This window comes from Piliocolobus tephrosceles, chromosome 4, assembly GCF_002776525.5.
Source record: "Piliocolobus tephrosceles isolate RC106 chromosome 4, ASM277652v3, whole genome shotgun sequence".
Lineage (NCBI taxonomy): Eukaryota > Metazoa > Chordata > Mammalia > Primates > Cercopithecidae > Piliocolobus > Piliocolobus tephrosceles.
The window spans coordinates 106,375,501-106,447,589 of NC_045437.1; the positions used below are offsets into that span (position 1 = coordinate 106,375,501).

General features: G+C 39.5%; 2 pseudogenes across 1 annotated transcript; one reads left to right on the forward strand and one right to left on the reverse strand.

Moving 5' to 3' along the window:
* Positions 1–13,334: 13,334 nt before the first annotated feature.
* Positions 13,335–14,637, reverse strand: LOC111542678 (annotated as a pseudogene). The gene has a single exon (XR_002731630.3). The product of XR_002731630.3 is annotated as an RNA-binding motif protein, X chromosome-like (transcript).
* Positions 14,638–14,644: 7 nt separating this feature from the next.
* LOC111542714 lies at positions 14,645–34,822 on the forward strand (annotated as a pseudogene).
* The last annotated feature ends 37,267 nt before the right edge of the window (positions 34,823–72,089 follow it).

Genomic DNA, 72,089 nt, shown 5'->3' on the forward strand with positions numbered 1-72,089 from the left:
AAAGTCTTAGAAGTAAAATTGCTAGTTCAGTTCAACTGAAAGCTTTTGATTACCAAATTATCTTCTAGAAATGTTTGTCAAAGTATTGTAGCACCAGCATGTATAAGGCTCCCTGTTTTCCTGAATTGTCACCAAATAGTAGTAAATATTATAATTGTAAGGTAATTTTTGCCAATTTTATTATTTTGATAAATGCATTTCTTTGATTACCAATTATATTGAACAGTTTTTCATCAGTGAATTGCCTCTATCAGAGAAATTGCTTTTATATGGAATACGAATTAAGCAAAAGCCTAAAATTTTAAAGTAGAAATGAAAATAACTTGGTATTCAGTGTTCCAAATCAAGAACTGAAGCAAATTTGAAGTTTTTACTGGGAGTGTAGAGTTATCTTAAATATGTTTGTTTTAAATTTAAGTAAATAGAAAAAATTAAAGCACTCAAGGAAAGATGGATGACTTTTATAGTTAACTTTGAAACAACATCTATAAATGTACTTCGTAGGTTATCCATAAAATAATTAAAATCCAAATGTAATTCCGGACCACCATTCTGTACCACTTCCTATCTAAACATTTATTGAACATAGTTTCAGCGGAGTTCCAAGAGAAAACAGATAGTACATGCAAGTAGCATAATTTCAGGAGGGTGTATTTACAAAGAACTCATTACAAAGAGTGGGTCAGGTAGAAGGAAACTGTAAGGGATAGCATAGGACCCCAGGGCCTGCATGGGCAAGGCTGCCTCCATCTCCAGTCCTGGAAGAAAAGAGTGTTAGTTGTGTTGGAACTAGAACTCCCTGGGAGTCAGTGATGTTGGGTGGAGGGACCCAGCCAGTCTATGATGACTTCATAGGGAAGATGCTAGGGAATAAATTCCCTGACAACAGGGTTCTCCAGAATTTGGTTCCATCTCACTCTCCAACCTCATCTCCTTCTATTCTCTCCTCACATCTTTGTATGCCTCATTCCCTTACTTCAGTCAGATCTTAACCCAAATGTTACCTCCTCAGAGAGGCCTTTCCTGTCATGCACAGGAGTCAGGAGAGACCTGTTCCATCTCCCCCAACTCCCTACTGTGCTTTACTTTGCCTTATAATCCTTCTTGCATGCCTTTGTTGGCTTCTTTCTCTACTGTTGTCTCCATCATCAGAAGGCAAGCTTTATGAGGGTATGGACATTGTCAATGTTATGTGCACCTGTATTTTCAGTGCCTACAACAGCGTCTGGTTCATCACAGGCACTCAATATTTTTCATCTTTGCAAACATGCTTAGTAAACTGCCATGTACCATAGAAACACAAAATATCATTATATTAATAACAATGAGTAAATATACACATTTAAAAAAAGATCCCGTTTTTGCTCATGCTCCTTTATTAGCACAAATAACTCATTTTGTATCTAATTATATTTCCCATAGATTCTCCCTGCAGTATATGTCTCTAACCTGTCCACTTCTCTCCATCTCTACTGACACCATGCAAGACTGAACTACCATCTCCCACCTGGACATCAGAATAGCTTTCTAGCTGGTCTCCCTGCTCTATTCTTCGGTCTTTCAATCTTTCTCCACACAGCAGCCAGAACAGGCTTTTAAAAATCTAGTGTTTCTTTTCTGCTTAAAAAGCTTCAAAGGTTTCCTTTTGCCCTCATGAAAGAATTTAAAATATTTAACCTAACCTAGAAGGATCTGAATAATCTCATTAACTTGCCTCCTCTAATCCCTTTTCTTTCACTTGTAATGCTGTGGTCACTGAGGTTTATTCTGTTTCTTGAACACCCTTGGCCCTTTCCTGCCTCAGCATCAACTCCTGCTGTCTTCAGACCCTGGAACTCTCATTCCCCACACCTTAACCATTTAGCTTCTGCTCATTCTTCACATATCAGCTTAAGACGCCTTCTCCAGGAAGGGCTTTCCTGACTCCTTGGTCTTCATGGGACCTTCTCTCATAAGCTCTTAGAGTACTGTGCAATTTTCCTCCTTAAGACTTTTGTAACTGTAGTTCTATTGTTTGTGTGATAATTTGCTTAAAGTCTGTCTTTATCACTAGATTGTAAGCTCCATGGAGGCGAGGTTATGCCATTTTGTTCCCTTTCTATTTCCAACAGGTAAAATAATGTCTGGCATGTACTGATTAATTGCACATTTCTGTGAATAAGTAATATGGTTAAAGTGTTTAAAATTCTTACCTTTAACATTTCAGTATGTGAAAATGGCATTTAGGACTCAAGCTCTGTAGCAACTGCTTCTATTTCCTAACACAGCATCTCTTATTAATAGAACAAGAATAAACATTTTTGAAGAATTCATGAATGTTCCATAACAGCATCTTTTTTCTTCATGTCTGGTTAGATTCTTGACTTCTCAGGGTGAGGGGAGGGGCACATGGCCCAGATCTCCACACAAAGTGAAAGTTTGCTGGATGATGCAACAATATATTTCTTTATTGCATTCTACTGTCATCCAAGTGTTAAATAGTGGTATCAGACAATTTTCCTAGTTAAAATGGGGTTCTGAACTGTATAGATAGTGAGGAGGAGTCTCAAGTCTGCTGCTAACTCATGCAATGCCATTGGTGGCTCAGAAAAAGGCACCTCTTCCTCAAGAGACTTTACTTCTGTTTGCAAATTATTATAATGTTACTATTGATTTTGTTAGAATTGTGCTGCCAAAATTGTCCTGATAATTCCATAAGTCTATAACATCCACAATGTCCATGGTGTCCCATGAGTGGTGCCATTGTATCTGCCCAAATGTCCACAGTGGTGCACCCTGGGATGTGTACCAGATATAACACCAAAAATGTATCATCCATTATATACTTTGCAGTGGTTTTTCTTCCCCAGTGATACAAAGTACTGTAAATATCAAAAATCTTTCTTTATGCTCAGTGGGATTTTTCTGAAAAAAGACTGTAGCCACATACACAGGACGTAAATATTTGATTTCCCTTTTCTCATTTCTTCTCCTCAAACCCCATCAGTTTTGCTCGATTCCATTTTGTCCATGTCACTCTGACTGATCTCTTACTTCATTTTTATGATAGGCCTTTAAATTCATTCTTTAAGTTCATCCCGGAGGGCATCATTTTTCCTGCCTTGAGGAAACAACAACAAACAACCCAGGTAGTCTCCTGGATAACTTAGAGTAAAATATAATTAAATTTCAAAGTAGTTGTTTTGTTGACATGAATTTTCTCTGTTGCTGTGAACCTTATCCTCTCCTCCAGCATTTCTCAAAGTGGTGTTCTATAGGCTGCTAAGAGTAGTATGGTAGAAAAAGTATTCCGTGTTGTGAAAATTAGGGAACTGCTAGTTCAACACATTTAACAGATTTTGTAAGTTTTTCCTATGACTTGGTTTTCTGGTAATTTTTACCTAGATCTTTACTTACATTATTATGTATTGTGAATTTGGAGTGTTTTTAGTTAACCGTGAGCCCTTTGTAGCACCTGTTAATTTAGTTAACCGTGTAATTTAGTTAACCATGAGCCCTTTGTAGCACCTGTTAACGAAACCCCGAAAAAGCTTCCGGAGAACACCAGTTTGGGAAGTGTTGGTTTACTGATTAGTCCATTTGTGCCTGTCCTCAGGAAGCAGGGTATTAAAGTGGAAAGGTTTTGACTGACAACTAGGAGACCTGGTTTCCAGGCTTTCTTTCTATTACGTAGTACAGTTTGGTAAATTAATCAAATATTTCTATACTTGAAGTGTTTTCTTTGTTTAATGTTTGTTCAGAGTGACTGCTGAATATTCTTATTTTTCTGCGCATTAATTTCCTAGGCTGACCATAACAAAGTAGCCAAAACTAGGTGGCTTAGAACAACATAAATTCCTTTTTCTCACGGTTCTGGGGGCTAAGAGTTGGAAATCAAGGTGAGAGCAGGGCTGCACTCTCCGGCAGCTCTCAGGGAGATACTTTCTTGGCCTCTTCTAGCTTCTGGTTCCCCGGCAATCCTTGACATGCATTGTCTGGTAGTTGCATCACTGCAATCACATGGCCATTTTCTCCCTGTGGGTCTTCACATCATCTTCCTCTGTGCATGTCTGTCTCCGTATCCAAATTTCCCCTTTTGATGAAGACATCGGGCATACCAGATTATAACCCACCCTAATGACCTCATTTTAACTCGATTACCTCTTTAAGACCTGGTTTCCAAATAAGGTCACATTCTGAGGTTCCGGGATTAGGACTTTAGCATATCTTTTTGGGAGGACACAATTCAACTGATAACAAACAGCCATCAACAAAGTTTGCTTTGTCATCTGAGATACATTAGATTTGCAAATCCTGCCCTTTTTTATTAGGAATTGTACTCCCCCAACACTGCTGCCCTGCCGACTCCATTCCCCTTGCTCTAGTCAGCTCTTTTTACTGTCTGCGTTGCCAAACACAATCTACAGTTCCTGTATCAGCAGCAGCATCAGTATCATCTAGAAGCTTGTTAGAAATGAGAATCATAAGCCCAATCTCAGACCTCTGGAATCATTATCTGTATTTTAAAAGATCTCTAAAGGATTCACAGGCACATTTTTTTGTTGCCTTTATTTTTAGTTGATCTGTAATAATTGTACATATTTATGGAATGCAGAGTGATATTTTGAATGTATAATAATCAAATCAGGGGAATAAGTATATTCATCACTTCAAACATTTATCATTTCTTTGTGTGGTGAACATTCAAAACCCTCTCACAGCTTTTTGAAAATATATGGTCAATTATAGTTAACCATATTCACCCTAGAATGCTGCAGAACACCCGAACTGTTTTCTTCTATCTAGCTGTACTTTTGTGTCTGTTAACCAACCTCTTCTAACTGGGGTGAGATTCACATTAAGGTTTAGAAGGAGTGGACTGAAGAATTAGCTCATGCTCAGCCTGTTTCTAAAGGTGAAATAGGAAATTGCCTCTACTCTTAAACTTTATTTGGCCCTAACGATAGAGACCTGTTCTCCAGGTGTTCTCTGGTGTTACCATCCTGGTTTCCTATCATCTGTACACCTGACTTGTTCCGTGTGGCCCCTTGTTTGCATTATCTGCTTTGACTCATCTCTAGGTATCAGCCTCTGTCGTCAGGACTTCCTAAGTCTTTCTACTTTCCTGGCTAGCCACCATCCACTTCCATTCTGCTGCTGCTGCCTGAACCTCCCCCACCCCTACACGCCCCAGCCTCTAGTACCCACAGTTCTATCCTCTACTTCCATGAGCTCAAGCATTGTTTTTAGTCCTACAAGAGTAAGAACATGTGGTATTTATCTTTCTGTGCCTGACTTATTTCAGTTAACATAATGTCCTCCATGCTCATCCATGTTGCCATGAGTAATAGGATTTTAATCTTTTTTTAGGGCCAAATAATATAATATTTCATTGTGTGTATATATACATTTTCTTTATCCATTCTCTGTTGATGGACATTAAGGTTGCTTCCATATCTTAGTTATTGTGAATAGTGCTGCAATAAACACAGAGGTGCAGACATCCCTTTGATAAACCGACTTCCTTTCCTCTGGTTAAATACCCAGTAGTAGAATTCCTGGATCATATGGTAGTTCTAGTTTTAGTTTTTTGAGAAACCTCCACACTGTTTTCCATAATGGTTGTCCTAGTTTACATTCCCACCAGCAGTGTATAGGAGCTCCCTTTTCTCCACATCCTTGCCAGCATTTGTTATTTTTTGTCATTTTGAAAATAGCCATTCTAACTGGGGTGAGATTCACATTAAGGTTTAGGAGTGGAATGAAGAATTAGCTCCCATGAGATCAGCCTGTTTCTAAAGGTGAAACAGGAAATTGCCTCTACTCTTAAACCTTATTTGGCCCTAACGACAGAGACCTGCCCTCCAGGTGTTCTCTGGTGCTACTGTCCTGGTTTCTTGTCATCTGCACCCCTGACTTGTTCCGTGTGGCCCCTTGTTTGCATTATCTGGTTTGACTCATCTCTAGGTATCAGCCTCTGTCATCAGGACTTCCTAAGTCTTTCTCCTTTCCTGGCTAGCCACCTTGCTCTTATATTCTGCTGCTGCTGCCTGAGCTCCAGTATGCTATAAATAAGTGTCACTGTGCGTGGATTACAGGAGTTATAACAACAAAGCAAGTCAAAGACTTATCAAACAGATGTATTACTGTATCCTCAAATGACACCAGAATGTTGGTCTCATTAGTTTCACAATGTGTATGATGTCTCTTTCCCCGTTACTAATATAATCCACGAAGCTAAAACAGAAGCTGCCCACCAGCTGGGAAAGTGTGTGATGTAAAGCAAAATCAAAATATTATGATATTGAAGTTATAATAGTATGTATATAATTATGCTGGCTCTCTTTTGCATTGGATTCTCTCCGAGGTAGAAAATGAAATTGCCTTCTTTTGATAAAAAAAGTAAAACCCCATTTTTATAGGACACCATTTGTAACAGAAATATCAGGAACATGAAAATGAAAGTGACTGGTACAAAGGCAATTAATGAGCATGGAGGACATGTCATTTTTATTCTATTTGTAAATTCTAGTTCTCCAATAAAAGGAAAACAGAAGAACACTATTAAGGCAAATGTTACTTTAAATAAAACGTTGGGATTAATTTCCAATTTCTCTTTTTCATTTAAAATTATTATTTAAATAGTAGATATTTATGCTATACAACATGAAGTTTTGAAATGTGCATACACAGTGGAATAACTAAGTTAGGCTTAACAATGTAAGCATTACCTCACATACTTACCATTTTTTTCTGGTAAGAACATTTAAAATCTACTCTTAGCAATGTTCAAGTATACAATACATCGTTATTAACTGCAGCCAACCTGTTATATAATAGATCCCTTGAACTCATTCCTTCTGTCTAACAGAAATTTTGTATCCTTTGACCAACATTTCCCTGACACTTCAGCTCCACATAAACACCATTCTAATCTCTGCTTTGGTAGGTTCAACTTTTTGACATTCCACATATAAGTGAAATCATGTGATATTTGTCTTTCTCTTTGTGGCTTATTTCACTTAGCATAATGTCCTGCAGGTTCATCCATGTGGCTAATGATAGACTTTCCTTACTTTTAAGGTAGAATAGCAGTTAATTGTGTAACTATATCACATTTTCCTTTTTTAAATTAAAATTTTAAATTGGACATAAAAATTGTACATATTTATGGGGTATAGTACGTAGAGATGTTGCAATATATACAGTGTATAATGATCGATTCAGGGTAATTATCATATCAATAATCTCAAACATCTATCTTTTTTTGTGTTGGGAGCATTAAATATCCTCCTTTTAGCTATTTGAAACTAATATATTATTGTTAGCTACAGTTATCCTACAGTGCTATAGAACACTAGAACTTTTTTTCTTTCTAGCTGTAATTTTGTATCCTTTAAAAGATTCCTCCCTATCCTCCCCTTCTCATTACCCTAGCCTCTAGTATACTCTGTTCTGCTTTTTACTTCCCTGAAATCAACTTTTTTTTTTTTTTTTTTTTTTTAGCTTCCACATATGAATGAGAACATGTGGTGTTTAGCTTTCTGTTCCTGGCTTATCTCACATAACATAATGTCTTGCAATTCCATCCACGTTGTCACAAATGACAGGATTTCATTATTTTTATGGCTGAATAGTACTCCTTTGTGCATATCTATCTAACCATTTAACTATCTATCTATCTACGTATATGTATATGTAACATTTAACTTTCCACACCTTGGCTATTGTAAATAGTGCTACAATAAATACAAGAGTGCAGATGTCTGTTTGATATACTGATTTCCTTTCCCTTGGATAAATGGCTACCAGTGGGATTCCTGGATCATATGGTAGTTCTGTCTGTAGTTTGAGGAACCCCCATGCTGTTCTCCATAGTGGCTGTACTAGCTTCTATTTCCACCAGCAGTGTACAGGCATTCTCCTTCCTCCACATACTTGCCAGCATTTGTTATTTTCTGTCTTTCTGATAGTAGCCATCCTAACTGGGGTGAGATAATACTTCATTGTGATTTTGATTTGTATTTCCCTGACGATTAGTAATACTGAACTTTTTTTTCCCCATATATTTGTTGGCCACTCTGTGTTTTCTTTTGCAAAATGTCTGTTGAGATTATTGGCTCATTTATTATTATTATTATTATACTTCAGGTTTTGTGATACATCTGCAGAATGTGCAGGTTTGTTACACAGGTATACATGTGCCATGGTAGTTTGCTGCACCCATCAACCCATCATCTAGGTTTAAAACCCCACACGCATTAGGTATTTGTCCTAATGCTCTCCCTCTCCTTGCCCCCTACCTCCCAGCAGGCCCCAGTGTGTGATGTTCTCTTCCCTGTGTCCATGTGTTCTCATGGTTCAACTCCCATTTATGAGTGAGAACATGCAGTGTTTGGTTTTCTGTTCTCGTGTTAGTTTGTTGAGAATGATGGTTTCCAGCTTCATCCATGTTCCTGCAAAGGACATGAACTCATCCTTTTTTATGGCTGCATAGTATTCCATGGTGTATATGTGCCACATTTTCTTTATCCAGTCTATCATTGATGAGCATTTGGGTTGGTTCCAAGTCTTTGCTATTGTAAATAGGCTGTAGTTGGCTCATTTTTAAATCAGATTGTTTGTTTCTTTGCTTGTTTCGCTGTTGAGTTGAGGTTTTTATATATTCTGGATATTAATCTCTGTTGGATGAGTAGTTCACAAATATTTTCTCCCATTCTGTAGATTGTGTTTTCACTCTATGATTCTTTCCTTTATTGTGTAAAAGCCTTTCAGTTTCATATAATCCTATTTGTTTATTTGTGCTTATGTTGCCTGTGCTTTTGAGGTCTTATTCATAAAATCTTTTCCCAGACCAATGTCCTGAAACATTTTCAGTATGTTTTATTCCAGTAGTTTTATAGTTTCAGGTCTTACACTTAGGTCTTGGATCCATTTTGAGTTGATTTTTATACAAAGTGAAAGGAGAAAGTCTAGTTTCATTCTTCTACATGTGAATCTCCAGTTTTCCCAGCACCATTTATTGAAGCGACTGTCCTTTTCCCAATGTATGTTCTTGGTGTTTTTGTCAAAAGTCAGTTGGCTGTAGCTACATGAATTAATTGCTCTGTGCTCTATTCTGCTCCATTGGTCTCTGTGTCTGTTTTTATGCTAGCACAATGCTGTTTTAGTTACTGCAGCTTGCAGTATATTTTGAAGTCTGATAGTATGATGCCTGCAGCTTTACTCTTTTTAACTCATGAGTGCTTTGACTATTTGGGGCCATTTGGGGCCTTTTGTGGCTCGATACAAATTTTGGGATTTTAAAAATATTTCTGTGAAAAATGTCATTGGCATTTTGATAGAGATTGCATTGAATCTGTGGATTGTTTTGGGCTGAAATTTCTTTATTCATTCATCTGTTAATGGACACTTTGATTCCATATCTTGGCTATTGTGAATAATGCTGCAATGAACATGGAAGTGCAGATATCTAATGACAAATCACATCACACCCATTAGAATAGCTATCATAAAAAAGACAAAGAATAACAAGTGTCGGCAAGGATGTGGAGAAAAGGGAACACTTGTACACTGTTGGTGGGAATATAAGTCAGTACAGTCATTATGGAGAACGGTACGGAGGGTCCTCAGAAAATTAAAAATAGAACCACTGCATTATCCAGCAATCCCACTGCTTGGTATTTATTCAAAGCAACTTATCTTTTTTACAAGAGAAAATTAATTTGTATCATCTTTACTGCTACTTACTCCATTAAAATAAGGAATTACTACCCTCTTATGAGAAATAGCCATTTTTTTCCATTGTTACTAACAATATGTTTTGTGGAGCTAGAGACTCTTTTTAAATTAGACATATTACCTGTTTTTCTTTTTTTTCTACAAATCCAAATAATGTGTTTCACTTAATGCAAGTTGCCACTATCTATATGCAATTATATGAAATTCTTTAGCTTTATTTTAAAAATCTATACTAGTTATTTTCCACAAGTCCATTTTTTTTTTTTTTTTTAGTGTGAGTAATGTTTTAAATTGAGTTGTTTGCCTGACACTTGATTATCAACAATCCTCATTGATGCGTCCAGTTAGACTGAGATGTTGAAATCCAAATGGGAAACAGTCAGCAACAAGTGCTATCTTGTTAACGTAGCATGTGTCATGCTCTACCATTAAATGTATTTGTGGTTAAGTATCCTAGAAAGAAAACATTTCCTGGTTACCTATTACCAGGAGAGTGCATGCACTGAAAAACACAGGAGGCTGGAAGTAGACTGGCAAAGATTGACTCAGATGAGATAGAATTGGAGGTCAGTGTTTCTTGTTCTGCTACTAAATCACTTAAAGGACTCTAGGCACTTAATTAACCTCTCTGGATATCATTTTCTTTCTATACAGGTAGGCTTCTGCTTATGACAGGAGAGTGGTTGTAATATGAAATATGGAAATGAGCGAAATGGAAACAATTTAAGTAAGAATGCTTTACTATTCATTTACTTAGTTATTAAACAAACAGTTTTGAACACCCATCTATTGCCAAGCAACATCTCTGACTTGAGGAGATAACTCACAGTCTAAGGAATATACCATATACCATATGCTGGCAACTGAGGGCAGTGGGAGGCAGGAGACAGGTCTTTTACCCACAGTAGGAAGGACCAGACTTAATTCTTATTAGCTGGGTGAACCTGGGTATATCATCCACCTTCATTTTTCCATCTGAAAAATTAAGCATTATTCTTATCTGCCAGGGAAAGAGGACTATAAATTTAAAAGCACCGTACAAACATTAGTTATTATCCTTATTAATTTATAAGAACTTAGCAAAAGCATGTTGCTAAACTCTCAACTAAAGGAACAGCTATAATGCTTTAAACTTCTCTTGAATACTTAGAAAAGTTCAGGATAGAAAGTAGAAATTATTGTAAATACATTGTACTAAAATACGTTATGGAAATTCATGACTCTAATTTATTTTCTCAACTGCAACCTAGAACTTACTAAAAATCTAACTAATCACTCATCTCTTAACTACAAAGACCTTTTAGATGAAAGATTCTCCATGACTTCAAAGTAATATTATTGATGAAGTTTCATCATCCACCCTCAATCCACAGACTGGGTGATCAGCCCCTAAATAACATTAGTTGTCTTGGAGAGATGCAATTATTTTGCATGAATATTGCTTAAACAGGAGTCAGCACTGATCTGCTTCTTGTGCAGACAGGGGGAGTTAAATTCCTACAGCCAGAAAAGGCAGTTGCATTCCTTGAAGACCCCTTTAGTAGCTCTCATTGGACCTAGAAGAGTATTCGCAGGATGCAGATATATAAGTAAGGTTGGAAGAAGGAAAGAAGAATCACTGAAGGAGACACTGAAGAGATGTCCCAAGTGACAGAGGCTCTAGGAGATTCCAAACTGCACGTTAGGATTCAACAGTGAGCTTGCACAAGTCTCTCTGCTTGTCAGTTTTTTACACTCTCTGATTGTCAGTTTTCTCATTGGTAATAATGATCTCTGAGGATCATTCAGAGGAGGATGTAAATGAAATGATAGGTAAGCACTGACACAGTGCCTGCCATATAGTAGATGCCCTATGAGCTAGCTATTCATCATCGTCATTGTCATCTAATTCTCCTTTCCTTCCTCTAGAATCAGATGCCCACAAGCAGCCCCGCTTCCCGAAATCTGGGGTTCAGGCTGTGCCTGTAGCTATGGTTTCTTGCTGATGGAACGGTGACTTTTAATTAATGTTCTAAATCTCTCAGAGATAAGCTCTTGTTACTTGTTATCTACGGGGTCTCTCAGGCCCTCTTGGCCTTTTCCCCTGTGATGTAGAACATGTTGCCATTTTTTTCTGTCTCCCATCAATTAAAAAAATAACCAAACTATTATCTTTGTAACATTTATGACCCTGTTTCCTTGGTCATGAGCAAATTATCATGTCTGTTGCATGATTTTAGTGTTATTCCACATTTTCAGTCTTGCCATTCTATAATGGATGGAACTCCTACCTTTTGCAAAACATTGCAACCAGCCTGGATCTTCCCAAATTTTGGGGGAATCATTCTTAAATTGGCCCCTGATTTTTCTTTAGAAACTTTAAAATACAACACAGCACAACTTTTGTTATTTCTTTTAACATTTAGAAAAAAGATGTTTCTTGTAGAAGCTAGCAATTTAGATACATATTTGTATGTTATTTAAGTAGTATTTATGCCATTCTCTTGTATTCTAATAGCTAAGAGGTGATTATGTGTATTACCACTTCTAACGTTCTTATTAATTACAGGAATTATAGAAAATACAGTCTATGTTCACTTCATTTTTGTGTCCCCAGTGCTTAATATAACACCTGGTATAATAAACTAAGCAGTATAATTTTAAATGAATAAATAAAGGATTGTTATGCAGGAAAAAAATGTCAGTACTTATAAGTTTATTTATGGTTAAGAATCTATGGAAAAAACCGAAGCTATATCAAAGAAAAAAAGTAGACAAGAAAGTTAGAGATTAATCTTTACAATGTAATTATGGCTTTAACACCAAAACAGCCAGTGGTCTTATCTAAAAGTGTGAGTACTGTTTTCTACAGATAAGATGCCTGTAATAAACAAGAGTCTTTATTCTGCTGTAGAATTCTGCAGTTCAAATGCTCAGAAAGAAAACCCAGGTACTGTAATTTTCCTTCCAGACTTTTTGCTTTCAGGATATTTAGAGACAATTTTCTCCAAAGAGTAAAATTAAATTATTATTATTATTATTTTTTGGTTTTGGCCAAACTTTTTATTTAGTATTCTGTAGTTGTTTAACACACAAATGGTCTTACTGGGGGAGGGGAAAGGGGAGGTTCTTGCAGATTCCCAAGGAAATGTGAGAAAGGCAAAATGGCCAGCATTATCCATTTGCTTTTTTGGGTTTACTGGGTGAATAGCACTTTCCTTACATAGGCATGTGATTTCAGGTTTTTCATACTGAGAACATCGAGATTTCAGTTGGAAGACACCCTGAAATCTTGTAAGTAGCATACCCCAACCACCCTCTAGTAGCCAGCTTGTTTGTATGGGTAGAATGATTCATCTCTCCATTTTAGATGGCTAGATGTTTTGTGGAAGATCTTAGAATTGCTTGCCTCATTTACTGGGAAAAATCAAGATAGGAAGTGGCCTTTAGGGATACTTTTACTTGGAAAGTTGCAACACTAGTACAAGTCTTAACACATTTAACATTTGCTTGTTGAAAAGCAATGTCATAAAGTCAAATAAAATTAAACATGTTTTACTTTTTGCCTCACAAGAACATAAAAATTATGGAGGGGAACTTAACAGGGAATTTAAAAAATGTAACACAATTTTTCCTTTTAGTAGTCCTTGGGTAGTTATGACAGAATAGTTTCCACTTTTTGTTTCTTTGAACTGGGATTTTGGTCCAAAGTTTTGTTTGTTTCTAGTATCTGCTTCTGCCTCCCCCTCTATCAGATTGGCTTCCTCCACGGCCACCACCTCTTGGTGCTCCGCGGCTTGAACTGCTATAGGAATCACGTGGAGGAGGGTACCCCCTTTCCATAGAAGGGGGAAGCCCTCTTTCTTGCCTGCCAACCCGATCATGACCACTTGAGTAGAGATCACTTCGGCTGCTTGAGTAACTGTCTCGACTTCCACCATATCCGTCTCGTGAGCTGCTGTAATCATCATAGCCACTGCTTCCACCATAAGATGGCGGGGGCCCTCGTGTAGGTGGAGCACTACGTGAGTTACCATAACTCTCATATGAATCTCTGTAGGAACCTCCACTTGGATGATCTGAATAGTCACGATCACGACCATATCCATCTCTATCGCTATAGCCTCTTGATGGATAGTCATCACGTGAACTGGAATGACCATAATCACGGTAAGTATAATCTCGTGGTGGTGGTGCATAATCTCTAGTATCACCAGAACTTGGGTAATCTCTGCTTGAATAGCTGTCTTTAGTAGAATACCCATCATCTCTTGGGGACAAATAAACATCTCTACGAGAGGGCAGTGGCTCCCTTCGAGGTGGATCTCCCTAACTATCTCTTCCACGTGATACAGGAGCTCTCCCTCCCATTCCACTGCTACTGCAAACTGGTCCTGAAGGTGCAGATCTCTTGGGAGGAGGACCCCCACTTCTTGGTGGTGGTCCTCTTTTTACTGGGAGTGGTCCCCTGGAAGAACTCATGTTAAAATTCATGGAATATCCACCGTCATCTATGTGTCCTCCCTGTGAGGGAGGTCCCCTGGTTCCTCCACTTCCTCCTCTTCCACCTCTAAGACCTCTTGGAGGGCCTCTACTTCTTGGAGGTGGAGGTGGTCCACGTCTACCACTTTCAAATGATGGTTTCGTGGCTTGTTCCACTTTGATGGCTTTTCCATCTAATGACTTTCCATTCATGTCTCTGGCTGCATCCTTAGCATCTGCTGGGCTTTCAAAGGTGACAAAAGCAAATCCTCTTGATTTGTTGGTTTCCCGGTCTTTCATCAAGAGCACTTCCACTATTCGTCCATATTTGCCAAATACTGCTTCAAGAGCTTTTTCATTTGTTTCCGTATTAAGCCCACCAATGAAGAGCTTTCCTGGGCGATCTGCTTCAACCATTTTTTTTTTTTTTTTTTTTTTTTGCCGGTGAGTCGGAGGGGTGACAATGGGTTCAAGCTCCAACGAGCTCGCCGACAGGGGCCTCCTAGCAGCTCAGCACCAGTGGTGGCTGCCAGGTCGGAGGACCGAACCGCGAAGCCGCTAGCACTACTGCGCAACCGAGCAAAATTAAATTATATGCAAAGAAGAGTAGAATATTAGACTGTTGAGGAAAGATATTCCATTGAGAAAGCATTTGTCAGGGTCATGGCTATACTTTGAGGGGAAAATTTTAAATTACAGCATACAGGTACCACATACAGATAGCTACCACAAGAATAGTGAGTCACTGAGAAATATGAGCTCAAGTGAGGGAAATTACCACAGTCTTTTACAGAAATAAATTATCACTTACATAACCTTAAAAATTAAGATTAAGGTAATCCAGGACTTACTTACTAGGTTACAAAAGTAAGGATTCTATGATCAAATGCACTTTTTAGTGATGCTATTAGTAGTAATAGCATTAATTACAAAAGATAGAACATAGCACAATGCATATTCAAGATATTATTTTCTCCTGTCATGAAGTAGATAATTATAAGCTAAATCATATTATAGTCAAAATTTTCCAGAGACAAACATAGAAAACTTAAATTCAAGCAACATTAATTCAGAGTTTAATGAATGCAAGACTACTTGTCACCCAAGAGGTTAGTGAAGTAAGAAAAGATGTCTGCAATCCAGCCCATGCATAATGATACTAGCTAACAATTATATTGCACCTACTATGTAATAAAAATGATTAGATCCTCACAACAACTCTCTGCGGTTGTTATTTTTATGTCCATTATTACTTATAAAGTGCTATTATTATGCCCATTTTATAGGTGGGGAAATGGAGGCACAGGATAACTTGCTCAGTGTAACAGTGGTTAATGATGCGATTTGAATCCTGGCAACTTTCACTCAAAACCAGACTCATACTCTACACCATCTTTTTTTTTTTCTTTCTTTCTTTTTTTTTGAGACAGAGTCTTGCTCTGCCACCCAGGCTGGAGTGCAGTGGTGCCATCTCAGCTCACTGCAACCTCTGCCTCCCAGGCTCAAGCGATTCTCATGCCTCAGCCTCCGGAGTAGCTAGGATTACAGGTGTGCCCCACTATGCCCAGCTAATTTCTGTTTTTGTTTTGTTTTGTTTTTGAGACGGAGTTACATTCTTGTTGCCCAGCCTGGAGTGCAATGGCATGATCTCGGCTCACTGCAACCTCTACCTCGCAGGTTCAAGCTATTCTCTTGTCTCAGGAGTAACAGGTTACGGGAGTGCACCACCACGCCGGACTAATTTTGTATTTTTAGTAGAGACGGGGTTTCACCATCTAGGTCAGGCAGGTCTCGAACTCCGGACCTCATGTGATCTGCCTGCCTCAACTTCCCAAAGTGCTGGAATTACAGGCATGAGCCACCACACCCGGCCCACTATCCTATTTTCGAGAAAGTAAAATATCTAAACATTGTGTTAATTCTTAAAAAGATAAGCCATTTAGACTTTGGTGCACAAAATGACGTGTGTTCTATAACTTACTCAGTTCAGCTAACAGCAGTAACTATTCTATTTTAAGCAATTCTACTTCACATTAGTGGGATTCAGTTTTTCAGTTTGTCTGCTGGATTTATCCAGTCATGGGTCATGTCATGGCTATTGCGTGGAGCAGTAATAAATGTTCAGACCACCTGGAAGAACCAGTACACAGGGAGATTTTCAGGTCTTGCCTGAAGGGAGCTTCCCCACCCTTCCTCTGAAGGGAGTTCCCAGAGAGCAGCCAACCTGCTGTGCTTTTTAATTGTGCCAAATCTTCACTGCAATTAGGAAACTGGGTAGTCAGATACAGTGCCTTCGGTTGACTCAATTTCATTTAAACAATTAAAAAATGTAGTATCCAGCACAAAAAGACGTCTAAAGTTAGGAAAATTTCAGTATTACATTTGGTGTCTCAATAATGTCATCAAGGATCTGGGTTTTCCCTTTTAATCCTCTGCCATCCATAGTGAGTTGGCTTTGTCTGGTCACAGGATAGGAGTTACAATCAGATCCAATAATGTACAGAGAAAGAGGAAATCATTTTCTCTAGAAGACCTTTTCTCATATCTTATTGATCAGAACTAGGTAACTCCTAGGCCAACCACTGGCAAGGGGAATGGAGCTGCTATGATTGGATTTGACAGAAGCCCTGTAACTGGGGAATCTCTTTGGTCACCGGGAGGAAGGATACACAGATACCTTACTCTGCTGGCAAGAGAAAGAGAAAAGGATCTTGGATTGGCCACCAACAGCATCTACTGTAGGATAAACTGCTCACTTCAACTGCTTATTTTGACTACCTTCAATAAGATATATTCATAATACTGCCTTTATGTCTAGTTATGAGAAAGGTTCATTGTTGTTTCTTGCATTCAGAGAAATTTTTTGTATGTCTAGCTTTAATTTAACCCTAGGCTCTTTAACTTTACAAGAAAAACATTGTACAAACATGGCACCCAAATAGAGGAAGCAGAGGCATGATGCACCAACTACTACTTTAGTAACTGAAGAGAGAGAGAAGAGCCTGAAGTCATTCAACAGATAGATCAAATAATTTACTAATAGATCATTTGTCTTCCCTTCCAATGTAAGTTGAAATTCTTATTCCAGATAGGGACAAAGAAATGTTGGAGAAAACACAGAGAATTTGAGATTCCTAGAACCTAAATCTTGGCCCAACTACAAGTACCAGAAAATCAAAATTCCAACACCTCGAATGTACAGGAGTTCATCCTTTTCTCCCAGGTAGGTAGGCAAGTATAGAGCTCCACGGCAACATCAATGACTCAGGATCCTTTTATCTTTCTATTACAGCTTCCTTAGCAAGTTGGCTAATTGTTCCATGGTCACAAGATAGCTGCTAAATCTCTAGAAATCATTCCCACGTTCCATTCAGGAAGAAAGTAAAAGGGTGCATTGGCTTTTTCTGTTTCCCTCTTCTCAGAACTATCTCAGCAGACTTTCACTTACATGTTATAGTCCAGAACTGGATGGCATGGCTCCCCACCAAGTGCAAGGGAGATTCAACAGGATTTGGTTTTTCAGCCTCTGTTGGGAGACAGCAAGGAACAGAAGGAGACTGGGTAACACTGTCCACAGTATAACCACTTTGTGTAGTGATAACTCTGGGCAAGTATTTATTACTACTGAGCTAGTTGAAAGTTTCTGGGAAGCAAATCAGTTGCTAAGCACATGCTCTATGAGAACCAGTAATATAAATAAGAAGAAGAAAAAGAAAAAAAAAAGGTTTAAATGTTGGCTTACTTAGAGGAATGCCTAGTTTCTTCTCTATCACTGTGGTAACCACTAGGTTACAACTGTTACCTTTTCTCACAGAAAGACAATTCCAGAACAGACCTCAAATGAAAATGCTACATAAATAATGGATTAATTGGGTACCATTTCTACTCTTCTCATCATGTTTTACAAGCAGTTGAAATAATATGTGCCCTTCCCACTCCCTTTTTAGTATGTGTCAGTAGAATAGAGTGTCAAAAACGACTTACAACGCCTAAAACATTTAGAAATTAAAATAGCATGTGGTGGTGCCATGACCTTTTCAATATGCTAGTTTTTCAATTGTTCAGCCATTCCTCTTGTTCTTTTTCCTGACTGTTCTTTATGAGAGGAAAAGGTAAATTGGCACCTAAAGTATGGAGTACTCAAAGGAACAAAACAGCACATCATTGAAACAATTCAGAGGCAATCCCGCATGGCTTCCAAGTGGCAGGGAAACAAAAGAGGGTAACTTTATTAATTGTGAAAGGCTGGGGGAATGAATTCAGTATCTTGCTTTGCCAATTTTCCTCTAGTGCACACTATAGGTTCCAGGACCTACATACAAACATCAGTTCATGATTAAAATGTGACCTTGCCTGTCCCGATGAATAAAAACTAATAAATTGCCCAATGGTATGCTTATTATGCTTCTCTGAGGGAAGATGGTTGCTTTCATGTCATTATGGTTCCATAATATCTCTTGGAAGGAGGCTTCTGAGGATGCCCAAGCTGCTCCTCTGGGTTTCCCTAACACCCTGCATGGGCTCATCGTGTAGAAATTGCCACATAACATTACAGGTTTCTGTTCATTCATTTCGTCTGCCCAATGGAAATGTGATTTCCTGAAGGGCACCTAGCACATGGCTAAAACACAAAAGGACTTCAATAAACATTTGCTGAATAAATACCACCTGTGCCAAGAAGCAGACCAGCTTCCGCTGCAACTGACAGCCCTTCTCACCTGCTAGTCAGAGATTCTCTGTCTTGGAAGAGACTTTAGGAAACAGCAGATATCTTGGATGTGTGCCCGCCTGCTCTACCACCTTCCAGTCTTATCCTAAAGCTGACTTCAGTACAGCTCTCCACAAACTATGCAAACTTTGGATGACTACCTAAGAACTCCACAAATGCAAGCAGCTTTAAAGCCACTCTGCTACTTTCCTACAATGAAAGAGGAGGCAGGTACCATTCTCAGATAATACTGATGCATTCAGAAACCAAAATAAATCTTAAAAATGTAGTGCTTCACACTTATATTTATACCCTTCTCCCTTCTTGCTTTATTCCCCAGAAGTGAGTAGCTCCTGAGACTGATAGCCAAGAGATGTTCAGGAAGAACCTGTCCCCAAACAGATGTTTGCACATCGAAGGTAAGTAGGTGTCTGAGTAGAGCATGTACTGATATGTGAAATTATATATTTAGCAAAGAGGAAACCCACTACTTTTCTATCTGACTCCATTAAAAAGGAGAATGAGCAAGCCATAACACATGTGACAGTGACTGATAAAGCATACTATATTGGCTGAGTGAGGCCTCTGGAATGGAAGGGTGCATTCCAGATCTGCCACTTTGTAGCTGTGTGATCTTGGTCACTTAACTTCTTTAATCCTGGGTGGCCACATATGTATGAGAATAAAGATAATGACAGGGCCTACATCACATGGGGTTCTTAGGAGAATTAGCTGTAATGTACTGAGCTTGGCTATTGGTGAATTCTCAACAAGTGTTAGCTGTAACTATCAGTTATTATTCTGTGACAATGGCCTGCCATTGCTCTTCCAGGAGACTGGATATTTAGAGTGGAGACAGGGCAAGAGAGAGAGGAGACCTGAACTGCAGACCCGGCTCTATGAAAAAATATTGAAACAGTCTGGACCATTCTTAGGGCCTCAGTTTTCTCATCTAATAAATGAGAGGTTTGGATTAATCATCTCCTACCTGATTGTTCTGGAGACTGACTTATAGTAACCAGTGCAAAACAATCTTACCACTTTGCTGAGTATTTTGTATGAGATTGAATGAAACAAAGATCAGTTTCCTGAAAGTATCCCTTGACAGGTACAGGCCTGAAGCCTGTATTAGATACGTGCTTGCAAAAGAGAAATGTGCATTTGCAGAGCATAGCTACTAGTCCTCCCTGCCGGCCCACAATTGAGCACAAAAGACTCTGAGAGCACACTGTCCTAACTGGCTCCATCTTCTTCACAGCCCTAAGAGCCACCTAATTCCTCCCTGCCTCAAATGCCTATTTTCCTTGGCCACTGCCGAAGGACACTTTTCTGGTCATGCTTCACCTCGCTGACTTTCATCCTAATAACACATCTTCTCCCTGGTCCAGTTTCTCACTTTCCCCCACACCTGTTAAACTCTTTCCTTGAGTCATTTAAACTCCTCTTCCACAGCTCCAAATCATGGCCTTTATCCACTTCTTCAGGCAACAGTCCCTCAATCTTTTCACCTCCACAGAAATTTGACCATCACCTGGTAAGACCACTTGTCCCACAGCCTTTTTGCTTAGAGGCTGCTTTTTCTCTGCCATACCCTGTGAAGCTCAGAATTGAAAGGTAGGGCCTGTAGCCCACTTACTTCTCCTCTCCACTCATCAACTGATGGCATTGGCAACAAGCTCACTGTCTTCCTCTCTACCTTAATTCCTGCCACCATTCAAATGTGCATGTGAGGAATTCAAGTGTGCATGCGTCTGGCCTGCTTAGCACACAGCCTCTCCATTCTATGACCTCTCTTGTTCAAACATCTCTCCAGCTGAGTCACTCCATTCCATTTTCATATCTTATAACTTGTCATGACCAGAAGTTTTGCCAGAATCTCATAACCTTCAAAAATCTCTAATTAATCACCCTGTGATTCAATCATAACTCCTTATTTTAGAAGTTTGACTATTCATTTACTTTATCTACAAATAAGTGTCCACTTTATCAAAATAGCCAGTCCTTTGACCCATCTACTTTCTCTTTGCTCACTGACCTCCTCTTGCTTGACCTCCCTCCTAGTCAAGCTGAAATTTCATGATCTGTAGTTTCAAGTACTGTCTTGTCAAAATCCTAAAATCCTTTTCTTACAATTACCTGACAAAATTCCAGCCCCAGATGAATTCTCTGTCTGCTTTCTGTGCCTACAATTGAGCCACTGAACACAACTGTAGGAAAAGAAATCCCACAACCAGACAAACATATCAGTATAAAGCCATCATTTTTATCAGTCAGGGTAGGCTAGGTTCTGCTGCAGTAACAAGCAACCTAAAACAAGAAGAAGCAAAACAAAACATAAGCGAAATAACAAATCTCCAAATTAAGGGCTTGACATAATACAAATTTCTTTCATATATTGCAGGTCCAGAGTGGGCTGGCCAGGGCTCTTCTCCTCTTAGACATTCAGGGATTCAGGGTGATGGAGGCTCCACCTCAGCTCACTATCCACAGCCCCTGTAACAAGGGGAAAGGTTCTGTTCATCTTTCATTGGCCAAAGAAATTCAGGTAGCCCTACCTGCATTCAAGGGTCTGGAAAAGTAAAACCTTATCATGTATCAGGAAGGAGAAGAACCAAATACTAGTATTTATGAACAGCCAACGACTGCCACAGCCATCGATCTCAACTGCTCCTGGCATTCTTAATAAGTTTCTTCAGTTAGCATTTTCTCCTTCTGTCTCTTTTGCTCTCACTCTTTCTTTGTGGCAACCATTTCAAGCTTTTATTCAGCCTCTGACTCTACCTCTTTGTAGTACTCTCACAGTTGTGTAGATTGGAGACAGACTATATGAGTCCTAGGACAGTGGGTGCAGGAATATATCATCTACAGTTTCCTCACCAGTAACAGAGATAGTAATATCTGCCAAGCTTACTTCAAGGCCAGGGACATGTGAAAATTAACTGAGAACATGCAGGCATACCTCAGAGATATCGCAGGTTCGGTTTTAGGCCTCTACAATGAAATGATATTGCAACCATGGGATTTATGCAGATTTTTTGGTTTCCAAATCCATATAAATGTATGTTTATACTATAACACAGTTTACTAAGTGTGAAGTAGCATTATATCTAAAAAAAACCACACACTTAATTTAAAAAGGTCTTTGCTAAAAAATTCTTTGCTACAAAAGGTCGTTGCTGAAAATTGCTAAAAAATGCTAACAATCATCTGAGCCTTCAGTGAGTTGTAATCTTTTTGCTGGTGAAGGGTCTTGCATCGATGTTGATGGCTGCTGACTAATAAGACAACAATGAGGTCAGCCACATTAATTGACTTTTTTTTTTTTTTTAACAAAGACATCGCTGTAATATGTGATGCTGTTTGATAGCATTTTACTCACAGTGGAACTTCTTTAAAAATTTGTAGCTGTTTGATCTTGGTTACTTAACTTACTCTTCTCAAACCCTTCTGCTACTTTATCAACCAGGTTTATGTACTATTGTAAATACTTTGTTGTCATTTCAACAATTTTCACAGCATTTTCACCAGAAGTAGATTCCATCTCAAGAAATCACTTTCTTTGCTCATCCATAAAAAGCAACTTCTCATCACTCACATTTTATCATGAGATTGCAGCAATTCAGTCAGATCTTTAGGCTCCATTTCTATTTCTCTTGCTATTTCCACCACATCTGTAGTTACTTTTTCCACTGGTCTGGAACTCCTCAAAATCACCCATGAGGGTTGGAATCAACTTCTTCCAAATTCCTTTAATGTTGATATTTTAACCTCCTCTCATGAATCATAAATGTCCTTAATGGTATCTTGAATGGTGAATGTTTTCCAGAAGATTTTTAATTTAATTTGCCCAGATCTATCAGAGGAATCACTTTCTATGGCTTCTATAGCCTTATGAAACGTATTTCTTAAATCACACTTGAAAGTTGAAATTACTCCTTAATCCCACAGGCTGAGGAATGGATATTGTGTTATCAGGCATGAAACCAACATCAGTCTCCTTGTACATCTCTGTCAAAGCCCTTTGGTGAAAAGGTACATTGTCAATGTAGTAATATTTTGAAAGATGTTTTTGTGTGTGTGAGAAGTAAATCTCAACAATGGGCTTAAAATATGGAGTAAACCATGCTGTAAACAGATGTGCTGCCATCCAGGCTTTGTTGCTCCATTTCTAGAGCACAGGCAGAATAGATTTAGCATCATTCTATAGGGCCCTAGGATATTTCGAATGGGAAAGGAGCACTGGCTTTAATGTAAAGTCACCAGCTGCATTATCTATAACAAGAGTCAGTCTGTTCTTTGAAGATTTGAAGCCATGTATTGACATCTCCTCTCTAGCTATGAAAGTCCTAGATGGCAGTTTCTTCCAAAAGGAGCTGTTTCATCCCCAGTGAAAATGTGTTGTTTAGAGTAGCCACCCCTGTCAATGATCTTAGCTAGATCTTCTGGATAACTAGCGCAACTTCTCCATCAGCACTTGCTGCTTTACCTTGCACTTTTACATCATAAAGACAGTTCCTTTCCTTAAACCTCATGAACTAACCTCTGGTAGCTTTAAATTTTTCTTCTACAGCTTTGTTACCTCTCTCATTCTTCACAGATTCGAAGAAAGTTAGGGTTTTGCTCTGGATTAGGCTTTGGCTTAAAGGGATGTTGTATCTGATTTGATCTTCTATCCAGGTCACTCAAACTTTCTCCATATCAGCAATAAGGCTGCTTTGCTTTCTTATCATTTGTGTGTTCACTGGAGTAGCACTTTTCATTTCCTTCAAAAACTTTTTCTTTGCATTCACAAGTTGGCCAGCTGTTTGATGCAAGAAACCTTGCTTTTGGCCTATCTCAGCTTTCAATGTGCCTTCCTCATAAGCTTAATTATTTCTAACTTTGACTTAACATGAGAGAGATGTGCAGTTCTTTCTTTTGAACACTTAGAAGCCATTGTAGGGCTGTTTATTTGCCTCGTTTCAATATCACTGTGTCTCAGGGAATAGGGAGGTCTGAAGAGGAGGACAGAGGTGGGGAAAAGGCTAATTGGTGGAGCAGTCGGAACACACACGACACTTATCCACTAAGTTTGCCATCTTATATGGATGTGGTTCATGGAACCCCAAAACTATTTAAATAGTCACCTCAAAAATCACTGAACACAGATCACCATAACAGATTTAATAATAATGAACAGTCTTGAAATATTGTGAGAATTCTCAAAATGTGACATAGCTACACAGAGCGAGCACATGCTGTTGAAAAAATCATGCTGATTGATGGATTTGCTCAACGTAGCATTGCCACAAACCTTCAATTTGTAAAAAGCTCAGTATCTGCAAAGCACGATGAAGTGAAACACAATAAGACAATTTGTGCCTGCATTTGAAAGTACTTTGAAAACTTAAACACTATATTTTATAATTCTAATTATAAACATATATGAATTATAAATAATTATAGTATTATTTCAGAATATCTACTAAGCACAAAATGCAAAATGGGGCTAACAACGTAATGGCTTAGAATTTAAGCTCCAGGTGGGCTTTTTCTGTCTGTACACTGATATCGTCCCGGTGCCTACCGTGTCCAACACACAGTAGGCATTCAGTAAATATTTATTAAGTGAATTTTTTTTGAGATGAGGTCTGGCTAGTTCACCCAGCCTGGTTTTGAACTCCTGGGCTCAAGTGATCCTCCTACCTCAGCCTCCCTAGTAGCTGGACTACAGGCACACACCTTCATGCCTGGCTAATTATTATTGAATATGTGCCAGTTTATAAGGTGTTTTGACCTAAGTTCATATGCTAAGAACTATTACCTAATTCTGTATCCAGTTGAATATTTTCTTGTATATATGGTATACAATTAGAAATGTGTGTTGGGGAGGGTGAGGGGCTGGTTATCACAAAGAAATAAGATCTAAAGTCCCATAAAATGACATTTTAGAACCAAAGTTTTGCTTACTAAAATTTTCATATTCTATAGGGTCTTAAAATTCATGAGTTTTGTATATGCATAATAAAATATTGTCATTATTATGAATCTAAAATGCATTATAACATATGGCAAAATTTGTAAAAATGCTTTCATTATATATTAGACAAGACAAATACTTAATGCATGGTATAATTTAACAGGAAATATTTGCAATTGCTCTTTTTAAAATAAATTGGGTGCAACTCAATATTGACTCAGCAAATTATCAGTCTTTCTGTAGTTTATTTAAAACAGTTCTTGTTTTCACTTTTAGCCACATTATATAGCAGTAGTGAATATGAATAGATATGCAGCTATTATTTATTTGGTTTCCTTTGCAAGTGCACTACCTGCTAATTTCATTTTTAAAACGTCACTATTTTTGAGTTATTACTCTTTGAAAACATTTATATGTCTGGGCAGTTTTTTCAACTTGAAAAATTCAAAAAGCAAGTCCATTTCTTTAGCCTTTTCTGCAAACCTTTCTTCATATGCTATGGTTCTATTCAGAGTGGACATTTGAAGTTATGTTTAAGGTGACCATCATAAATCAGCAGTCTTCCTGATAAGCTGTATTCAGCAGTAGCAGCCATAGCACTGCTTGGTATTGCAGAAGCAAAGCCTTAAGCCTCACTATGACCTGGGGCAGGAGACACTTGGACAAGACCCGGGGACTTGCTCCTTGAATTTTTCAAATTGAAAAAACTGCCCAGAGTTATAAATGTTTTCAAAGAGTAATAACTAAAAAATAATGACGTTTTAAAAATGAAATTAGCAAGCAGGGTTTATTGTGTCGTCAAGTCCCCCAGAGGTCCAGGGTTCTCACACATTCCCATTCTTGTTCAGAAATCACTGAGATGCTTCATTGTACCTCCTGAGGGCAGCATTTAATATCTCTTTTGACCTATTTCTCCTTATCAAAATCATCCATCTTATGTTCCTTCATCTTAAGCCTTAGGACATATCTTGCTTCTCATCTTATAAGCAAAATCAAATCAAGTTGTTAACAAACAGTTGGTGTGTTTCCCTTCTACAGTGCACAGTGATGTGCTAGGCTCTGGGGCGTATATAAAAGGAGTAAGAAAAAATTCTTTTGTTAAGGATTTCTACCTGTAGAATTAGACAAGACACAATTTTATTCGATTCTTGAAAACTTAACTAGAGGTAACAGACATTTAATGAGAAGGTATCACGTGCCAGTCATTGTCCTGAGCTCTTATACACAAGTGAATAAGAACTATTTCTTGCCCTCAAGGAACTCATGCTACCACAGGCAGAAGCTGCAAATTGTTGCCTGGAGGCCCATTCCTGCCTGTGTATTCCTTTAGTTTCTGACTGGCACACTTCTGTAGCAAATTTGAGGCTAAACTTGAAATTGTACAATTTCACATAAAAATCTGAATTTCCAGTTTCTACAAAACAGCAGCAGCAACAACAACAATAGCAACAACAACAAAAACCCCAGGATCTGGCCCCATTTTTCCACCGTACACTCACTGGGACCTGAGTGCAGCCTCTCCATTTTGACAGGATGAGTTTTTCAGTTTGCCACAGTCGTCACTAGTCCCTCTTTCCCAGCACGGAGGTTGAGTCTTAGTGGCCATTTCTTAACAAGTGTGAAAAAACACTATGGAAATATTTTTGTACCTATGTCTGTATCAAAAGTGGGAAATGAAAGGTCCAAAGGACACCATGTTTTAAGAAATATGGACGACAGCATATTCCCTTTGAGAAGTAAAAACAACCCAATGGATTTAAGGTGCAACTGCCAGGCCTTTGTCACACATTCAAGTAACCTGCCTCACCTCTTCAAGCATTTGAATTTCAGGCCCCTTGTTTAGGGAATATTGGTGTGAAGTGCAAGACAGGGGAAGACACAGAATAAATTATACAGGTATAAGAAAGGGAGAGAGTGATAATTAGTGGCAAATCCAGAAAGGCTTTAATCAGGTGACAGCTTTGCGGGTTGGGTGGCAAAGGTCACTCAGAGAGAAGCACCATCTTGAAACGAATCCTGAAGGTGGGAGAGCATCTAGTGAATAGTAGTGAATAAATGGTAGCCAGAGTGAGGGGCCGTGGAGGGGAATAGCAGTGGGTGGGTGATAGGAAAACACTGGAGTCTTAAGCTCTGATACATAAAATGTAATGTTGTATACGGGCATCAGGGAGACTAATGTAAGAATCTCTTTCTTATCCTTTTGGTGGCTCCTTCTTATAAACATCATGGACCATTCACTATGCTCTTGAGGACTAGCCATGAATAAAGCTGAAATGCTGTACCACTCCATTTTAGGGTAGTGCCAATACACCATGCAGAATTATCTCAAAATCAGATCATCTCAAAATCAGGTCCAAGTTGTTTCTTTCTCAGAACTAATCATAGTGCTATAAGTGTGGGCCAGGGGAGAGGTGACAACGAGCAGGGAGTAGGTGCCAGGGAAACTGAGCCAACTGCTCCCACAGCTTATCTGTGCCTTCAAGGCCTGCTTGAGCATGGTCTTGTTTATACTACAGTTGGCCCTTGAACGAGAGGGTTAGGGGCACCAACCCCTGCACAGTTGACAATTTGTGTATGTCTTTTGACTCCCCCAAAACTTAACTATAGTAGCTTATTGTTGGCCAGAGGCTTACCAATAACATAAACAGATAATTAACAGCTATTTTCTATGATATACGTATCACATACTACATATTTACAATAAAATAAGCCAGAGAAAAGAAAATGTTACTAAGAAAATCATAAAGAAGAGAAAATGTATTTAGTATTCATTAAGTGGAAGTGGATCATCATAAAGGTTTTCACCCTTAGAGTCTTCACATTAGGAAGCCTGAAGAGGAGAAGGAAGAGGAGGGGTTGGTTTTGCTGTCTCAGGGGTGGCAGAGGAGGAAGAGATGGAGGAAGTGGAAAGAGAGGCAGGGGAGATTTATTGAAAAAAAAAAAACAAACACCCCACGTCTAAGTGGACAATGCAGTTCAAACCTGCATTGTTTAACCATCAACTGTACTTACACTTGGCTCTGGAGTGCTGATGCTGATACCCAAGTAGGTGTCATTAGATAACTTCAGTTCCTGATGGGCAGCTCAGGCTATATGGTTGTTGGATGGACCTTGTTCAGTCATTCAGTCTCTGCTTGGGTCCAGTAGTATTCCAGAAGTTATTCTTTAGAAGAAGAATTATCTGTGGAAAAGAACATGATTTTTCTCAAAAACCCCAAAGGGCCTGCACTGTAATTCTCTTATCTGGATTTGTCAGAGGCTTAATACATCATTTCTGTTTGCAACAAGTGGTCTTTATGAATTGATATATAGAAGAAAGCATGTACCAGATCAATAGTAGCATACCTGATGCCAGAGGATGCATTGATTTGCTCCGAAAAGATAGCGTTTTGGGGCAGTAGTTGTAATTGGTGTCACAACCTGATTAAATTTAAAATAATTTACTGTTACTCTCAAAAATTCATCTTTCTTCTGCACAAGACAAATAGTGGAGATTTATTTGAATGTGATGGAAATCACCACCCCTGTAACTTTCAGGGTTTTGGTGATGATATTAATCTCTGAAAGTCTCCCAAGGTTGTGTAATTATTATTAATGTATTACTTTGGTAGAAAAGGGGTGGTTCAAGGGGCTTCCTCTTGGCTATTCCTATTACAATAGCCCTTACTTCAAGGCTCAGGAAGTGGGAGTTCTGCCAGTTGCTAAATATGTTTTTGGAACCTGGGAAAATAACTATGAGAGACCCACTTGGCCCACTGGAAGATGGATTTAAGCCAAAACTTTGCGTGTTATCTGAAATCCATAAATTCCCAATCTAACTGGTGGGTCCTAAAATTTGGGGGTTATCTAAAGATTAGTCATTTCACAGCCAGTGTCCAGAAACCTAGAATCATCTGGGTATTTTCCTTTCCCCAGAGTATAATCACCATGATAAATAGGTACACTACTTTTTGGGCAAAGGTCAAAGGAAATTTTATGTTCTTGTTGCAACCTCATTGGATCCTTCCTTAAGAGGTCCAAGCCCCCCTTTATTTTAAGGGATCTTATTAACTGGCTCATTTCTAAAAACTGGTGAGAGTCTTCTACTCTTCACTATGGCTATTTAAGTCAGATATCTGTACACTAGACTTAATTTTTAAAAATTTTACAGGTGAACTAAGACTTTATCAGACTGAAAAACCATTTGAATTCCATAAACACTATGACAGAAAAAAGTCACCGCCAGATACCTGTGAATAAAACCATTTGGATTGGGACTTTGTTCTTTTATTCAATAATATGCTCTTGGTCACCTTATCTCTGGTGGCTAAGTGCTGTCAATTGGCCTCTGTAACTCCTGGTAGCCAATCTGAATAGTGTTATACTATACTGTCACCTCTGATCTGCAAAAGGACAGATACCACTGAGATTTTCAAGGATACTGGTTCTCCTTTCACAATATACTTCTTAATGCCTTCATGATTGGAATGTCCTCTGGGCCATAGGAAGGTGTGGGTTAAAAGTTACGTATGGTTGATCTATACCAAAAATTTAATCTTCCTAATCCTTTGCATTTCTTCTTCTTATATAAATTTTATTTAATGAAGCCCATTGTTGGGTCAGGCTTTAGTCAACCAATTGAAAAACTTTTTATAGATTTATTCCCAACCCTCAAACTAAATATTGAATCTAAAATTTATGGTAACTGCACCCACATTAACAAATTTGCCCGTATCCAAAACTGTTTCTCCTTCTCTTGTCTAAAATCATTAGATTGCATTCCCACAATTGTTTTCCAGGTTCCTGGTAATATAAATCTTGCAGTTCTTCAATGTGTATATTATATCCTTCTGGGTGAGACTCTGTACTTACCTTCCCAGAGCCTACTGGTCTGTGATTCAAGTTAAGAATCTGGGAGCAATAAGAAGTGATGGAGGTGAATCATTACTGTATCCCTGTGCAAGGTAATCGTTTCAGGGTCTTTAAGCAAAGGGAGGCTAATCTCAAATAGGAAAAAGGGAAAGCTGAGAGGCATTTGGAAGTTCGTGATTCTCAGAGTCATTGGAATCTATCCAAATGTCCTCATTCCAATTTTCACTTTTACTCAATCAATGCCCTAACTTTTACATAAGAGACCTGGCAAGTCTGTGAATTTCATTTCAGTTATAATTATCCAACCTACAGATGAAAAAAAAATTTTTACATTAGCCATATGGCTATAAGAGATATTTTTAGGGCAGTCCTAGACGCTCTCTTGTTCTCTGTCTGTGCCTTGAGCTAAGAATATGAAATCCTAACCTTTTATTTAGATGCAGTCAGCCCATTTCATAGTCCTTACAGTCTTTATTTCCTCTTAACATCCTATTGTAATAGCAATCTCTCAAAGGCTCTTCTACAATAAACACTTCATTCCTCAAAGCTATAGATAATTATTTTGCCACTTCTGTCTGTGGATGGCCAGTATCCCATCTTTCATTGGTGAAGAGTTCGTAATTGCTTTCCAATCTAACAAGGCTAGATAACTAAATCCCCAATTCCTGTTTCTAAGCTTTTGCATCTTGGAACCAACTTTTGGAAACAGACTCCGTTATCAATCAGAGTTTTTCCAGGAAAGTACTTACCTCTCTAGGCTTAGCAGGAAGGAACGATTAAATACAAAGGGAATTACAAACTTACAAAACTGTTGGAGGGCTGGGGAAATTAAGGTTCACGGAAACACTGCTTCCTTTGAAGAAATGTGGAAATTGAGGAACCACAGTAAGTGACTGTAATTACAGCTGCTTGAAGAACTCAAGTAGGTAATTCACAATAACTCACTCAAAAGGAGCTGTAAACTTCATGTTTGCTATCAACCTGGGTATCTACCAGCCATGGCTGGGGAAGAATAATGGCTGTGCTCTCTTCTACCTTCCAAATATTATGCGAGATGCTTTGTCACTAGCAGTGAGAGAGTCTAAGCAATGTATTTTGCAGGCTTCCAGACCCTGTTATATAGGAAAGAGTTATGGACATTCAAACTGACATTATGGACAGTCAGTATTTGGCACAATATATAACCATCAGCTTCTCAAAAATATTTAAAACATGGCCTCAAAAATAATATATGACCATTCATTTTTCTTATTGCCTTTCCAATAAGTAGAGGATTATAGTGTTCTCATGATCTGCTGTTTATTTTTCCTCCTGTCTCTGACCAGTTATTTTGAGCCTTTAAAATGAGACTAAGCAGGTAAGAGGTATATAGAAAAGGATTTAAGGACCTTGGGCAGTGACTAGGGAGGGAGCTTTTAGGAGCCTTGGAGAGAAAGGCACAAGGGTAGTTACAATTCGAGAACTTTGGATGGAAGGGGAAAATCACTTTTAGAACCATTGTTTTGAATATATGTTTATTTCATGGTGCTTAAGAAACACAAATGAAGGATTTTAGCCATTTTTAAATATCTTTTGGTTGTTGCATTTTGTTTGTATGTTTGTTTATGGCAGAGACTCTCTGTGTTACATAGGTTCCCAGAAGTCCCCAACAAGCTTTTAGGGATTCTATGAGGTCAAAATTATGTTCTTCATAACATGAAAATATTGTTTGCCTCTTCTTAGCATGCTAAAATTTCTACTGATGTGCAAGAACAATGGTGGGTAAAAAATACTGGCAATTTAGCAAGAATCGTAGCAATGGCACCAAGCTGTACCTAAATCAGTATGTTCTTCACCACCATGCATTTGCATTACAAAAACAAAACAAAATAAATTAAATTCCACTTAATAATATCCATGATGAAGTAGTCAAAATTATTAAGGTTAAAATATTAAAAATTAAGATTCAATATTTATTGACTCTTAATCCTTGAGTATGCATCACATTAGTATTGTGGGACAAAATGAGAAGTACCTCTGTGAAGTGCTTCAGCTGTATATCAACATATAATGTCCCAAGGAAATGCATTCCTGTGACTGTGTTGTGAGCCAGTCCACAGAAAACCATTTTTACTTGAAAGAACAATTTAAGACAAACTATTATTATTCAGACTAGAGGATTTGGTAAACATGGTCTCCGAAATGAACAAAATGAGCCTATTCCTTTAAGGGAGATAATTTACACTACATGTTGCCAATGAGAAAATTCAAGCGTTTGAGTAAAAATTAGCACTTTAAAAAACTTCAAAACTATGAGCTTGACAGCTTCCCAGTACTTAAAGACTTTTATGATGAGATTAGTGGTGATATTAAATATGTGAAGTTTTTGTATTAGATAATGAAATATGTCAACATTTGGAAGACATGCATAACTCAGTGAACCAATATTTTCCAGATGGTCAATGGATGATGTCATAAAATCAAGTATGGGTTAAAGATTCCATCAAAGTGCAAGACAAACCAATAGATTTTATTGTAAGAGTACTGAGAGATCACTGATATAGTTTCATATGTTGCATTACAACTCACTTTTAACTAACCATCACTTATTGAATTTTGGTGTAGTATAAAAGAAGAATATCCACAGCTATCTGAAATAATTATTAAAATATTTCTTTCTTTTTCAACTACATACCTGTTTGAGGCTAGAATATATGTATACGTATATATATACATATGGCAGAATATGCCACCCCAAAATATGTCACTTTGGCATAGAATTATTTGGGGCCAAAAGCACTTAAAAAATCACCACCAACAACAGTAGGTGCAAGAAGTGTGCTCTGGCCCCGCTCTTTTTATTCCTGAAATCGGGAGATAAAACCCCTATATGAATGATGTTCTCCTTGTGTCAGAAGGAAAGTAATATCATCAGCAAGGATGAGAAGTGTGGTGAACAGAATTCTGTACAAACAGACTTTGTTAATAATTCATGTCTTCCTTTAGCCTCTCCTCATAGGTTAGTAACTTTTCCATAAAAGTTACCTTTGTGGAACCTAATATAAAAGCACTTAGAATTTTCCACTTCTTTGGGCCTTCATTTCCTTATGAAGTATCATGTAAAACGTTAAATAAATTTGTATGCTTTTCTCCTGCTAATTTGTCTACGTTAATTTAGTTCTCAGGCCTAGTCAAAAAAACTCTGAGAGAATAGGGGTAAAATTTGCCTCTCCTGCATGTAGTGTGTGTGTGTGTGTGTGTGTGTGTGTGTGTGTGTGTGTGTGTGTTCATTTATATATATATATATATATTTATCTTACAGACTTTATGTTTGTAGAGCAGCTGTTTTAGGTTCCCAGCAAAACCAAGCAGAAGGTAAGAGAGATTTCCCATATACTCCCCGCCTTGCACATGCACAGCCTTCCCCATTACCAACATATTTGGCAGTTTCTTACAAAACTAAAGATTTACCATATGAACCAACAATCATGCTCCTTGGTGTCTACAGGGAGTTGAAAACTTATGTCCACACAAAAACCTGCACATGGATGTTTCTAGCAACTTTATTCATAATTGTCAAAACCTGGAAGCAATCAAGACCTCCTTCAGAGGCAAATGAATACATAAACTGTGGTACATCCACACAGTGGAATATCATTTGGCACTAGAAAGAAATAAGCTATCGAGCCACAAAACCACATAAAGAAAACTTAAATGCATATTATGAAGTGAAAGACATCAATCTGAAAAGGCTACATTACCATATGATTCCAACTCTATGACATTCTGGAAAAGGTACAATTATGGAACCAGTAGAAAGATCACTTGTTGCCAAAAGTTGGGGTTGGGGTTGGGAGAATGAATAGGCAGGTCACAGAGAATTTTTAGGATGAGAAAAATATATGATGATGTCATTGGCAAAGCCCGAGTCCTGTACTCTCGCTCTCCTCCCCAGACAGCGTGAGCTTCACCACTCGCTCCACCTTCTCCTCTGTCCCGGCTCCCAGTTACAGTGCTCTGCTAGTCAGCAGCGCAGCCAGCATCTGTGCAGGAGCGGGGGGCTCTGGCTCCCGGATCTGCATGTCCCACTCCACCAGCTTCCAAAACATGGCAGCATGGGGCCCAGGGGCCTGGCAGGAATGGGAGGCATCCAGAATGAGAAGGAGACCATGCAAAGCCAGAATGACCTACATGGACAGAGTAAGGAGCCTGGAGACTGAGAACTGGAAGCTGGAGAGCAAAATCTGGGAGCACCTGGAGAAGAAGGGACCCCGGGTCAGAGACTGGAGCCATTACTTCAAGACCATCGAGAACCTGAGGGCTCAGATCTTTGCAAATACTGTGCCTGCATCGTTCTGCAGATCAACAATGCCTGTCTTGCTGCGGCCAACTTTAGAGTCAAGTAGGAGACAGAGCTGGCCATGAGCCAGTCTGTGGAAAGCAACATCCATGGGCTCTGCAAGGTCGTTGATGACACCAATGTCACTCGGCTGCAGCTGGAGACAGAGATTGAGGCTCTGGAGGAGGAGCTGCTCTTTGTGAAGAAGAACCACGAAGAGAGAATAAAAGGCCTACAAGCCCAGATTGCCAGCTCTGGGTTGACCATGCAGGCAGATGCCCCCAAATCTCAGGACCTTGCCAAGATCATGGCAGACATCTGGGCCCAATATGACAAGCTGGCTCGGAAAAACAAACAGGAGCTGGACAAGTACTGGTCTCAGCAGATGGAGGAGAGCACCACAGTGATCACCATGCAGTCTGCCGAAGTTGGAGGTGCTGAGATGATGCTCACGGAGCTGAGATGTACAGTTGGAGACTGACCTAGACTCCATGAGAAATCTGAATGCCAGTTTGGAGAACAGCGTGAGGGAGGCAAAGGCCCACTACATCATACAGATGGAGAAGCTCAATGGGATTCTGCTGCACCTGGTGTTAGAGCTGGCACAGACCTGGGCAGAAGGACAGCACCAGGGCCAGGAGTACCAGGCCCTGCTGAACATCAAGGTCAAGTTGGAGGCTGAGATCGCTACCTACCACCGCCTGCTGGAAAATGGTGACGACTTCAATCTTGGTGATGCCCTGGACAGCAGCAAGTCTATGGAAACCATCCAAAGACCACCACCCGCCAGATAGTGGATGTCTGAGACCAACGACATCAAAGTTCTGAGACATTAAGCCAGCAGAAGCAGGGTACTCTTTGGGGAACAGGAGGCCAATAAAAAGCTCAGAGGTCAAAAAAATATACTATGATGGTAGATATGTCATTGTTCATTTGTTCAAAAACTGTCCTTAGAATGTGCAACATGAATGTGAACTATGGATTTTGGGTGATAATGATGTGTCAATGTAAGTTCATCAATTGTAACAAGTGTACCACCTGTCGATACCATTAGGCCCAATTTCTTTGAATATACTGGGAATGAATAATACATTGTAATTAAGGGATATTACCACTTTAGAATAAATTTAGTGATATGTTCCATTCCTTCTTCTCTTTCCTGTATTCTCAGTGTGAAAACCCAAAACAATTTATGTGGAGGAGCAAAAATTTCTTAGTTTGTGGGGAGAAGAGAGAAAACGAAGCAAGGAAAGCTAGCACCCTATTTGTAGGGTCAGAGTAGGTACTTATCAGAACAATTGAAAGGCACAATAGGTGAGTTTCATAGGAAGTGGGGAGAATGTGGTTCAGAGCCAGGCCTCAGCCCTGAGAGGGCAGGTCTTAGTGAAAATATGTGGGCATTAGGTGCTCCTGATGGGAGAGAAGGCAACAAAAGGGGGCACTAGAGGTGTTGATATCAAAGCAGCTGTTTCACATATTTTTTCACAGAGTCAGCCACACTTTAGCTTTGCTGCACCTACATTTATCTAGAGACAAATAAGGTGCATGTAAGCTCCTAGGGCTTTAAGTTTTTAAAAAGCTCAGTGCAATTTCCAGCTTTTGCAGTTATTTAATCAAGGCAAGCAAGAGGGTTATAAATTCAACAACTTTGTGATTGAGATTAATGTGCTTAGAAGTTAACTCTTGCCTTCACAGTCAACTGAGAAGAGAACATCAGACATTAAAAATTCTCTAAATTAAATCTGTCTGCTTGGTGGCCTAAAACAAAACATGGCTCCTGGAATATAACCTCTTCACGGTTGGCTGCAGAGCCAGATTAAGTGGTGGCCAGTTAGGACATTAACCTAGACTTGCAATCTGTAAAAGCTGATAAAGCATCACTAATAATGTCACAAAATGAGTAAACATGGTCTCAAATCAGAATTTCTTTCTGGAAGACTGTCCCATGACTAGAAGGAAACTTTTTATTATGTTATATAAGGTTGATGATAAACTAGTCAAAGAGTTTTCTTAAAACTCTCTCTGTCTTCATTTAAGCTGAGACTTCAAAAGCTGAGAACACCACAATGAGTTATAGATATCAAGCGATGCTCATATTCTTCAAATAAAGTGCTAATCCGCCATGCAAAGAAGCTCCACCAATTTTGCAGGTTTAGGCAAACACCCATTTGAGGCTATAGACAGGTGTGAGTTGAAGATGTTAGGTTGGGGGAGAGTCGTGGTTTTTGGAGAAAGTTAGTGGAGTACTGTGGCTGTCCCATTCTAGGCAATGTTAAGGTGGTAGAGTGTGTTTACCCCCACCTTAAGAAAGAAGAGCTTAAAGAAAATTACTTAAAAAGTTTGACTTATGTTCCTGAGGTTTGTAGGGAGCCATGACTGGAAAAGTATAAAGATGGGAGACTATGGCTGGCTTGCTGGCATCAAGAGACAAAGTAGCACAGCGGGTACAAGGCTCACAGAGGCCAGTATGTAGATTGCTGGGCTGGCTGGTCACACTTTGAGATTCAGCTGGTAGCAAGTAAGGAGACAAACTCTCATGAAATGTTTTTTTCCAAGTGGTTTCAGGTAGATTCCTACCACACAGCAAAAGCAAGATCACCATGGTGTTAGTTCCCCACCTCTCTAATGCTGGAATACAGGGGCAGGGGCTGGTCACATCTAATGAAAGGGGTGGTGTGGTGGTGGTTATTCTGCCGCTGAGGAGCAGACTCTAAACTACAGCCAAGCACTTTTACAGACTTACACAAAAACCTACAGCCATACTCTAAGGGGAGGGTGGGGAAGGGGAGAAGCCAGTAGAGAGCCCTGTTCTCAACTGAAATTAGGGAGATGTATGAGAAATAGTCTTGTGGCTATCTGCCACCAGATGGAAAGACAGATGAGAAACTGCCTCATGGCAGCTCCTCACAAGGCTGCTTCTCTTCCTCTACTTCCGGGAGGAATTACAGGGCTTTCAGCAAAGACTTGGGTCAGACTGTGATAAAGCCTTGCATACAGTGGCCCATGTGGAAACACTCAAGGTGGTCAGGAAACTATGGTGATGCTGTCTCCCACAGTCTGCCTCCATATGACAGGTAGAAGAAGACTGCATTGGGAAGTGGTTGCTTTGAATTTTGCTTGAGCGGATAGCCTGGAGGGTTGATGGGATCCCACATTGTGGGGATCAACTGCCCGCAGAGACCAGAGTCTAGGGCAGGAATCAGGAGCTGCAAGCAGAAGGAGGTACACACTCAAATCGTCTGAGTATAGTTGGAGGCTCTCAGTTCGGAAATCTCAGAAAAACTTTCAGAAACTGCCAACAAGGAAAAAGTCAGCCTTGAACATGCACCAAGCTAAGAGACTGGCAATGCCTTATCACAACAGCACCAACAAGTACAGCCTCTCCTGCTGCTCTTTCAACAGCACCCCAGAGTCAGAGTCTGTCTAATCAGAGTGGAGTGCTCTGAAAGAAGTACAGAAAAAAAAAGAAAAGGCTGATCATGCATCCTCTTTGCCATTAGAGATTTTCAGCTGGAAGTCACCCAATATGGAGGAAGAGAGAAGCTTTACATTTGACTAAAGTTTGCACTTTTGATGACGACTAACGACTGATATTGAGGTTTGACTAGAAGTTCCTGGGGGACTTTTTTGTTTTTGTTTTGTTTTTTGTTTTTTGTGTTTTTTTTTTTTTTTTTGACAAAATTTTGCTCTGTCACTAGGCTGGAGTGCAATGGTACGATCTCAGCTCACTGCATCCTCTGCCTCCTGGGTTCAGCTACTGCCTTAGCCTCCCCAGTAGCTGAAATTACAGGTTCCTCCCACCATGCTCAGCTAATTTTTGTATTTTTAGTAGACACAGGATTTCACCATGTTGGCCAGGCTGGTTTTGAACTCCTGACCTCAGGTGATCCACCTGCCTCAGCCTCCCAAAGTGCTGAGATTACAGCTGTGAGCCACCATGCCTGGCCCTGGAGGACTTTTAAGACATTATCTATAAGTGAACAGAAAAGCCAAAATTTCATTCATTGGAGGGAAAGAACTAGCCCATGAGAGGATTTAAGGAACAGTAGTAAAAAGAATAACATTATTTTCTCCTTGTATCCTACTTAGTTCCACTTTGTTTACATCAAGGCTACATCAAGGAGTATGCCTAAGTAACAGTAGATGGTGAGAAACTAACAACAGCAAGGTGAGTTTCCTTTTGCTGAGTGGGGTATGCAAGTCTGAGCTGGAGTCGAATTGCCTAGGGAAATTGAAGAAGGAAATTGAGCCTGACCCCCAGATCCTTCTTTTCTGCCTCCCTCCCCTCCCCACATTTAAATAAACATTGAAACAATGTTTAAGAAATATAGGTGTAAAGGAGTGCCAATTATTAGTCCGTTTGCTGAGGCCCATAATTTGGTCCAGCCCTGGTCCAAGATTTGTTTCCCAGCTAGACTAAGAATCAAGTTAAGGTAACTCTAAGGTGAATAGTTTTGAAATAAGAGCTGGAGCACTTCCTATTCCCAACCTGGCCATCTTTATGACCATTTACTTGGGCTTTTAAAAATGGATCAGAGAATATGACTGTCTTCCTGAGTAGGTCACAGGTTTAATATGGAAGTGATTTATTACATATATTTATAATAACATGCTTTCTTATTAGGGCACATAGTATCTGGCAAGTTTCAGTGTTTTGAGAAGTGAAACAACTTTTACATATATCTGCAGGTTCCATATGAAGATAGTATGCTTTAAAAATATAATTTTTTTAAACATAACAATTTGTTATAATCAGGCCCCATTCAACAGTTCTTAGGTCTGCAAAAACTTGTACCTAGGTTAAAAACTGGTTGATGATTCATGGCTGGACGAGAACTAGAGTATTTGGCCGCTAAAAATAGTGCTTAGGAGTTTCAGAGATTTTGTTATTGTCTTAACAACCAATCAGAATATTTTTTTCTTCATTCCACATAACCAACATAAATATTCAACCTTTGTTTCCTAAATACCAAGACGAATACACCTCTGATCAAATAGAAGTTGAATGTCAGAGCTCAGATTTCATAGAATGGTAGAACTCAAAATAACCTCGAATTATCTGTTGGCTCCATCTATGTGAATGTCCCTAGACCAGGAATTTTAATTTGTTTTTGTGGCATCCCACATATAAACCAGGGAACCACAGGGTGAAATTTTAAATACTCAGAATTAATTAACTTTAAAATAATGGGCTTTAACATACTCTTGGTAGTATTGTTGGAATGTAATAAAATAAAGCATATAGTGAAGATGTCTTAAGTCCAAAAGGTTGGATTTCAGTGTCTGAAACCTGTCAAAGTGGAAGGTGGTCTGCTTAGAGTTTCCAGGAAGGGAGCACCAAGAGACTGCCTCAGAACCCATTCCAGTATTTTTTCAATGCATATTTGATAAGCAGGCCATCCCCATGGTAGGCACTGTCTAATGTTCCACATACTACATGAGGGAAAAATTAGTATATTCCCTGTGAATATAATTGGGATGAGCAGAATTCTGTTTAGTGTAAAATGAATCAGGGCAATTCTCACATCCATATACCTGGGGTAAGGGTACATGATGGTGATGGTTGGACACGGAGCAAGTAGAATCTTCCCCGTCAACTTATACTCACAAAGATGACAATTATTTCACATAAAAACCATTCAAAACATATATACTACCACCAAAGCAAAACTCAAGACATCTCCCCACTTCCTTTCCCTAAACAGTACCCACATTTTTCTGTTCAAGCTGTCCCTTGTGTTAATTTAAACATGGCTGTTTTTGTGTGAACATTATTTCAAGCTCTGAGTACCTAGATAATTTGTTCTGGATCTTTAACTGCTTAGATGGTTCTGGACCTCTTCCCAACTGGAAATAATTGCAAAGGGAGGAACAAAGAGTCATCCAAACCTCTGCCCACATATAAGCTGTTGTTCACTGTCACCAGAAGGCCTCATAAACCATCTCGCCATCTAATGTCTTCCTTACAGTCTTGGCCCAATCCCTGATGTATTTCTCCAGGTGCTCTTTGGGTTCCCCTTGAAACCTTACAGGATTCTTCCATTCTGCTCTTGCACCGAAACACCGAAGAATAGCATCTTTCTGACTTCCACAAGAAATCCCAAACCATCAATTATATCACGATATTTGGAGGTTTGTGGGGTCTGAGGGAAGGATCACATTGGTGCCATCCTACTGGTCCCTGTTTGTGTCTGCTTCCTCAGATCCTCCTCTAGTTGTTATGTGCTGCCTGCCTTCCCAATGTCTGTGTTTCTACTATGTGACACTCTTTCCCACTTTCTTGCTTCAACTGCCTTGGAAAAAGCATTTTTCCCCTGCAATTCTGGCAAATTAAATATTTTCACCTTGTTACATAAATATTTAAAAACTCTGATAGTTCTTAAATCTAGTAAATATTTTTAAAGAGTAAGATGAAGAGGGAAAAAACATTTCAACTGTCATGAATGCGCTTTCCTGGGGGAGAGGAGGAGAAGTCTAAAGTTCGTACATAACCTATAGATAAATATACTTAAAGCTGCCCACAAAGGCTTTCAAATTTGTCTAAAGTGGGCTGTGATGTATAACTGAAATATGTTTTAAAGGCATAATTTACTGAATGATGGGAAAATTTTCCTGGAAGTTAAATATTGGTTTTAAATGAATTGTTTCTTTCCATTTATGGGGACTAAGACTGTCAACATACTGCTGTGTGCTCTTCCTTTTTCTCATGTGATTAATCAGAACAACTTAATTGTGCCTTCTTCTCAGCTAGGCACATACATTGTTAGTATGTTACATATGTTATTGTCTTGATTGTCTCTACATACATGTAGATCTATGAATATAAATTATCAATTAGATTAACTCAAAACTGAGTTCAAGGAAAATACACAACTCGCATGATATGATCAACTCATGTTTCTAGCAAAAATTATAAAAATAAGCCAGGTTTTCTTTCTGTCTTACATAAAAATACAGAGAAATTTAACAGTATTCTAAAATTTCAGTCTGGTAGGTATCTTCAAGGAAAAGAGACATTTCAGAGAGAAATATTTATGTATGAGATATGGTTAGATATAAACGGTGGAATAGTTGTTGTTAGATGGAGCAGGTTATTGTGTTTTCACATAAGGTAAAAGGCATACCCTGAGAAAAAATTTTTATATAAAGTATGATGTACTCAGTAAAAATGGAAATTGGCTTGAATTATACTTGGAATTGGTCTAATATTGTGATAGATTATCTTGATTATAACAGAAGTGAGTCTTTCTAGAGTTAAGGCATTCTATAGTGGTGTATAGGTTGTCATGGAAACTCTCCAAAATGTATTCATACACTATTTGGGGGCATCTCCACTGTACCGATTGACAAGTGGCTGACAGAGAAAGACTGTTCAGTTGGTAGATTACCAGAGTAGTTTTGGATTGGACCTCAGAGGAAAAGATAATGATTAGTTAGAATGCGTGTGTTGCTTTGCATTTTTCAAACTATTTTGACATTCAAGTTTGACATTCTTCACAAAATTTATGCTGTAGGTCAGTATTCTGATTGCCCTCTTTAGCTGAGAAAACGAAGGATTGTAGGCTTAGGAAGCATTTTCAAGGCACAGTCCTTAAGCAAGGCCATTATTAAGGCACCAGGAATAAGTTGTTCTGCATTTTATTCTAAAAAATCTTGAATTTATTTGCAACCTTCTAAAGAAAAAGTTTTTTTAAAATTCAGTCTATATCTCTCCAAATAACATTTCAGCACATTTATCACCAACAATAACATGAAATACAAGATTTCAGCGTACTGAACACTGGATATGCACGAAGTACTCTACTAAACTTGTTCCATTCATTGTATTACTTTTTCTCTCACAACAGTTCTGTGAAGTAGGTCTTGTTAACACTATTTACAGAAGAGAAACCTGATTCAGATTAATTAGCTTGCCCAAGTTAATTATTAAGTCGTAGAAGCAGAATTAGAAACCAGGTCTGTTTGATTCATAAGCCCAAGGGCTTACTCATTTTGCCACACTTTCTGTTGCCATTTTATAGTTGCATCCAAAATGCATTTGTTGTGCATAGCACTGGGATAAGTATTGTACATGTAACATGCTTTTGAAGTAGTGGGGGGTTAAAAAAACAAAAGTGCTAGGATTAGGGAACCAGGGTTCAAACCCAGACAGTACTAGTTTGTAGCTACTGCCCTCTCTGATTATTCAAAATCTTTCATGAGGTTAAATTACAATGCCAGCCTCAGGGCTTGGTGTAGGGGTATAGAACAGATGGTCAACCCATTCTCCCTAACTTTCACAAGAAGAACTATTCTCACTCAATTCCTTCCCCTCACTTCAAGGAGTTAGCCTATCCAGAATGCAAACATTCCTTCCTTCAACAGATACTTGCTGAACTCTTACTGTCAAACACTGCCCTAAGGGTGCTGACATAATAGTCAACAACACGGACCATACTTTAGCTCTTCCAGTGCCATTTTCCTGCTAAAATCCTTCAAGGATGCCCCATTACTTATGGGATAATATTCACACCCCTTAGCAAGGAACAATTCATAAATTAGAGGAATTTACCAGATAGTTTGGAGAACATGCTAAAAATAGGAGACCTGATAGGGAGAAAGAAGGCAAGAAGGGTGAGAGAGGCTGTAAAGGAAGCAGGAGGCTGATAGCCTATGCAGGACCATGGACTAGAGTTCAGGAAAGCATGAATTCTGCCTCCAGCTTTGAGCAACGTACACATTATTCACTTCTCTGCCCTGACTCCTCGTTACCATCTAAGTTCCGTGATGACAGGATTATGACCCCGTCACTGGCATATCCCTATGGACTGAGCCAGGCTTGGCACATACAAAGAGTCTTAGCGCTCCAAAATAAAGGTTCTAAGTATTTGTGGAAACTTAAGTTTCGAAAACCATCTGGGTCATAGTTTTCTTCTGAAAATGAGGTCACATAGATCCTTGCAATACAAAATGTGGACCACAGATACACAATATTGGCTACACCTGTGAACTTTTTCCAAGCAAAGAATCCCAGGCTTCATCCCAAATAACTGTGAGTCTGTTTTATCACAAGATCCTCAGGTGATTTGTGTGCGCATTAATGTTTAAGATACACTGGACCCAATCCTTTTTATAACTGATTAGTAATTTTAAGATGAAATATGATCAACTCTATAATACTACACTCTAATAGTGTCTGCAGTTTTTATAACTATCAGGGGACAAAAAGTAAGGGCAGAGCCCCAATGAGCTGCAACAGGATAGACTGAAATCTTGTAAACCTCCTCGGAAACACCAGCACCCAAGAGAGAAGGACTTTATAGCTCCTGACAAAGTTAGAAGGCTGTAGACAGAACAGATTGCATTTGTCAACCTGGAAACATTAAAGAAAGTTTGTTCTTTTGTGCAATCATTTAGCAATAAGGTAAGGCTTGCCAGCTAGATTTATTGGGATATTGGATTTTATGTTTCTTGTATCGAATAATATTTTTTACATTGTTTATGTCTAAATAAATCTGTCTTCTATTTTACATCGCCCTGTTGTATTGCTGCTTACAGATAAAGGGTTCAGGTAGCATAATTTGCTCTGCCCTTGGGACATGCTGCCATACGTTAAAACCCAGTCACACAGAGACTATAGCAGAGAATTTCAATGTGCTCTGAAAAGCTGCACAGAAATAGTGATGAAAAAGAGCCCACCAAGAAGAGGTGGTTTCTGATTTTGCTCTACCTAGTCTTTGCCTGCCAGGTACTGATGATGAGTGAAATTCAGATCCAAAGATGATAATTTCAAAGTAAAGTCTATGCTGTAAAAACCTTGCATACAATCCAATCCTTGCAACAGCTGTTTGGTAACATACGGCTTTACGCCCATCAATATTCACTAATGTTTGACTCTTTTTATGGTATACATACAAAAATTAAATCACTAAATAATAGTAAAAAGAAAAAAGGACAACCAGATTAGTTTAAAATATAACTTAAATTTTGTAAAGGAAATAATGACTATTCTAAGGAAAATTAATGTAGACCTTTCTTTGTGCTTATAAAAGGAATAGAAATGTGCTCTCACGTTGAAAAAGCAGGATAAAATATGTCCATTGGTATTACAGTCTTTATCTGTTAGTCTGTTTTATGATTTGATTTCAGGTTTTCATTGTTCCAACACAATTTTCCAGATTGAATCTTAAAAGGATTATAAACCACAAAAGTCATTTTAGATTCTACAAGGACTTAATACACCTACTGCAATTCTATGCATTTGTCTTTCAAATTCTATAAAATATTTGTTGACATTTTCCCTTTCACTTGCTTTTTACAATATATTTTGTGTAAAAATTTGTCAAACACTGATGCCTGTCTTATTTGATATGTTTTAAAATGTGGCAGCCAATCAAGCATAATTTCAATGTCAAATATTCTAGTGGTTTAAATTTTGTTCTATATTAAAATACTATCCCCAATTTAAATCAGTTGACAACGCAACAGAAATACAAGCTTCAGTTCAGAAAAAAAGCACTTTTTTTCCTCTCCTAAGTCTCCATCTGACAAAAGGATGGCTGTGTCTTTCTCTTCCACTGTAAAATGGGACCACTATTGATAGCACTGGGAAACTTAAATGGTCCGTCTTCCTGAGCACCCTTGGAAGACGGACTGTGTTTGAAATGGAACTGCGAAAAGAGAAGAGAAATGAATTCCTCTATCTGGATAAATAAGAACAGCAGACTCAGATTATTTAGGCAAGTTGGCTAACAGGACACTTATTTTTCAAGTCTTAAAAAATGTAGCCAATATCTCCCTCGATTATTCTCCTTATAATTCAAGGAGATGGTTCTTACTATTTGCCTGAGATCCAAGTGTAAGGCCCTAGGCCAGGTTTACCTGGGAGATTCAGACATGCTCAAGAGGTAGGTGAGGCTTCCAGAGAGGCTTCAAGGGAATAATTACATTTGGAGCAGACAAAGGATAGAGAAGAAGCTTTATTGGAAGGAATTCAGTCTAAGGGAGTCAGAATTGAGGCAGGCACATCACCTCTGAAGATAGATTTCGCATGCAATAATGTGTGTGCACTGCCAGCATGTCCTCTGGTCTTTCCACCTCTGTCCCCACTTTTCTGTTCTTGAGATTTGCTCCTAAGCTCAAGGAAGAGAAACCTGAGAACCCAAGGTAGCTCTGCCTCTGACTCACATAACAGAGGGGCACACAAATGTGGCATGAGATATTTTATCCCTTTCAGGAAAACTAGTATTGAGGGATGGTGAAGTATGAAACAGAGGATTGGCAGTGAGTTCAAAATAGCAACAAACTATGTCTTTGCAATGGCCACACGTCTATGTGGCTAGTGTCAGAAGTAGACCCAGCACTTTGGGAGGCCAAGGCAGGTGAATTGCTTGAGGCCAGGAGTTCAAAACCAGCCTGGCCAACATGGCAAAACCCCGTCTTTACTAAAAACACAAATATTAGCCAGGTGTGGTGGTGCGTGCCTGTAATCTCAGCTACTCGGGAGGCTAAGGCAGGAGAATCGCTTGAACCTGGGAGGCAGAGACTATGCCACTGCACTCCAGCTTGGGCAAAAGAGACTCTGTTTCAAAAAATAAATACATAAATAAAAATAAGAAGTAGAGGAGGCCCATAGGCCCTCTGTCTCATGTCAAAGCTATCTGTTTCCATCTCGACCTTGATTGTTAGCTTGTTGACAGCAGAGGAAACTAACCTGCACTCTGCAATTCTCAAAGCCAATATCTCAGGTGAGGAATATGTGGGCTTTAGGCATGACTAGTCCATTATAGATTTCTGTTATACTCTATTGCCTTTGGAAGGAAACCTACCAGCAAGAGTGTTTGTTTATTTGTGATTTTATTGGCTTTTATTCAATCTTTGGCTCAAAAGACAGCAATTAGCTTTAGGCATCATGTAGATACCTGATTATTGATAATCCTGCAATATCTGCATGTTAATACTACTGTGAGAGTCAGCATTGGTAGAAATGATCTGTATATAATCTGTATACATGATCTGTATAAATGAAATGAGACCACTGTTAATTGTTAGAGAGTAACTTTATTACTTTAGGGGGAACTGGCTCCTCTTTGAAGCTTACCTATAAATAAAACAAAGTGAGCTCAAATCTCCTAAACATGCAGGAGATCCCAACCACGTACTCTTCTGAGTGTTTAACTGTGGCAGGACCACCCGCTTGCATGGAGGCTGACCTCCTGGTAGTCCTGGCTATGTGACGTTGGCAAGTATCACTTTCCATACTGGCAGTTGGGCAGTGGAGAAAGAAATTCTTCTTTTCCAGACGAATTTTTAAAATTTTTAAATATTTTCCAGAAAACTGGTTTGTGTTCCATCCTCCTGCCTCACCTTCTTTTTAACTTTTAGTTATGTAGCACCACTCTTGGATGGGTTGACTGCAGCCCATAAGGGAGTGTGTACTTCTCTCTGCCGGTATTGAGGCAGCCATTAATTTTCAAATTGACACTCCAGTCACCTGACATATGCTGGAAGTGGGCTTTCATTCTTATTGGGAGAGGTGATTCCAAATCTTCCAATCTTTCTGATGGCCATTTTTCATGTTGGTGCTACTAATGACATCCAAAATATTCCCAGTAGATTGCACAACTGGAGAAGCAATGTCTAGCACATGACTATACAACAAGTGTTTTTATTTGACAAAGAGCTTCTATCAAATAGACAAAAATCAGAGCCTATTTTGTGCTCGCTCTGAATTTGTAGTTACTGATGAACACATTTTTGTCAGATACTAATCCAGAATATACCTATGTTGCTAAAAAAAAAAAAGAAAAAAAGTCCAAATTAGGGCAGTTGTAAGGGTAACCTTTTGCTTTATTTCCACAAAAGATAGTAAAATTTTTCCTGAAACGTGTGTAGTCAAAATCTTGAGTTCACTACTCACTTTCCTGTATTCCTACACATGTTCACAACTCAAACTACTTGCCCTTTCTCCACAACACAGACGTAAGGGTACCCGGAAATCTCTGCACACTTCCTGATATGTATGGTGAGTGAGCCAAAGATAAAGATCTGCTATGGGCATGCAACTACCTCTCAGCTAGCTATGCCTCACCTCTCTCATTCTCCACTGCCCAACTGCCAGTGTGAAATGTGATACTTGACAACGTCACATAGCCAGGACTACCAGGAGGTCAGCCTCCACAGGAATGGCTGGTCCTGCTACACTTAGACACTCAGAAGAGTATGTGGTTGGGATCTCCTGCACATTTAGGAGACTTGAGCTCACTTGGTTTCACTTATAGGTGGGCTTCAGGAGGAGCCAGTTCCCCCTAAAGTAAAATAGTTACTCTATTAATTAACAGTGGTATCATTTCATTTAACATTTAAAAACAAGTTTGTGAATATTTTCCAGGAGGCAGAATCACAAAGTTTCCTTGGGAGGAACCAAATGAACAGGTTATCAGTTTGCTTGTCCAACTCCCAGAGGCATCATCGTGCTCAGCCTTTTCCAGGGCTAAACGGCTTTCAAAAATGTAGCTTGGTATAGGTAGCACTTTATGGCTAGGATGGGAAGAATCTTAGCACTTATCTGGTCCTATCTCCTAATTTTACAGATGAAGATACTGAAATCCATAGAGGATGACTAAATAAGATAATTCATGTAGATTGCTTCCCACACTAATAGATAAGGGCTCAACAAATATTAGCAATTATTACATTGTTCTGCAGTGTGCTCTCTCTTGAAATATGTATCCTTAAAACTATATATATGAGAGTCTTTCTTGGTCTATTTCATCCAGTTGTATCCATGTATCACTTTTTAAATAGTTCTCAATTAATGGACATTTCGGTTATTTGGGTTATTTTTAATTATTTTCCCATTTCGAACAAAGTACAATGAACATGCTTACAGGTGGAGCTTTCCATACCCATGTATTATTTCTGTAGGCTAGATTCCAAGACGTGGGATTCCTGAATGTGTATATTTAAATTTTAAAAACTACCGTCAAATTTTTTTTTCTAGGGCTATTCCATGAATTTCAACTTCATCAACCATGTATAAAAATATTTCCCCACAACCTTGCCTATCCTAGAGGCGATCAATCAATAAAACTTTTTTTTTCAATCTAGAAGGTTAAAAAGAAGAAAATTTGTTATTGTTTTAGTTGGCATTTCCGTTATAATTATTGCAATTGGGCTTCTTTCCATGTGTCTGCAAACATTTGCATTTTTCTGTATATATCCTACCATATCCTTTCCTTATTTTCTATGGGTTATCTTTTTTCCTCATTGATTTATAGAAGTTCTTTACTCAACAAATGCTTATTGCATGTCTGTATGTGCCAGATGATGTCCTGGCACCGAGGTTGTAACAGTGATCAATGACTATCATTTGTTTAATACTTAGAATAAACTAGAGATAATGCCAGGTGATTCTCACAAAACAAAAATCCTGTGAGCCGAGTTCTGTTGCTATCCACTGTGGGTCATTAAACAAGCTGAGATCTAGAGACTTGCTCAATGTCATATAGCTTGTGAATGGCAGAGCCAGAACATCATCCCAGGCTTATTTAACATTCCTGATGATCCGAGGAACTGTGGATGAGGAGAGACTCAAGAACTTACCCAGAGGGATGGTGGCCTGGAGACAAAGTTCCTTGCAGCAAGTGCCTCAGTTTGAAGTTAATTCTGAGACTATTAGGGAGTAAAGCTGAGAATAGTCCAATTAAGGACATTTAACTCTTCGTTTGTTACAAGTGTCACAAATATTTCTTCTCAGTTTTATTGCTTGACTTTTCTTTGGAGTTTCTGGAGTATAGTGCAAATGTAAATTTAAAAATTGTTACATATCTGTCAATTATTTTCCTGTATGGTTTCTAGATTTTGTTTCTTACTTAGAAAAGCATTTTCCAAGTTTAGATTATGAAAAATTACCTTTTTTTTTTTTTTTTTTTTGAGATGCAGTCTCGCTCTGTCGCCCAGGCCAGAGTGCAGTGGTATGACCTTGAGAGGTGACAACATGCTAGCAGCCCTCGCTCTCGGCGCCTCCTCAGCCTCTGCGTCCACTCCGGCGGCCCTTGGGAGCCCCTCTCTGGGCTGGCTAAGGCTGGAGCCAGCTCCCTCTGCTGGCGGGGAGGTGTGGAGGGAGAAGCGCAGGCGCTAACCGGGGCTGTGCGCGGCGCTTACAGGCTAGCGCGAGTTCCGGCGGGCCCGAGCTCCGCGGGCCCCCGCACTGGGAGCGGCCGGCTGCCGCGGCCAGCCAAGGGCAGCGAGGGGCTTAGCACCTGGGCCAGCAGCTGCAGAGGGTGCGCCGGGTCCCCCAGCAGTGCCGGCCCGCCGGCGCTGAGCTCGAATTCGCGCTGGGCCTCAGCTGCCTCCCCGCGCAGCAGGGCTCGGGACCTGCAGCCCGTCATGCCATGCCTCACCCCCGCCCTAGGCTCCTGCGTGGCTTGAGCCTCCCTGACGGGCGCCTCCCCGACGGGCGCCTCCCCCTACTCCCTGACGACCGGTCCCATGGACTGCCCAAGGGCTGAGTAGCGCAGGCGGGGCGCTGGACTAGCGTGCAGCTCCGCCGACAGCCCTGGAGTGGGATCCACTAGGTGAAGCCAGCTGAGCTTCCAAGCCTAGTGGGAACTTGGAGAAAATTTATGCCTAGCTAAGGGATTGTAAATACACCAATCAGCACCCTGTGTCTAGCTCAAGGTTTGTAAATGTACCAATCAGTGTTCTATATCTAGCTAACCTAGTGGGGACTAGGAGAACTTTTCTGTCTAGCACTCTGTGTCTAGCTAAGGGATTGTAAATGCACCAATCAGCACTCTGTTTCTAGCTCAAGGTTTGTAAATACACTAATCAGTACTCTGTGTCTAGCTAACATAGTGGGGACTTGAAGAACTTTTCTGTCTAGCACTCTGTCTAGCTAAAGGATTGTAAATGCACACGTCAGCACTCTGTGTCTAGCTCAGGGATTGTAAATACACCAATCAGCACTCTGTCAAAATGGACCAATCAGCAATCTGTAAGACGGACCAATCAGCTCTCTGTAAAATGGACCAATCAGCAGGATGTGGGTGGGTTCAGATAAGGGAATAAAAGCAGGCTGCGGAAACCAGCCAGCTGCAGCTTGCTGGGGTCACATTGGGTGTTGTGGGAGCGATGTTCTTTTGCTGTTTGCAATAAGTTTTGCTGCTGCTCACTCGTGGGGTCTGTACTGCCTTTATGAGCTGCAACACTCACTCACAAAGGTTTGCAGTCTCGCTCCTGAAGCTAGTGAGACCACGGACCCCGCAGAAGGGGGAAACTCTGAACACATGGAAACATCAGAAGGAACAAACTCTGGACACACCGTTTTTAGGAACTGTAACACTCCCTGCAAGGGTCCGTGGCTTCTGTTGAAGTCAGGGAGACCAAGAACCCACCAATTCCAGACACAATCTCGGCTCACTGCAAGCTTTGCCTCCCGAGTTCGTGCCATTCTACTGCCTCAGCCTCCCAAGTAGCTGGGACTACAGGTGCCTGCCACCATGCACAGCTAATTTTTTTGTATTTTTAGTAAAGACGGAGTTTCAGTGTGTTAACCAGGATGGTCTTGATCTCCTGATCTCGTGATCAGCCTACCTCAGCCTCCCAAAGTGCTGGAATTACAGGCGTGAGCCACCATGCCAGGTCATGACTTTGATTTTTAATGCTTATATATTTAATTCAGTTGCATTTATTTTGGGGCTGACTCTAGATAAGCCAAATAAGCCTTTTTTCTAAATAAAGACAAGTTATGTCTCATTCACTGCCTTTATTACTAAGTTATTTGCTGCTTAAAGAATCTCAGGTTGTGGCTGAATGTGATGGCTCACACTCATAATCTCAGCACTGGGAAGCTGAGGTGGGAGGACTACTTGAGACAAGCCTGGGCAACAGTGAGACAGTGTCTCTACAAAAACAAACAAAAATTTTAAGTTACCTGGGTGCAGGGATGCATGCCTGTAGTCACAGCTACTCAGGAGGCTGAGGTTGGAGGATCACTTGAGCCCAGGATTTTGAGGCAGTGTGGTATAATCATGCCACTTCACTCCAGCCTGGGTGACAGAGCAAGACCTTTTCTCCAAAAAAAAAAAAAAAATTCAGAGATGAATGTAGAAACAAAGACATTGATAAACAGTCTATATCAAAGAATTTTGATATTTTGGTTGTGTTCAAGAGGATTTTAATATGTCTTTCTGCCCTTGGGCATGTTAGTGAGAACATGCACACTAGACAAGAACGTCAGCCATTAAACACTTCACCAAATAAGTAGTTTCATACATATATTTCTTACTTAAATGATCAAAAAATCAATAACAATTTTAAAGCTTCAGTGCTGTGAACAATTAGCTTAGATGACACGTATGTTACAAATGTAAGGGAGGAACCCATTAGAAGAGAAGCATTAGCTAAGTGGCAAAGGAAGGAAACAAAGACCCTAGGGGGAAAAAAAACACATTCTAGATCACGTTGCTAATTTCAGAAGTAATTGCCAGAGAGTCATACAAGAGCTAGATGCAAAACACCATCCCAGGCACTCAAAGATTATACCCAACTGTGAGAGGCTAGATAATTTGTCAAAAGTAGAAATAAGCAGGTACATTTAAACGAAAACAGTAGGAGCTTGCATTTTCACCCAATGTGGAATACCAGGGACCAGATTTACTCAGATTTTGTTGTTGAAACAACAACAAAAAGGGATACAATATAGGAAATGATGGTTTGCAAGACACTGGATGTAGGACAACACAGGATTGTGATCCTTGAGAGATGGGAAACAAAAAGGTGAACCCTGCAATCACCCAAGCATACTGCCTTGAGGATGTTTCCAGGGTGAGGCACATGGAAAGGGAACCCAGTTAGATCTTCGTGATATCCTGGAGTTGAAGAGATAAAGCTGGGCCTGGCATGGTGGCTCACACCTGTAACCCCAGCACTTTGGGAGGCCAAGGTGGGCAGATCACCTGAGGTCAGGAGTTTCAGACCAGCCTGGCCAAAATACAAAAATTAGTGGGGTGTGGTGGCACATGCTTGTAATCCCAGCTACTCGGGAGGCTGAGGCAGGAGAGAGAGAGGTTGCAGTGAGCCGAGATCACGCTATCGCACTCCAGCCTGGGCAACAGAGCCAGAATCCATCTCAAAAAGAAAAAAAAGAGAGAGAGAGATGGAGCTGGATGTCCGGGGATCGTGGGACAGAGTGCCAGAGGAGAGAGAGCTGCACAGAGTGAAAACTCCAGCGATTTGCAGACTAGGCTTCCGTTGAGCACTGAGCAGAGCACGCCTATGAGGAAACTACCTGACGCAAGGGAAAGAAACCTTCAAAAGGATTAGAGGGAACCGCACCTGGCTCACACACAGCTAGGAACAGTGTTTGTCCCTGCGAGCCAGAACAGAAAACCTCAGGATTCATAAGGAGCTGAGCAAAATACACAAAAAGTCTCGCTTCAGTAGTGGGGAATAAATATCCCTAGACTGAACATTGCTCTGATTCTAACAAATTTTAAAAGTAAGATCTGAAAAGATCAAACCATTTCAAAATAACACATTCCAGAGTAAAGCTCAAGTATATTTATAGGCATACAAAAATATCCAGTACCCAAAAAAGTAAAATTCACAAGATCTGGCATACATAAAAAATTGCCAGGCATGCAAAGAGACAGGAAAATATGACTCATAATAAGGAGGAAAATCAACCTACCTAAACCGACACAGAACTAACACAGATGTTAGAATTAGCAGATAAGAACATTAAAACAATTATAACTGCATTTTATATGTTCAAAAGGTTAAGATTTTAAGAAGATTCAAGTCAAATTTCTAGAGATTATAACTACAATGGGTAAAATGAAAAATACACTGGATAAATTATTGGCACATTGGATATTGCAGAAGAAAAGATTAGTGAACTCGAAGACATAGCAATAGAAACTATATTGAATGAAATACAGTGAAGAGATAAATTTTTAAATGAGCTGTGGAACAATTTTAAGCCACTGATATGTGTGTAACTGGAGTCCAGAAGGGCAGGAAGACAAAAAAATATTTGAGGGAATAAGACTAAAAATGTTCTAAATTTGATGAAAATTATACATGTATAGATCCAAGAAGCTCAGTGAATCTCAGACACAAGAAACATAACGAAAACTCTACCAAGACACATTGTAATTGAATTGCTCCAAAAGATAAATAGAAAATACTAAAAAGTGGCCAGTAAAGGAGGTACACTACCTACAGTGAAACAAGGGTAGAGACGAGAATGTTCTCACTGGAAACAATACAAGCTAAAAGACAGTGAAGCAACATATTTAAAGTACTGAAAGAAAAAAAGCTGCCAATCTAGACTTCTATGTGCAGTGAAAATATCTTTCAAAAATAAAGGAAAGATATTTTTGAAATAGTATTATTTTCAGACACACAAAAGCTAAAAGGATTCACCACCAGATCCATCCCACAAGAAAAAAATCTTAAAGGTAGTGTTTAGGCAGAAAAAAAAAATGATGCCAGATGGAAAAAAAAAGATGCACAAAAAAGAATTGAAGAACACTAGCAGTGGCAACTACATAGGTATATATATAATTTTTTCCTTATTATTTAAATTTATTTAAAAGACAATTGAGTGTTTAAACAAACAAATAGCAATGTAGCATACAGTTTAAAACATAGAAGTAAAACGTGGAACAACCACAGTACATAGACCAGAAGGGAAGAAATGGAAGTGGGATGGACTGAACATTTGTACTCTTGTACTCCAAAATTCATATATTGAAGCCCTAACTCTTCATGTGATGATATTAGGAGGTGGGGCTTTGGGGAGGTAATTAGGTTTAGATGAGGTTTTAAAGCTCTATCTCCATAATGGGGTGAAGCCCCATGATATTAGTGCTGTTATAAGAAGAGAGACACCATAGATTCATCTATCCACTATGTGAGGATGCAGCAAAAGGCAAGTCAGGAAGAGGACCTGACCAGGAGCTGACTTGACCAGCACCTTGATTTTGGACTTTGTTCAGAGATGCCAGAACTGTGAGAAATAAATATCTGCTGTTTAAGCCACCCAGTCTATGATATTCTTTTTTTTTTTCTTTTGAGACAGTCTCACTCTGTTGCCCAGGCTGGAGTGCAGTGGCATGATCTCGGCTTACTGCAACCTCCACCTCCCAGATTCAAGGGATTCTCAGCCTCCCGAGTAGCTGGGATTACAGGTGCATGCCACTGCACCCGGCTAAGTTTTGTATTTTTAGTAGAGGTGGGGTTTCACCATGTTGGCCGGGCTGGTCTCGAACTCCTAACTTCAAGTGATCCACCTGCCTCGGCCTCCCAAAGTGCTGGGATTACAGGCATGAGCCACTGTGCCTGGCCATTCTATGATATTCTATTATAGCAGCCAGAGCAGAATAACTCTTAATACTACAAAGGAGATAAATGAAAATAATAAAAAATCAAATAGGTTAATAAATTATCTTAAAAAAAAAAAACAAAGCAGAAGAGAAGAAAAAGAAACAAAGAAGCAATGGGGAAAATAGAAAACAAGATAATGAATGTAAACCTAATCATACCAATAGTCACATTAATTGTAAATCACCTAAATACTCCAATTAAAAAACAAACATTGTTGGACCCAAATAAATTCCACCGCAAGAAACTTACTTTAAATATAAAGACGCACATAGATTAAATTTAAAATGATGAAAAAAGGCATGCCAAGATACCAGCTACTATGTTACTACTATACCATGAAGTGAAATAGATTCCTGAACAGCAAAATACTATAATGGATGAATAAAATTATTTCTTAATTATAAAGGGGTGAATTTATTAAGATGATACATACATTCTAAACATTAATTCACCTAATAACAGAGCATCAAAATACATGAAGCAAAACTGATAGAACTTCAAGGTGAAATAAAAAAATCTACATTTATAGTGGAGATTTCAATACCCCTCTCTCAGTAATTGACAAAACAAGATGACAAAATTTAGTAAGTATTCAGAAGATTTGAAAAGCAGTTTTAATCCATTGACCTGACTGACATTTATAGAACAGCAGAATACAAATTTCACATTCTCTTCAAATGCACACTGGACATGTAGATCATATTCTGGGCCATAAAATAAGCCTTAATAAAGTTATAAAGGATTCAAGTAATAAGAAGTATGTTCTCTAGAGCCAGAGTAATTGAATTAGAAAGAAAGAAATGACAGAAGTATTTCTGGAAAATCCCCAAATATTTTGAGATTGAATAAGATACTTCTGAATAATCTATGGATCAAATAAAAAAATCAAAAGAGAAATTAGGAAACATTTTGAACTAATAAAAAAAGAAAAAATACGTTTTAATGTTTGCAATGCCACTAGAGCAGTACTGGTGGGGAAACTTACATGACTAAACATTTACTTTATAAAAAAGGAAAGTTCTCAAATCAATGATCTTAAGTTCTACCTTGAAAAACTAGAAAGAGAAGAGCAGCTAAAACTCAAAGTAAGAACAACAAATGGAATAATAATGATCAGAGCAAGAATCAATGAAATAGAAAACAAAAATACAATAGAAAAAAATTACCAAGATTATAAGCTTGTTCTTAGACAAGCTCAAGAAAACTGATAAACTTCTAACCTGAATAATCAAGATAAAAAGAGAGTTGTCAGTGAGTACCAACTACCAACATCAGAAATAAAAGAGGTGGCATCATTCAAATTCTACAAATGTTAAAATATAATAAGAGAATATTATAAACAACTATACACTAATAAATCTAAAAACTTAGCTAACATAGGCAAATTTCTTGAAAGACAACGTATTTCTTCACATAAGAAGAAATGAATAACCTATATAGTCATATATTTGTTAAAGAAAACAAATAGATTTAATAATTAAAAGCCCACCTCCCTGACAATCCCCTTTCCCAAATGTTCATGTCTAGATGGCTTTACTGGTGAATTCTACAAACTGTTGGAAGAAGCAATACCAATTCTATAAAAGTTCTTCCAGAAAACTGAAAAGACAGTAGTAGTTCCCAACTCATTCTATGCTGCCATTCTATGCGTGAACATAGATTCACAAAGAATGAACTGGATTCTTTCTATAGTCTGGATTAGGAAACACATAAAATTCTGAACAGAAGTTTAGTGAGTCAAATCCAACAGCAGATAAAAAGAATAATACGTCATGATCAAGTGATGTTTATCCCAAGAATGCAAACTTGGTTAAGCATTCAAAAGTCAAGTCATGAACCCTTTCAATGAACCTATTCTGTATTGTCTCAATTGATGCAGAAAATTTATTTGACAAAATCAAGTATCTATTCCTAATTTTTAAAAAAATTCTCCTTAAACAAGGAGTAAAATGGAGACTCCTCAAAGAGCATCTATCAAAAAGGCACATTTAAGAGTGAAAGACTGAATGCTTTTCCCTCAAGATTAGAAACGAAACAAAGATTTCTGCTTTTGCCACTCATATTCTATTCAAGATCATATTGGAGGTCCTAGCTAGTACACTGAGACTAACAACAACAACAAAAAAGACTGCCTATGATATGGTTCCATCTATATAAAGTTCTGGAAAATGCTAACTAATCCATAGTGACAGAAAGCAGATGAGTGATTGATTAGGATTCTGCCTGAGACCATGATAGGTAGGAAGAAAGAAACGAAGGAAGGACTACAAGGGGGCATGAGAAAATTTTGGGAGGTGATGGACTTGACAGGTTCATTAACTTAACTTCGGTGTTGACTTCACAGATGACATACAGTTGACCAGCCATATCCATGGAATTGAAATAAAATGGCTCCATGGATTCAACCAACCAGGGATTGAAAATATTCAGGAAAAAAAAAACAATAAAAAATAACAATACAACAGTAAAAATAATACAAATAAAAAACTGTACAGTTTTTTTATGACAATTATTTTCATAGCAGTTACATTGTATCGGGTATTATAAGTAGTCTAGAGACAATTTAAAGTACAGTTGACCCTTGAACAACATGCGTTTGAACTGCATGGGTCCACTTATAAGTCAATTTTTTTTGACTAAACTTGAATCAGAAATTCAGTATTCACAGAAAGAGAAACCCTCGTACATATGGGAGACTAACTTTTCCTATATGTGGGTTCCAAAAGCCTCACTGTGGACATGAGTAAATAGATTTTGGTGCCCTCCTGGGGGCCTGGAACCAATTCCAGGCAGATACTGAGGAACATCGGTATGTCAAAACTATCAGATTGTATGCTTAAAATATATATAGTTTTTGTATGTCAATTATACATCAATCAAGTTGTTAAAAAATAAATAAAGGGATGGATAAAGGGGGAAAAAGAGAAAGGGTTATAAATCCAAGGATCAGTGTATGGGGTAAACTACTTATAGTCTGGATTAGGAAACACATAAATGAATTTATTTATTAATGAGCCAGATTGTGTCTAGTGTCTAAGTAATTTTCTAATAGGAAGTTAGGTATATAGGATTGAAAAATATCTTTTTATAGTCATCAGGGTGCCATTTAGTGGCTTTCTAGAAAACCAGCTATAATTGTAGTAATGCACTAATTGCCCAGAGAGGAGCCAGTGACTTCCAGGGGGCTCAGCACAGCTCTCAAGACTTGGAGCATCTGCTGTTCAGCCAGAGGTCTCAGTAGCATGCAGAGGGAGTGACATGAAATCCTGAATGGCCTGTCCTAGTGAACCTGTACTAACTCAAAAATGTTAGCTGGTTTCCCGAGTCTCTCACTGTGTACCCTGGGCCATCTCTAAGGCTGCCTACTAAGAAGAACTAGCCCAGCCATGGTAAAGGAGATGGCCACAGTAGTCCTTCCTGCCAAACATTTATGGAGCCCCTGCACTGTTCCAACCACTGAGCTCCTTCCATTTAGGTTTGGGGCCATGGATAACAAGCTCGGTCCTGACTTCTGAGGCAGAATGGACTCATTATCACAGCTAGTTCTGGGCACTTTGGTAGCCTTTTCTTACCAGATTATTTCTCGAGGTTAATATATGCAAATAAGTACCAAGCTTGTCTCCTTATCCCAATATATCTTAACCATTAAGCTTGACTTTGTGGCTGTTTATGTATGCATGCATTTTAGATATCATCTACTTAAGTCTTTCCACACTCAGACACTGTTCTCAGAAACAGGCATATTAACACACTTAATCCACATAAGAACCCTGTGGGTAGGTAGTAGCATTATCCTCATCTAAAGATGATAAACTGGGATGCAGCAGAGGTTAAATAACTAGTCTAACATTTCAGAGTTAGTAATAAACGATGGGGCCAGAATGTGAATGCAGGCATTCCAACGCAAGAGTCCACACTCAATTGATCACAATACTAATGAAACCAAGTGAGGGTGAGGAAATGATTGGCTAAGAGCCAGTCTACTTTGCCCACTGAAAAATGTTTTGTTTGGTGGTCACAGACTCCTTAAAATGTTTACTTATTGGTGACAAGCAGTATCAAGCAAAAGAAACAGAATGGCTCATTGTAAAGCCATCCTAATGACTAGAAAAACAGCCCCCAGCTCAATGTCAGTATTGTCATCGTCACCCGTCACCCAGGGGGCCTGAGTTTTCTCCCTTGTCATCTCCGCCCAAACTTTGCTCCTATGAGGAGTGGGAGCCACAGGGTTAGTGGGAAAGGCCGGTTGTCCTGCATCAGCCAGTGGAGAATTGTTGCCATTATCCTAAGCTGTCAGAGAAAAGTCCTCCGGCTGAGCTTTGTTCTGTGACACTTTGCCAGGAAAAGACAAAGGAATCAGATTTTAGATCAAAATAAGGAAGAGCTAGAAGGAAATACTCCAATATTTCAGCAGCAGGCATCTCTAGTTGGTAGTATTACGGATATTCTGAATGTTTCCCTTTATTCATCTGTATTTTCTACCAAAAACCAATAGTTAACGTTATAACCTTTAAAGTGTAAAGACATAAGTAAGCATTTTCTGCCAGAGCTACCAAAGGATTGACAAGGATGCAAAACTTAATAACAGGACTTAGGAAATGCACATATGCACACAAGTTGTTGAGGTGGGAGGGATGAAGTTTGAATGAGCCCCATCAGAGGTAATGACATTCCTTTAATAGGAGATAATCAAGCGTATGTCTAATGACTTCTTGATGTGAGTATAGTGGAGAAGATTCAAGCATCTATCAGAGAGTCAGCCTAGGACCCTGTTACTCAAAATGTGGCCCATGAACTGGCAGCATAGGTATCTCCTTGGAGTTGTTTGAAATACAGAATCTCTGGCCCTCACCCCAGGCCACAAAAATTGCCTGAGTATTTAAGTATTTGGCTTGGTTCAAACGTGAGGGCTTCTTATACAGTAGTGCTAGGTCCAGGGAAGGTTTGAGAACTGAATGAACTTAGAATCTCCAGCTGGCAAGGGCTCTGGAAGGTCATCTTTGGGCCGGATGACCTTTTGGAGTCCTTGTTAGCTGGAGATTCTAAGCTTCTCAGCACCTGGTGAGCCATTCACCACGAGGCCAGTTACTTGTTCCTTCTACCCTGGATGTAAAAATTCCACCAGCCTGGCTACCTGGGGCATCCTTCCCTCTTGGGGCATATTTCATGGCTTTGACTCTTACCCAGATGGGACCTTCATCTGAGCATTCAAAGTATCTTCTCAACTTGCCCTGCCTCTGTCTTTGCCAGCATTTCACTCATAGGCCCACTGATGGCCTACCTTTGCAGGTTTACTTCTGCCTCGGTTCCATCTTAAGCCAATTCTGTTGGAATGGGAGCAAGAGCTACAACCTCAAGTCCCAGGGTGTGAAGCAGGTTTAGTTAAGCCCCATACCCAGTTCATGGTACATGAAGGGAGTCACCCTGTGGCTCAGTAGAGGGCCATGTGGGTGATCTATGAATACTCGTGTTGTGCCTTAAAGTGCAGCAAGCACTAACTAACCTTCCTTCTCTTATATTGACCATGTGACTCTTCTTGTCTCCCATCCTGGGTTCTGATTAATTCATCTTCATTGTATACTTTAGAATCTTTCTTGAACCAAGGGCAAAGGAACTAGTCATATTTGAGCACCTATCCTGTGCTAGGGACTTTGTTGTCATATTTGGTCTTCACTGTCACAACAAGAGGAAGTTTGTAATGATCCATTTTACAGAAGAGAAAATCAAGGCCCAGAAAGAGTAAGTAACATACTCAATGTTGTACAATCAGTAAGAGACAGAAATTTGACCCCAGAGTCCTCTGATCCCAAATTTCTCTGTTGATTCCATCATCCCACATAGCCTCCTAAATATTGTCAGTTGGCAGCAGGATGGCCCAGTGACCTGTCAGTTCTTGTCAGTCTGGCTCCATGGAATTGGAGAAGCTTGTATAACAAAATGGAGAGATTTGACTTGTGTGACAAAATTCTGACGTTCTGTCAGAATTCCAAGGTTTGTAAAAAACAAAGCAATGTGGTGGGGCTACAGAGTCATATATCAGACCACAGGCTTCAGAGAGCTACATGACAGAGCCACTCCAGAGAAGAAGGGGGGAAAATGGTTGGAGTAAAGGAAGCTGGCAGGTGGCCACACCCTCCTTGGAATTTGTCATCGGTCTCCCCCACTGTATTGTAAGCTCCAGGAAGACAGGGATTTTGTCTGTCTTGTTCACTACCATATCTATTGCAATTAGAATAGTAATTAAAACATAGTGGGTACTCAATAAATGAATAGATGTGACCAGCCCCTACCCTTTGACCCCACAAATATTCGATAAAGCTACAAAAGTTACAATATACTCTGTGTGACTCAGTTTCTTGTAAAAATTGATGAGGGATGGGGTATTGCACCTGGGTTAGTTCCATAGGAACCTAAAATGCATGCATAGATATAGGAGTAGAGACAGAGAAAACCATAAAAAATAAGTCTGGAAATGTGTATTAATTATGGTGTGGATCTTCAAGTCTCTACTTATGAGCTTAGGGATATTAGGAAAGTTTTTCTAAGTCTCAGAGGGTGGGAAAGCCTGTAAGTGACTCCTGGAAGACCTCGAATAGACAAATACTCCAGGCAACAACCACCTTCTTCTTATCTTTTTTTTTTCGAGACGGAGTCTTGCTCTGTCGCCCGGGCTGGAGTGTGCAGTGGCGGGATCTCAGCTCACTGCAAGCTCCGCCTCCCGGGTTTACACCATTCTCCTGCATCAGCCTCCCGTGTAGCTGGGACTACAGGCGCCCGCCACCTCGCCCAGCTAGTTTTTTGTATTTTTTAGTAGAGACGGGGTTTCACCGTGTTAGCCAGGATGGTCTCGATCTCCTGACCTCGTGATCCGCCCGTCTCGGCCTCCCAAAGTGCTGGGATTACAGGCTTGAGCCACCGCGCCCGGCCGGTTCTGCTTGTAACTTAGACTAGAGTCCCTTCTTCTTATCTTTTAAACACCAACCAACATGCTTGCCCTGCATGCTTATTGGACCAATGCCAAGAGTTATCAAAATGAGGAGTGGAACTATATTTCCTCTTGAGCACTAGACTTCAGCTTCCCTGCTACCCTACTGGCATTCATTCTCCAGAAGGACTAGTGTAGCCCATTTGCTGCCTAACTCTTGTACTCTCATTCATGTTGTCCCTAGTGAACCTGATGTTTTGAACCCAAAGAATCCAGGACTTTGATCAGGACCCTCATTCTCTGGCTTTTGCGTTGGCTCTACCAGGCCTGACTGATGGCCTAACTGTCCCATCCTTTGCTGCCCATAAACTGGTATTAGAAAGCACCCCAAAGTCTCAGGGACATAGGCTGCAGATCTCTGCTCACATCTCATGACATAATCATTGCTGTATCAGGCATGCTCTTCCCCAGGCTTGACAGCTGCCTAAGGCTGGTGCTTCCCTTTCAAATCCTTCACACTTCTTGTGCACACACATAGCATGTACTCAGTAAGTGTGGTTGACCAAGAAGAAGCTGGATTCCTCTAATTTTAAAAGTCCTGTAGGGCAACAGTTGTTTCCACATGACTTGATATCAGGTAGGGGGATCTTGAAGACAGGGGTGAAAACTCTAACATTCCTTAGTTATGATTCTGCATAAATTTTGTGTGATCATATTTTTTTCTGAATCAAAGATTCCACATTCATTTAAATTCAGTGAGATCTCAGCAAAGGGAAAAAAAAGAGTTAGAGGGACATATTCCAGAGAAGACTCAAAACATAACCCATGACTTTATAAAAGGAAAAAGAAGTCATTATCATTTTTTTCTTATGTCCTATATAATAGGTCCATACCGATGATACACTATGGCAGTGTTAACGAGATTAGATGTAAATGATAACTATTATGGATCATTATTATGGTTATTGTGATTTACACGGTTCTATTCTTGATGTATTTAGTAATGTCTAGCGATTAAGAGATTGAAACTAGATCTCAAACATAAGGCTTTGGGTATCAAGAAAAAAATCACACGCAGGAAAGCATTAAGGAGCAACTGGGGTTTAAAGCTGTAGAATTGACATATAAATGGGTGTGGATTCCAGGAAGAGTGGCAATGCGGCAGAGGGTCTTAGTGATGAGAAATGGTACACTGCGTTGCACACTGCTCTCCCCATTTCAGGGATAGAAAGGGAGGGTTCTTGTCCTCAACCTGTGTTGTCCTCTGCCTCTTAATTGACCTCCTGCCTTTAATCTCATACTGCTTCTTTTCATAAGATCTGTCCTGTGACCACCTTGAAATGCTCTCTCCTCCCAATTTACTTTTTCCTTCCTGAACCACACCCCTCCCACATCCCATATCGTGCTGGCTCTTTTCCTTTCTCCTATCCTTGAAATACAGCCCTCTCCACGTTTCTATTCTCAGCTGCCTGTTCTTTTCACTCTACACCTTCCCTCAGATACCTTATTCACTACCAAGGGATCAACTACCACTTTCAAATCTTTATTTCCTCTCCCAACTTCTCTTTCCAGGCAAGGGCACACATTGCTTACTTGATTTCCTACTCAGTTTCCACAGGTTTTGGCACTTGAAGTTCAAGATGCTTCAGGTTGAACTCTGTCCAAATTAGTTCCTTTTCCAGAAGTCTCTCTTTCTAAGCAAGGTACCACTGTTCTCTCCATTCTTAGCTGTCCTTCACTCTCCATATCTAATATCTAATCAGTCCTCATGTAATGTGCCTTTAACCTTCAGAGTTCTCTCATCTGTCCCATACTTCCTTGCTTATTGCCGCTGCCTGAGTTTAGACTGTTATCCTCCTTTATTTGGACAATGAAAATAGCTGCCTAATTGATCTCCCTGCCTTTAATCTCATCCTGCCTCTTTTCATAAGAACTGCTGTCAAGTGAGCTTTTGTTTATTACTGCTGGGATAGTCTCATTCCCTTACTCAAAACTCTTATGTCTCCTCATTACCCATTGACTAAAAAAAACTTACACACTCATTCATTGAACAAATATTTATGGAGCACCTACCATGTGCCATGCATTCACTCAGTGCCAGGGTTTCAGCAGTGAACCAGACAGAAAAGATTTCTGTTTTCATGGCACTTGTCTTCTAGTAAGAAGATGGTAAACAGATAAACAAACCAGATAATTTAATTCTGTGAGAAGAAATGCAACATATGAATGGGCTAGAGGTGGCACTGCTTTAACACGTTGATCAAGGTAGACCTCTAGAAGAAATGATTTTGATTAAAGACTTGAACAATGAGAAGGTTGTACGGAGATCTGGGGGAAGAGCAAAAGAGCACTCCACATACAGAGAACAGCATGTGCAAATGCTCTGAGCAGGGAAGGTAAATCTCAGTTTAATCTCAGACAAGTCCTCCACACAATACTTAGGTTCCAGCCAAGTTATTCTCCTTGTTGTTGTCCAAACATAGCTTTGCATTCCGGACCCCATTTTTCTCAGTTTTTTTCCTTTTAGCTGGAAAGTTCTCCTTTTTCTTACCTATAAAAATTTAAATCCAACAAAATGCCGTTCTGAGGTCACTCCTTCTGTGAAAGCACCACTGATCACTACCAGCAAAAAGTCCACCCCTTCAATGAAATCAAAAAGCCCACATTAGAACCTCTCAGTCTTACTTCCCACCCAGACAGTTTTATAGAGAGCTGCATTCGTGGAGGAGGCATTGTAATCTGACATATGTAAGCCAAGTCAGAACTTTCTCATAGAGAATGTGTCATAATGATGGTTTTACTTCTAGTCAAGAACCTAATCACTGAGGTATATAGAGAAATGTTCAGAAACAACAAATTCATATTCTACCTCACAGCTATTTAAACCTTATTTTTTAAGCCATTGAATCTTGTCCCGCAATAACATACAACTATATTTTCCACTATAATGTTTTACTAAACGTAAAAGCAGAGCTGATCTGGTTGAATCAGGAAAAAGAGACCCACAAGTCTCCCCACTCAGCATCTTTACCCTTCCCAAGCAATAGATCTTCCATCTCCACTCCTCACTTTCTTTCTTTTAGCCTGAGAACTTGGTGGAGCTCTAGGATTTCAGGAACATGATTCAATAAAGCACAACCCTACCTAACACAAAACATGTGTAAATCTTTAACATATATGATTTACACAGCATATGCGATTAAGTTAATCAGATTTTAGATTTCTTTAGGAGAGCTCCAATAGAGACTTTGGGGATGGTGAGGCCATGGGAGGCCATTGCTATAGGGTTCCACAGGAGTGAGCCAGCCAGAGAATTGAGAGGTGATGTTTCTAAGCTCCTATTTATATCCACCTTTGGTTAGCCAACTCCTTATTTTCCTTTGAGTCTCAGATATAATTTCTTCCTGGAAACCAGTCCTGAACCCAAGCCTGGGTTAGATTCCACCGTTACAGGTTGGTACATTCCCCATGCACCTTCCCAACCACAGCTCCCTACTGTAACCGCTTGTTGCACTCTAACTGTAATAGGGCTCCTCCATCTTCTGCTTCTGAGCAGAGACTGTGCCCTCAACTGTTCACTCTAGAACTCCCAGTGCCAACAATGCCTGGCACAAGGTAGGTGTTCTGTTATCTGTAGAATTAATGGATGTATGAAAATAGGTGAGAAGTCATTCAGGGCAGATGAAGGCCAGGAATGGGGTCTTACCATCCAGTGCCCACCCGCAGGCATCCTGATAGTATGACAGTGAGTAGCCTGCTGCAGTGCTATAAGGAATGTGGTTCGGTGTCTTCTACTGTGGCTCTTGCATACCTGTTTTGCTTTCCTTCTAAACTGTAAGCCTATTGGAGACTCCACCTACAGCTTCTATGTATGTCCTTTTAAGGAACATTTGCCGTTTGCTGCCTGGTATCCATTTCTCTTCTCTTAGTTACTGTGGCAAGTATTTCTCCACCTTTCTCAGTCGTGTGTTGTCAATAGACTGGCCACACTCCTAGCTCCAGGGTAAGTCCTAATTGCTTTAAGCCAATCAACATATCCTGTCATCAGCAGCCCACAGTGATTAGTTCAAGAGGGGCACATAACCCACTTCGAACCAATAGCTGTCATCAGCTCTTAGCTGGGGCTGTAAGGTTATGAGGCTCCAGACTGGGTTCCAGTCCTGATTGCTCTCCATCTAGCTGAAGATCTGTGGGGATGTTACTTAACCTCTCTGAGTCTTGGTTTCTTCATCTGTAAAATAGACATAATGAGATTGAAGTGGGGAGTATATCTATAAACTGCTCAGAAAGGCACCTGACACAGGTCAATACATATAAGCAGTTGTTGCCATTATTTCATGGGATATATTAACACCAGCATATGGATGTGAAGCTTTGGACTACTGTAGCAATTTTGCTACCTCGAGGAAGTCCAGCCTGAGTGTGGGGCCAGCACAGGGAAAAACTGATCCTGGGACATAAAGAAATGAGCCAAAGGACATGATTCGAATCTCTGGATTAAGCCATGCCTGAAGCCAACATTATCCCCAGACTTTTTGAGATGTGAGCTGATGAATTTCTTTCTTGTGCAAGCCATTTTGAGCTGTATTTGCTATTATTTGGAGTAAAAAGATTCCTGGCTAGCTCACTGTTCTTTGGTGGCAAGGGAACAAACAACTCTTTGAGTTCCTATTGCATGCCAGCATAAACATCTGCAACCAAGTCATCTGCTACTCTCTGTGTCAGTCGGTTCTGCACGTACTATATTATTTAATCTTCATTATCACTTTTAAGATAGATATCAATGATAGCAATTATCCCCTTTATGTGAATGTGGAAGCTAAAGCTTCAAGAGATTAAGTGATCTGCCTAAGGTTTTATGGCTAGTCATGGATGACTTTGAACCCTTGACCCTGATTCCCTGACACCAAGGTCTGTGTTCTTTTCACCATACTCTTTACTTCTTTCCACAGGAGAGGAACAGATAGGGCCCCAAAGGGTAAGTGCTCCATATATTTGGATGCTTAGAAAACATGGAGTGAAATTCAGTCTTTCCTAATTTCAATACAGCCTCAGTATCGTGCAATAAAACTATCCTAGGGACAAGTGCTGATTAGCAACCAAATGTTTAGAGAATCAATAATCTAATTTTGAAAAAGAGAATTAATGCCATACTTAAATTTTAAGGCTGTAGATCTCATTTTCTTAGAGCTTCTTTAAACCAGCTGAACATTAAAAATAGAAAGGATCATGAAATTAGTGTGTAGACGTGTGTGGGTTTTTTCCTTTTCTTTTTCCCTTTCCTACTTTGTAACCCCAGGCTCTAGATGGGTGGCAATCCTAATTAGGAAATCATTTCCTTTAAATTAATTGTAGATGGCCATAGTCACACTAAAGGCTATAATCCACAGCTCAATATTAGTACCTTGGGCCCAAATTTTATGTTGGCAAATGTTCCTGTGGTGAATTGTGATTGTCCTGTTTTTAATAGGTATTTCCCTCCTGCTCTCTGTAGAATTAACCTCTTATGAATCCACTTATAAACTGTTAGCAAAAATTTTAATTGTGAAGAAAATTATATGGATTCTGGGCTATTTCCTGACACCTGCTCTGCAGATGAGGTTCTCCACATAATGATGTGGGGCCCTGACTTGATCTCAAGGCTGTCACCCACACAGTGGGTTGAAGGCTGCTAGTGATAAGGATGGAAGCTTGTGGTAATTCTAACCCTTTCATGAAAGATCTCCAGGTTTTCTACCACTGCTGTTTAGCAATTCATTATTCCTGATGTCACTTATGGTGTTCATTTTTGCAAAAGCACAAGTTGTAAAATATTCTTTGTTAGAACAAATTATTTTTTCCATAATAACCCTAATTAAGAAAAAGATTACTAATTAAAAGTTGCTTTCTGAAATGCAAACATCGTGAAAGAAAACAGAAATAATTTTTAAAGTAATAGTTTAAAGAGAAATATTGATAGATGCATCTTTTCAAGGATGTATAATTAATTCTCCTTTCAGCATACTTTTTTCTGATGGTATTTGGTGTTAATTTTGTCTATGTAGTTTAAAATAATTGATTTTGTATAAAAAGGCAAAGGGAGAAGAAGAAGTCTGTCCCTGAAGTCTCTTGGGGGTATTTATTTGAAGATAAACTGGATTATACTTTTAGGAACTATTTAATATATACTTTTTGACATAATCAGGAATCTTTAGTGTAAACCAGTAAAGCTGTGTTTTTCTTCTTCTTCTTCTCTGTTTTTTGTTTTTTTTGAGACGGAGTTTTACTCTTGTTGCCCAGGCTGTATGTAGTATAATGGTGCAATCTTGGCTCACTCCAACCTCTGCCTCCCAGGTTCAAGCGATTCTCTTGCCTCAGCACCCTGAGTGGCTGGGATTACAGGTGCACACCACCATGCCTGGCTAATTTTTTGTATTTCTAGTAGAGATGGGTTTTCACCATGTTAGCCAGGCTGGTCTCAAACTCCTGACTGGTGATTCACCTGCCTCGGCCTTCCAAAGTCCTGGGATTACAGGCATGAGCCACCACGCCCGGACGCCAGTGAAGTTTTATTAGGTAGAATTTGTATGGAAACTTGTTGGAATGGGTTCATGGGATACTTTATACTTTTTTTTGTTGTTGTTTCTCAGAATTTAGGACAAACAATGTGATTTCACAGTGAAGCCTCAAGAAGAGGGAGACCGACAGCCTCAGGAATTGTAGGCCCTTTTCCTTCTCCTTTGCAGTTTAAATCTGGGAGATTGTACCCTGGATGAAGTATCATGTTTAGGAAGCAATTTTAAAGCAGATAAAAATGGCATGCTTTTATCATAACCTACCATGCTTGTTCATCAAAATCCAGTTTATGGTTCAAACTGTACGGAAAGGTCTTTGGACATGAAGTATCATGTTTAGGATGTGATTTCAAAGCAGATAAAAATGGCATACTTTTATCATAACCTACTATGCTTGTTCATCAAAATCCAGTTTATGGTTCAAGCTGTACAGAAAGGTCTTTGGACAACACCTCAGGAAATGTAACCCAAGGTAGATTTGTTAAGTCATGCTCCCTGTGCTCTGTGAGCATGCCATATCCAGGTCAACTCCTCTCTCCATCAAGTACCTAACACTTATAGCTATCTGTCTGCATCTCTGTAATCTGGGCCTTATGCCTCATACCAAGAAGTGATGCAGGTGGGATAGTCAGATGGTCTTTACCAGACAGCGGATTGGTTGATCCACCATGGCTTACTATGACGTCTCCACCTTCCATTCTGGTAGAAATGAGCATGTCTATAGACCAGGGACAGGGCGTGGGAGGGTGTTTAACAGTTTCTCTCCTCCCTCAGCCAGGCAAATGTTACAAAGAATTCCTAAGATTATTCCATTACTTCTTTACATTCAGATAATATAACCTACTGTGGACAGAATCCACAGTGTGATGGGTGCTTCTAGTCTGGCTGACACTTGTTCCCCTGCCTTGTCTGTAAGGGATGGTGACACATTTCTAGCCTTTTGAGGAGCTGCACGTGTTCACCGTATCAATTGCTGACTGATTCTCCATGGAGTCTCTCCTTCATGTTCTTTTAACCCCTTTTCCATCCCCTCTATCCCAAGTATCTGCCTGCTCACCTATTACATTCTCCGGCCTTGGGTTTAGTCATTCTCTACACCAGATAGAGAATGGGGGATGTACAGCTGGGGGAATCTGACCTGAGGCTTCAATATCCTTCTAAAAGTCTTATTTTTTACACAATGATGGTCACATACTCACGGACTGTTCTTCAGTCACTCCCAGGTGGCTTTAGCACAACTGTGTACATTTCTGTACATGTCCAATTAGCAGTGAATGTCTTTGCATGTTTCTACTGCTATCCTGTAAATATTTCTATCTATTTTCATTTGTAACTGTCCCATTCTCTTGCCTGTGTATTTTATTCCCTCCATTAGATTTCACACTCCTAAAAGGAAGGGGCCATATCTTCTATTTCATGTTAATTCCCTAAATTCTCTACAAACAGTGCTTCATGGGAGATTTTGACAGCCTGATATGTCTTAACGGATAGCTTTGATTCTGCTGGTGCCCTGGCTTTCACAGGAAACTTGTTGCGTGGAGGTGTCCCCTTTGACCTTGAGCAAAGCTGTGTGTTTTGCTCTCATTATAAAAATGCTGCTGCCAAGGAGTTTTGACCCAACACAAACTCAGGAATCAAACACAAATTTGACCCCTCTGTCAATAGTGAGGACAAAGGGACTAAAAGTCCCACTCTGGACGTAGGTTTTCTAGCTCTGGAGAAATCATGTGTAATGCATAGTTCTGCTGACATAGAGTCAACCACTCTTCTCCTATGAGAACAGTTTGCCTGACAGGCTTAGGATGAATTGTTTTTAGATCCCTTTCTTGTATTTTAAAAAACAGGCTATCTTCAGAATAATGACATCAAAATAATACCAGGCTTGTGAATGAGCATAATGAATATAGAGAAAATTACGGACAATTAAGGCTGAAATATCATTCCTGTCTTTCCAGGCACAGCAATGCCTTTTCTAAACTGCTTTCTTCCTCCTCCATTCTGTTCAGGTTTTTTGAGGACATTTAGACATTTGGTCATTTTAGCTTTTGTTAAGTGTTTTACCTGATATTTGTTGAGGAATTTGTTGTTTGCTCTTTTAGCATTAAGACCCCTTTTGTACATTAAGATTTTCTAAGCGGATGTGAATGATCCTGTGGAAGACAATGTTTCAAAAGCTCCTAAATTGACAGAGAATGATGAATTGGGTAAACCAGTAAAGCAAAGAAAGCAAAATTCAGCCTACGGTTTGGGGAAAATTGGCATTCAAAGCTGGTAAAGAAATTGGAGGTCATTAGATCAGGCACTTAGAAACCCTTCATGGGTTACCGGTGGTGCCAAATGATGAGGAATATGGGCCAGGAGACAAATGGCATCGTGTTTGAATGATGTTGGGAGATGTAGGGTCAGATGCTTTTATTTTGACTGATTATACTTTGTAACCAAAGTGGTAAATGATGGGCTTCACTGTTTATCAGTTAAACGCTGTCTCAGAAAGTTGAAAATCATGTTCCTTTAACTCTCACTTTGTCTTTGGATTAGGATCCTGAGCTTCATTGGCTGTTAATCCAGTGAAAAATGATGGACACCCAAAGTTTTAATTTTCCTATTTCTTTAGAAGAATATTGCCTTATTTCTATACCTCACTTCCAAATTCTCCTTTTCATTTCTGTATAAGTAGCTCTCCCTTGCTTAAGTATAATCTTAAGGGGAAATTCAGCATGTATTTATCAGAATAAGTTTCCCCAGTAAGGAAGAAATTCACACTTCCTCTATGTTATCCTAGGCCAGAGAGAAGTCCCTTCATACACTAATCATGAATCTACCTTAAACCTCATAGCTTTTTTTCTTAGGGTATGCTGATACTCTTTGACTTATCTAAAATTATTTTTTTGTTTCCATGCCCTTAGCTGCTTTGACATGGAGACCTGCGCTTGTGATTTCTTTTAGTACCCCAAATGTTTGAAATCATACTGAGAGTCTTTACAATTTAACAGACAGAGAAGTATAATGTATTTATCCTGTACCTGTAGAAACGCAGGCCTGTCTTACAAAGAAAATTAATTCATCTCCAAGACTCAGGGCTTCCCAACTGTGTCAAAGTCGTGCACTCATACCCATTGATGTGAATATGTACATATACATACAGGGCTTAAGAAATAGAGTCCCCTGTGCATTTGCTGCAGCTGGGATCAGGGACTAGTGAAATGCAGCTGGGAATTCTTTTCAGCTTGTAATGGGCTTCACTCCAAGCTTCAACCATCACACTGCCTGTTTAAAAGCACTTATTCAACTCCCAGGGAATGTACAAATTCCTGCACAGAGTTGTGGAGAAGGAAGGTACAATCCTGCCTGATGAGGTCTAGAGGGCATGAGCCAGCCTCTCCTAAGGGATGAGTTCAAGCAGAGAGAAAAGAGTTGAGCATTTCCTTCATTTGTCCCTCATTTACTCTCTGGCAGTAACTAAAGTCAAGACCAAAAGCTGATTGACAGGAAAGGGAGATAGTTTTGATTATATGGTTAAAGCCTTCCCAAATCATTTCTTCTGCCTTCCCATTGCAAAGAAAAGATTCAACCAAGAGAAGGCAGTCAAGTTAGCTTGAAACATTTTCTTCTAAGGGAAGAACTTCCAAAGGCAGTGAGAGTTAAGTAAACCCCATGCTAAAATCGAAGCACAAAACTTGAGGCTTTTGAGCTAACACCTATTCATTTTGTTTTTTATTATCATACTTTAAGTTCTAGGGTACATGTGCACAACGGTGCAGGTTTGATACATAGGTATACATGTCCCATGTTGGTTTGCTGCACCCATCAACTCATCATTTACATTAGGTGTGTCTCCTAATGCTATCCCTCCCCCAGACCCCCACCCCCTGACAGGCCTCGGTGTGTGATGTGCCCCGCCCTGTGTCCAAGTGGATCTCATTGTTCAATTCCCACCTATGAGTGAGGCTAACACCTATTCTTAAGAAGGCAATATGTACTTGCTATAGCAAAAGATTCATCCACAAAGTGTCCTCCCCCCTCCCTTGTATATTTGGTTTAATCATAAAAGTATATGTCAAAAAGAATTTATGAATGTTAATGTTTGCTCTGGGTGCTACAGCTTCTATCTGCCAAAGTTTCTCTTCTTTTCCGGCCATGCCTGAAGACATTGGTCAGCATACATTTACCAGCTTTTTAGGAAACAGCAGCCAAATTGGGCAGTGTGCATGTGTATATAA